At 35.2% G+C, this 72,089-nt stretch overlaps 2 non-coding genes across 2 annotated transcripts; one reads left to right on the top strand and one right to left on the bottom strand.

The window, feature by feature from the left end:
• Positions 1-41,359: 41,359 nt before the first annotated feature.
• On the top strand, positions 41,360-41,467 carry LOC148563672 (small nucleolar RNA R71). The gene has a single exon (XR_015884062.1). It is a non-coding gene; the product is annotated as a small nucleolar RNA R71 (small nucleolar RNA).
• A 27,292-nt stretch (positions 41,468-68,759) lies between these two features.
• On the bottom strand, positions 68,760-68,867 carry LOC148563673 (small nucleolar RNA R71). Its single transcript, XR_015884103.1, has one exon. It is a non-coding gene; the product is annotated as a small nucleolar RNA R71 (small nucleolar RNA).
• Between the last annotated feature and the right edge of the window lie 3,222 nt (positions 68,868-72,089).

Below are 72,089 nucleotides of genomic sequence, written 5' to 3' on the forward strand. Positions count from 1 at the left end.
AAGCCACCGTTATCACCACCATCATCGCGTTGTCGCTGCCTAGATTTGCCGCGGGTCCATCCTTCAACACAACATAATAGGGAAGCCCCTGTCCCAGTCTCCCAGTGAGTTCCCCAACCTTCGGCGACCAACGTCAGCAGCTTCTCGGTCCAATAACAACATTGTGTTATTGCAACCCCTCTCTTCCCCCTCCTTTGTTTCATCTGTTTTCCAACATCACAGGTTTTTTATTAAAATTTGTTTTTCAAATTCTATTTAGTCAGCATTGGTTCATTAGTTTGGTTTTAGTTAGTTTAGTTAGATTTAATTTTTTATTTTAGTGGATTTTAGGTTGTTAAGATAGGTTAGGTGTAGATTACTTGGTTCTGAGATTGTTGAAAGTGGTTGGATTGTCTAATTATGTTGATTCGTTGTGTTACGATTAATTTTGCTAAGATATGGCTATTGGAATTGCTGGATTTTGCTTGATTGCTGCTTGTTTTGTGTTAACTGTTGTTGGTGTGCTTGTTGATTTGGAATTGGTATTGTATATTGATGCTTGGTATCAAATTTTGCTTATTTGATTAATTTGGCATGCCAAGTGTTCGATAATATGCATCAAAGAGTTCTAAATGAAAATTTGGTTCAATCTTTAAAATCAATTCTTACTTTTACATGATTAGTGTTATTATGCATTGATGTGAATGTGAATGTTTCTAATTTACCAAGTTTAGTTTGATATGATGGATTGCTCGAGATGCTATTTCTGATTAATTCAGTTTTGAGTATATGTATTATGTACAATTGCCATGATTGAGTTATTTGAAAATTGAATCTCACTTATAATATCATATACTCTAAAACTCTTCTTTTGTAAATCCATCACATTACATCAATTCTTGAATGGCCTAAGTAATTATTAAGCTTCTTGTTGATTGTTTTCTTATTTTTAACTCGCAAATATTTTGAAATCATCTTAGACGCGCTAATTGAGTTGAATTTGAACTTTGAGAAGTGTTTGAATTATTGAACTGAATTGCTCAATATTGTTTCTAGAGTTATTTGAAATTGTCTGAATTATGTTGATTCACTATGTTACGACAGGTTTTGCCCTTTGTAGACATGACGACAGGTAGAAGTGTTGCGGATCAAGCTATTAGTCGTGGTCGTAGTCGTGGTCGTGGTAGAGGAAGGTTTCTTCTGGTACTCCCAAAATTCTGGATCTTCTCCCTCTACTCCGACTATCCCAGTAACGTCATAGGTTGCAGGTTTATCGGACCAGCTATTCATCATGGTCCTTAACCCTAACTACGCCCCTCTGTCTACGGTGACAACGCTACCTCCATCCGCTCAACGACGGACACCAAGGACCCAAAATCCTCTCATGGAAGTGAGTCATTTGATGCCCCTCCACCACCTCTGCGCCGTACAAGAACTGCGTATACGGGCTAGGGTCGTTATTTGCTAGCAACCTCCGCACCTCCACGTTGAGTCCATCGTCCACCTCTGCCACCAGTTGAGAGGAAGGCATTGATTTGAGGTCGCAGGTGCAAGAGCTCACCTATAGCCTTCACCAGTAGGCTCAGGAGCTGACTGATTATCGGGAGAGGTATCAGGAGATTCTCGCATGTTTGACGAACACGGGTTACCTCCGATTGGAGTGAAGGGAGAAGCTGGAGCGGCTTCAGCGGATGGAGGCTCAAATGGTTGTGTACCAGGCTCAGATGCACGCCACTGGCATCATTCCTGTTGGTGCCACATAGACAGCACAGCCTTCTGCGCCACCTCAGTAGGACCACGGGAACGATGACGACAACGACTACCTGGATCTTTAGTGATTTGGGCTTCGTTTTATTATTCATTGTATTTATTTGATTTATTAGAATTTTAATTTATTTGAGAATTTGATATTTAATATTACATAATTGGTTTCTGTTATTTATAAATTGATCATTAATTGTGTGAAAAATAAATTTAAATAAAAAAATTACGTCACAATTTTTTTAAAAAATGACATTATCATCGGATTAATCGAAGGAATAATCCGAGAGTAATAGTTCGAAAAATAACATATTGTGGCACCAACATTATCATTGAAAAATTTGCCAGTAACCAAATAATTTTTGGGGTAGGTAATCCGACGGTAACCATTTATTGGCAAGGTTTATACCATCTAATTTTTTCTGATGGTAAATCCGACGGTAACTTAATTATCGTCGGATTTTATTCGTCTTTTCAACAGTACTTAGCGTTTTTCTTGTAGTGCAAAAGGGTATAACTGCTTAATAAAGAATGACAAAATTATCATAACAAGGTATGTGTTATTTGATGAAACTTGCTTCCCTTACTTATCTTTATTTCCAAGTCAATCACCTACCGTTGTTAATGATAAATTAAAATATACATCTTTAAAAATGCCATTTATGAATTCTTCACACTCTGTTCAAATTTGTAGCATAATTCAAGTTACACCTCTGGTCATTCATCTATTCCTTCTACTTCTCTTTTGAATACTAACACCTCATCAACACATTCAGTCATTTTGGCTACAAATCCCTGAAATTCAGAAACCACATCCCATACTACTTCTATTCCTGAGTCTTTTGACACCATGACATCCAATTTTTTTCCACCATCTATTTTAATATCTGCTATTCAAATTGAACTTCCTTCTTGTTCTACAAATAATACTACCACAAATACTCATCCTATGATCATAAGATCAAAATCCAAACACTCTATACCCAAGGCATTTCACACTCTTTTGAACACATCTAATCATGATCCTGAATTTTTACACGCTACACCTACTGCTATCAAAACAACCTTTTCTCTTTCTCATTGGAAATCAGCCATGTTGGCTGAGCTAGAGGCTCTACACAAAACTCAAAGATATAGTTTAGTCAGTCCATCTTCCAACAATACCATTCTTAGGTCAAAATGGGATTTTGCTATTAAAAGGCACCCAAATAAAAAAGTTATGAAATACAAAGCTAGATTAGTAGCTTCGGGTAACCATTAGATTGAGGGCATAAACTTTAATAAAGTCTTCAGCCTTGTGATCAAACTAGCATCTATGGGTCATTCTCACTATTGAAATCTCTTTTAATTAAGTGGCCTATTCTTCAATATAACTTTAATAATGCTTTCCTTAATAGAAAGCTCACTGAAACTATATATCTTAAGTAACCATTAGGATTTACAAATAGAGACTCTATTCAGGTTTGCAAATTGTATAAAGCAATTTATGGTTTGCGCCAAGCTCTAAGAGTTTGGTACATTACTCTTTCGGCCACTCTTGCTAAATTTGGCCTTAAGAGCACTAAATCAGATCCTTTCTTATTTGTTAATCACTCATTTCCATCTACTATCTATGTACTTGTGTATGTTGGTGACATATTAGTGACTGGAAATAATTAGAATGCTATCCATGCTTTGATGAATCAACTAAACAACACATTTACTTATTTTTAGAAATTTCACTTATTTTCTTGGTGTTGAAGCATTTCAATTACCTTTTGGTTTATATCATTTAAGTCAAACCAAATATAATAAAGATTTATTGTCAATCACAGGGATGCTTAATGATAAACTTGTGCCTACTCCAATGATTGTGACTAAAAACTATCTCAACAAGGTTGGCATATCAAGATCCTAAGCATTATAGGTAGATTGTGGGAGGGTTATAATATTGTATCCTCACAAGGCCTGAGATTGCTTTTGTAGCAAAGAGGTAATGACCAAATCAGTACTTGAAAGATTCAAACGCTAACATTTTGGTACCTCACTATTCTTATTGACAAAATGGTCCTTAAAAGATTTTAAAATTTGACAAGCGTACCCACGAGTTCGCCGGAGCATATCTCTGGCAAGTACAGTGCTGACATGGCCACTATATTTTGATGACATGGCAAACCCTCCCTCCACCTTACTTCTTCCTTTCTTCCTTTCTTCCTTTCCAATGCACTTCTCCTTCTCCTTCCCCCTCCCCTTCCTGAATGCACTCTCCCCCCTCCCCAACCCTAATCCTTCCCTTCCCCTCCCTAATCCTAATCCCCCATCCCCAACGCACTTCCCCACTCCTCAATCCAAAATCCCCCTTTCTGAACCCTAATCCCCTTTTCCTTGCCCCTTTGAATTCTAATCCCCTTCTCAACACAATGTCTCACACTCTCAACTCACTCTCCCCTAAAATAGCAGTGAAGTTCAACCTTTTCAGTCTTACAGAGCTAGTGTCATGGACACCGCACTGTCGCCATCTCGTCATCGGATCTTCTGCGTCCACCAGTGTCGTCTATCTCCTTCGTGGTATTACGTTGTCTGTGCGTCTTCACCCCTGTCATCTTTACTGCTTGTATCTGCTTGTTGCTAGTCCCCAGTCACTGCCATGCCTCCTCTGCCTGGGTTCCATCTTGGCTCCATCGTGTCGTGCCTCTGTGTGTTTGGTGTTCTTCTTCTATTCTTGCTTTGGTGGTGTTGTATTAAGTTTTATTTTATTTTATTTTATTTTGATTATTGTATATGAATTTGTTTGTTTTCTCTGAGTTTAATTGTTATTAATTTTTTTGAATGATAATTTAACCTAAAAATTTGGGACAATTCATGATTTGGGGCAACTCTGTTGATGTTGAGGTTGCTGTTACTGTGAATGGTGGTGTTGAGGGAGGAAGAGGGGAGTGTGAGTTGGGGAAGGGGGAGTGGTGGAGATTATTGTTGCTATTGATATTAAGGCTATTGTTACTGCGAGTGGTGGGGTTGAGGGAGGGAGGGGTAGTGTGCGTTGGAGAGGGAGAGTGGTGGAGGTTGTTGTTGTTGTTGATGTTAAAGTTGTTGTTGCTGTGAATTGTGGTGTTGAGGGAGAAAGGGAAAGTGTACGTTGGAGAGGGGGTTGTGATACGACGGAGACTACGATGGGGGAGAAGTGTGCGTTGGGGATGGAGCCTGCGATAGGGGGGAGAGGGAAGGGGAGGGAATGTGCGTTGGGGAGGGAACTTTGGGGTGGTTTGCCAAGTCACCAAAACACGGTGGCCACATCAGCATTGTGCTTGCCAGAAATTTGCTCCGGTGAGATCAGGAACACGCTTGTCAAATTTTAAAATCTTTTAAGGGCCATTTTGTCAATAACAATAGTGAGGTACCAAAATGTCAGCATTTGAATCTTTCGGGTACTGATTTGGTCATTACCTCTTGTAGTAAATAAATGGTTTAATTACTCTGCTGGTCCCTATAGTTTCGCAAAATTTTCAATTAGGTCCCTATACTTTTTTTTTCTTTTAATTGAGTCCTTACACCAATTTTTTTTTAATGGGGTACCTACACTTTTTTTTCCTTTTATTTAAGTCCTTGTACCAATTCTTTTTTTTTTAGTTGGGTCCCTATAAAATTAAGCCAATTACTACGAAGAGGGACTTAATTGAAAAAAAATTTTGGTGCAGAAACCCAATTAAAAAGAAAAAATGTATAGGGACTTAATTGAAAATTTCACGAAACTATAGGGACCAACAGAGTAATTAAACCTAAATAAATTGAGCCAATTCTTACAAAAATTCTTTGATTAACCATTGGAAAGCGATGCAATACATTTTAAGATATCTGGTGGTTCGTGATTAGGGAATCATTTTTTACTTCTAACTTACACATTTATGCTTTTACAGATACTAACTGGGTTCAGACATTGATGATAAGCATTCTACATCAGGGTATTGTGTCTATTTTGGAGACAACTTGGTAGTCTGGTTTAGTGATAAACTTCTATTTTATGATGAATTTTGGGTTAAAAAGAGTAAAATTTATCAAATTATTTTTTATTTATTCATTGAAATTACATATTTTATGAATTTCTCCTAATTGTACTTAATTGTAAAAAATATGCTTTTTATACTTTACAATTGCTAAATTTAATTCATTTTTATCCCATTCGATGCCTTAATATATTTGTTTAAGTGATTTAAGGTTTAGAAGGCAAGAATAGCTTGAAGAAATGGAGAAAAAAGCATGCAAAAGTTGAGAAATCATGAAGAAATGAAATTTTGAAGATTTGCCTAGTTGTGCGTATGCATGGTAGATACGCACACACGAGTAACGGCACGTGATTCACTTAAGTGAACACGTCAATCGTGATTTTAAACCCAATTTTGGCTCAATCTAACTCATTTCTGAAGCATTTGAGGCAATAATACAAGGGGATCAACCAAATAGGGTAGGAAGCAATATAGTAGTAGTAGTTTAGGATGATGTTTTAGGTCATTTCTAAAGAGAGAAGTTTCAACTTCTATCTAGAATTTAGGGTTTCAGTATAGTTTCTTCTTAAATTTAGGTTTTAGTTTTTGTTTTAGTATAGTTTCTTTTATATTTTCATATAATCTTAATTTGCCTAGTTTTACTTGTTAGTTTCTTTATTTTGTCAATTTTAGTTTATGAACACTTGTTTAAATTTTATTTTCCTTTAATGCAATTTTATGTTTTCATGTTCATTGATGTTTGCTTAAGTTGTTATTATTGCTTTCTTGCTTTGGTTAGTTATAGATCTTTTAATTCTTGTAATTTATCATGTTTTTCTTTTATGCATTTCAAATGTTTGTTAAAATAATTTCTTAGTTTTAGAGTAGAATTTTGCATTCTTGACTTGAAATTGAGGACTTAAGTGACTTTGAGTCATTGATGTCCAATATTGATTGGTAATTTAGGGTTGCTAGTTGGTTTTGTTTTCACTGACACTAGTTTTTACTAAATCGAATTAGCGAGTTGGCTAAGACTTGTGGATTAAGATCAATTATGCCTATTTGACTTTTTCCGATGCTTGGGGATGACGAAGCGGGATTAACTCTTCTTAATTACCATGTTTGTGGTCAATAATTTAGATAGAGAATCTTAACTCTCAATCCTTGACAAAATATCTTTTAGCACTTGAATTTTTTTGTTTGCTCTTTACTTTCTTACAATTTAATTTCTTGTCTTTTGCTATCACAAACCTTTTTCCTTATAACCATTGATGCGCACACCTCATTGCAATTTCTTTGAGAGATAACCCATAATTTAAAACTCTTAGATTTTATTAAATTGAATTTGTGACAATCTTCTAAACTTTGATACGGATTATTTGTTGGTTTAGAACTATACTTGCAATAAAATTCTTTTGAGAAATTTTAAACTAACGTTTGACCCGCACCATCTAGCAAGAAGTTAGTGTGAGCTATTCGAGTACAGAAGCAGAATTTAAGGCATTAGTAGATGCAACCACTAAAATAATGTGGCTACAAAACCTCCTCTTTGAACTCCATTTCAAGCCTTCCGGTGTTCCTACTATTTTTTTTTTCTGTGACAATGCAAGTGTAGTCTAATTGTCAATAAATTTTGCATCATCGCACCAAGCATTTTTTAACTCAACACAAGCTTCACATTATTCATGTTCATGGTGTGGAACAAGTTTCAGATATTTACACTAAATCATTATCCCCTATTGTGTTTTATAAATTTCGAAGCAAGCTCAAGGGTTACTTCTAAACTTCCCTTGAGCTTGGGGGAGGGGCTAAGAAGAATAATGCGAAAACAGAAAAAAACAGCAAAACAGATTCTTTTAATAGTGGTTAGATATTTTTCTCATTTAATATTTTGTTATAGTTAGTTGTTATGAGAGAGTGTGAGAAGTCATCTGTATGTATAGCTCAAGGCTTTCTCATTCAAAGAGGAGGAGAATCACATATAGTTAATAATACACACATTTTCAATCACTTCAGTATTCATCTCTTTTTACTCTTTCTCTCATTTTTTATTCTCAAGAACTCTTGCTATTGGAATTTTACCACTTTTTATTAGTTTAAATTTTTAAAAAAAATAATTTTATGATATAATATTAAAATTTTATAATAAAAAATATACAAAATTCATATAAATAAAATTTTTTTTTACGTAAATATATTAAAGATATAATCATTTATGTGTTATTCCCTATCAAATTAAGCTACTAGCACAAATAATTTTAGGACAAAACAAAGCTATTTCAAATGAGATAAGATAAACAAAATATATTTGATATTTTCTTGAGATAAAATCTACCGAAAATAAATTAGACCCAATAAGTGGATGGCATACAAATTATAGTGAGAAATTAAAGCCTTCTTTTTTTTTTTTGGTTAAGCAAGGTAACTTACCGACAAGATCATGAAAGTCGATAAATTCGTTCAAGTGGTGCCCATAAGAAACCTAACTAGTTCTTGAATAAAAATTTGGACCACTTTGAAATATTAAGAGAAAGTGTAATAAACATATATGGTTGATGTTGTGTTGTCCAATTAACTCGATCAAGGAAAGCACCCAAACTCTACTATAAGATTATCATAGCTTTATAGTACTACACATTATTTAATTTATGCAAGACTGAGGCACACTGTGTGTCACATCATCAAAAGAGTGATGATTATATATGTTGAGTTTTATAAGGAATATAATAAGATTTAATTACATCATGTTATCATTGGATTAAGCGTGACTTAAAATGTGACATAGTTGTGGACTTGTGGTCCTATGCCACTCTAACCTATTATATCTTATTACTAAACATACGTTATTTTGGGAATTTTTTTCGAAATTAAATAAAAAAATTTAATTTAAAAAAAAATTAATCCATTTTTTTAATTTTTTTATTTTAAAAGAAATTCATCCAAGTCTTCGACAAGTTTTAATACTTTTGGATGAAGTTCACTTAACCTCGACGAACTTTACATTTTAGAGGAAATTTGTCTAACTCTTCGGCGAATTTTATCACACTCGTCTACTAAAAAAAAAAAAAAAATTAAACTCACGTTATAAATAATAAAATAATATTTTTTATAAATAAAAGGATCATATATCTCTATTAGATATTTATAATAATTTTTCTTATTATTTTGTATGTGTACTATTGATCATTGACATATATTATAAAATTTTTTATATTCTACTCTCAATCATTTTTATTTCTCTTTTTTCATTATATTTATCCTTATTCATCTATTTGACACTATATTTAAATATTTATTATATTATAAAAAATATTAATGAGTATAATAAAATATATACTCATTACTATTGGTACATTAGTATTAATTAAATTTAAAATAAATAATATTTGTTAGACCATAAAAATATTAATGAGTGAAGTAAAAAAAAAGAAAAAAAGTGAAATCTCATCTCGACCTCACGAAATCCCTTTCCATCCCTTAACAAAAACATAATTCCATCACGACCTCTGATGATTAATTCTGCGAGACCTTTTGCCCCCTTCATTAATGTCTCCGTCTAGAGCTAACAATTTAATCGGACAAATCGCTCTATCTTCTTCTTTTTTTTTTCTCCTCTCCTCCTTTGTGTGAACTAGTACACCACCAAGTCAACTCTCCTCTCTCTTTTTTCTCAACATCTTTTTCGGCCACCATCATCACCAACATCCACCACCAATCTCTGTTCTCGCTGCACCAACCCACTGTTACCTCTTTTAACTCACTACTACCTCTTTTCAATTGAGTAATTTTATCTGTTTAAATACTTGAATTTAGTTTGAGATATGATCTTACGAGTTGTCCTTTTCTAAATTTTGACGATTGAGTATAGATATTTACTTAAAAGTATTAATTTTTATGTGAAAAATGATTTAGTGATTATGGGGCGTCAATGTTTTAATTTGTTCGATATAAAGTTCTCTAATTGGGATGCAGATTTGGAATTTAGTGTGAAATTAAATAGAGACCGAGGCAAGCAAGTGAGAGAAGGATTATGGGGATAAGGAGACGAAAAAGAGAAAGGGTAGCCGTGGCAATGCTGAGATTGCTGATGGTGAACAGAGAAATAGCAGGAGAGATATGACTTTGTGATTTTGGTTTGGTCAAAAAGAAGAAGAATGATGGCGATGGAATAGTACAACGAAAACAGAAAATGGTGGTGGATGTTGGTGGCCAAAAATGGTGGAGAGGAGAAAAAGATAATGCAGAGAATAGTGGTAGATGTTGGTGATGATTAGGGACCAGGCTGGGGTTATACTCCTCCTGTTAGAATATCTGACAGAAGTAATAGATAGGGATCGATAGGATTATGCTTTCGTAAGAGCGGAAAGGGATTTCATGAAATTATTAGAGATCAAGGTGAGATTTCACTCTATTATTAATATTAATATTAATGAGTATGTATTTTATTGTATTCATTAATATTTTTTAGTGTTATAAATATTTAAATATAGTATAAAATAAAAGAATAAGGTAAACATAATAAAGAAAATAAAAAATTGTTAAGAGTATGTGTAAAAAATTTTATAGTATATGTCAATGGTTAATAACACACTTAAGAAATGAGAAAAATTTATTATAAATATTTATAGAGGTATATGGTACTTTTATTTACAAAATAAAAAAGTATTATTTTATTATTTATATAACGTGTGTTTAATTATTTTTAGGTGGGCGAATGTGGTAAAGTTTGTTAAGGAATTAGACGAATTATACATCCAAAAAATTGAAGTTCATTAAGAAATTGGGTGAATTTCTCCTCAAACTAAAAAAAAAAGAATTTTAAAAAATAAAGATGGATTAAGGCTTTTTTTTTTTAAATTAAAACTTTTTTTATTTTATTTCAAAAAAAAAAATCCGTTATTTTGCGTTTAATTGATTTTTTTATATAACTTAATTACTAGGGTTAATGCAAACATGCATCAATGAATAAAGTCTATCTTTATTAGGGTTGGTCATCTGGATTAGATGATGAAGGACTAATGTCTTATCGAATACAATTGTATATACGATGCTTAAATGTTCATCTAGTTTTAATAAATATGCTTAAAAATTTTCTTGATCTCTCTCTCTTCTTTTAATTTATTTATTGAGCTAGCTCTGTATTTTTATGCTTCACATGCTCGTACACGGATCAGAGGACTAAAAACAAAACAATAAAAATGTTTGAAAATAATGAAAATTAACCTAAAATAACTTATATTTTTAAATTTTGTATTCATTAATTATTACTGAAATAAATATATAATTTTCGATAATGTAATAAACATATAACTATAGACGTTATATATACAAAACTATATATGTTAAATTAAATAAGATGATTTTGTGTTATTGTTTCGATAGCATTATCCTAACAAAATAATTAAGATAGTGACATTTTTTAAACTATAGGTGACACTTAGACCAAAAGCATACAAAAATGAGTTTATCTATCAAAGCAAATTAAAATAAACTGAAAAAAAAAAAAAAAAAAGACCCACACAGAGGGAGAGAAAGCCTACATATGCAGAGACTTGCATGGATTCTGTGTATAAGAAAAACTGAAAAATGTGTCTCATGCATATGAATGCCACTTGATCTATTTTTCTCCTTTTTTTTTAATTGGTCACATTACATTATATTAAATAATATTTGTACAGACACAATATCTTTCAACTTTTTTATGTTACCCATTTTGATATAGTCTGATCTCTCCTCCTATCAAAAGTATCATATAACTTTTATATATATCGGAGGTACTAAGTATTGTATAATTATTTAAACAGTAAAAGATATTAATTGGAGTATAATTTAATTTTATTGATACATGAGTGTCACTCACAACATTAACTAAAATAACCTTAATTAGTGTAATTACATACTTTTGTTAACTCTTTCTTTATGTTGTAGTCAATACTTGACCACATGATTCATATATATAATATATTAGTCTCCATACTAATTAACCTAAGTCACATAGTTATTAAAACTTTTTTTTTAAAGTCAAATAGACTTTTATTCATTGAATTGGAATGTTTGGGCCACGATGACCTCTTTTTTTTTTTTTTTTTTTTTTACCAAAGATAGGAGATTCGAACCCGCAACCTCTTAATTGAGTATGGGGAGACTATGCCATTTGAACTATTACTCATTGGCAGGCCACGATGACCTTACAGTAGGATAAAGAATGTAATACCATTATAAAATTATATAAAAATTCGGTGTAATAAAAAAAATAACTTTAATAAAAAGAGAAAATAAGTAGTGCTTTATCTCTCTTCAAAATTCACAGGCTCTTCGAAAATCAGAAACATTAAGTGCAGCAGCGGTGTTGCGAGCTCTCCTTCGAAACATAGTTATTGAAACTTCAAATAGCTAGAACAAAGTATATATTTACATGGTGATCAACTATATCTAAATCAAAAAATGCAGCAATAATTAATGTATTACTTCCATTTATCACAAATCAAGTACATCATTTTGCTATAGAGTATCTGCAAAATAATGTGAATGAAAAATTTTTCATGTTGATCCAATTCTTATATAAAAAGTACCTTTTTAAATTAGTCACCGTATATAAATATATGTATTGTTTAATTTATTTTAATATATTTTTTATATTTTAATACGTAATTTATACGGATAACTAACGAGTTGACTGATTTTATATATATATATATATAGCATGTTGATTCCTATATATTAATAACTAAATTATTTAATGACAGATTAAAGCTGTTATTATCTTCAACAACTTTGCATGCTAACTTGCACAAGGACATAACCACCACTCTGCTTATTATTCTGCTTGATGACTTTATTTATGAAATCAATATATTCAATTTTTTGACAGATACAGTTTACCAAACTCTCTATGTTTTCACTTTGTTTCTGGGGCATGTTTCCATTCTTCTTTACATAAGTAAAGTTTTCTGAATGATGCTGCATTAATTGCATACCAGAAACTTTGTTAAAAATTTATTAAGTTATTAAAAAAGTCAAAGTATTGGGATCTGATTCAGATCACTACTTATTCATATAAAAGGTTAAGAAAAGTGCTAATAATTTGTTTTGACAAAAAAAAAAAGCAATAAAGTTCAATTTCTAGCAATTTAGTGTTTTCCAGAGTGTGTTTTCCTCCCCTTTTGACTTTAACATAATCTACCCAACCTAGATTAAAAAATAAAATATTTTAACTAACATTTTGATTATTGCCTTGAGAAACTAGACTTAGAGATGTAATATCATATCCATCTATATATGCTCTCCAACTAGCTAAGATTTTCCACTTTTTTAATTTGTATATAATTATGGGTTTGGTAATTTTTAGAAGAGTAGTATAATATTGCTATTTACTGAAATATAGGATTTAGAAAATTCGTTTTGGTGTATTGTATTTTTAAAAAATAAAAAATTCATAAAAAGATAATTCTCTCCAAGTGAATTATATTTTTAAAATATTAAAAATAAAAAATACAATTCGTTCGACAAAAATTTGTCGTCAATGATTTATTTTTTGAATTGAAAAAAATTTGACAATTTACCTGACAAATTTACTTTTAACAATTCGCTTTTTACAAATTCTATATTTTTGGAATCACCAACAATTGCCATTTTTTGGTATTTCACCCTAAACGAATCATATAAAAAAATTTTGCCAAAATTTTCATCATGTATAATAGAATAATGTGAAGACTATCATATCCCTACATGCCATCATCATGATTACTAAATATGCAACATGCATGGAAGCTAGCTAAGATTTGATTCCGATTCTGATAGATACAATAGGAATAAATAAGAAGCTACACATATTGCTTGTAGACTATAGTGAAATTAAACATGATTATTATTATAATGCATAAAACAATAACACAAGTGCTACATATAATTATAAAAGGCAATGTTGACAACACAATAAATAGCGTGAGATTCCTCAAGCATGATTAAACGAAAAAGGACTGTGTCGTGAAAGCAACTACAATATATGTAAAAAGGCTATATAAATTGTACCCTTGATCTGTTCATGCACTAGAATCAGCTTTAATGAAGAAGCTTCAAGAACAAAACTGATTTTTGTATAAACATGACTTTTATATGAATCACCGGTACATGATAATCATGTACATTCATCCTTGTAATAATAATAATAATATTATATTACCAGTAAATATTATTATTTTGACAAAAAAAAAAAACTTTTATTTAAAAAAATAGTCAAACGGTATTTATATATCGCAGAAAAAAATATTAGATTGGAGACTAAGTAAAAAATGGATAAGTTATATGTTAAACTATTGTCTGAGAGGAGGTGTAAATTTTGATTACAAAGAATCTTATACAAGAGAAATAAAAATTCGTTACAATCTCTTTTGTTTTTAAATTTACACAAAATTTGCTGCACCATAGAAACTTATCTTCTCTTCTTCTCAAAATCAGTCTAAATACTATCTGAAACTGTAAATATTTCTATAGATAAAAGATTCTCGTTGTATTTTCATCCAGAACCTACGAAAACATCACCACCAACACTTATAAAAGGGACCAGTATCCCACAAAAGAGGAGTGAAACACCACAAAGGAGTTATTTAATCTAGATCTAGATCTCTAAAAACAGAAAACAACAAAACGAAATAGGCAACAAAATAACAACAGAATAAGTAGGGAAAAACAAAAAGAAGGATTGTGAAAGATAGAAGAGAAAGCAAGTGATAACAAGAGAAAGGTAGTAGAGGGTTGTGGCCGGCGGAAAGAGAAAAAAAGCTGAAAAGGGAGATATGAAGGGTTTGGGAGGAACAGAAAAGAAAAGGAGACAAGAAAGAAAAATGGAGGAAGTTTCAAGGAGAAGAGGAATAGTAGAGAAGAGGAGGAGGGTCACTGCAGTCCAGACTGGGACGGCGGCGGCGGCCTACAAAAGACTTCAAATCTGTTTCCTTTACTTGAAAGAGAACGCGCTACGTTTTCGATCTTTTTCAGTAAATATTATTATTTTAGATTGATACTTAATTAACAATAATTTATACTAATATTTAAAAGAATTTATATACATAAATCAACATAACTTATACTTATATTTATCAAAATTTATATATATAAATTAATAAAATTTATTTTTTAAAAACAATTTAGTATCTATGCTTACAAAAATTACTAAAACTGTTGTTCCCAGATTTTCTATTCTTGTAATAAAGCTTCCTACTTTTTTAACCAAATTATATCGCCCTTTTTTGACTGCTTATTACCAAAATGTATGTATTTTAGGTTTAATATCTGCCCAATAAGAATTGAGGATAACAATGATTTAGAAGTTTAGTAGCTGGCAATAATTATTGTATCTATGTATAATTAAACCCTCCACTTGAAAATTTTATTTCAATAGTATTGTTAATGTTTTTAAAATTATGAAATTAGGGTTAAGGTTCCACTCATTTTTCTATATATATTTAACATGTAAAATAACTAAAAATCTATATAAAAATAAAACATTAAGAGTAATTAAGATACTTCACATATTTCGAAATTTAACGGAAATTAGACAGGGATCTTCGTTTAAATCTGTGTCTCTTTTAGAAATTTTTTTTTTTTTTTATCTTTACAGAAAAAATTTTCCATTTACGAATCCTTATTCAAGGCAATTTCCACTATGATTTTCGTACTTTAGAGATTTTTACCATACGTAAATGAAAAAGTATAGGTTAAATATATTCGGTAAAATTCTTTACACCATCTTTAGAGATTATTTTTGTCCATAACATGGCAATTAGAGACCAATAACAAGCAAGAAAGCAAAACAGAAGAGCAAAAACAAAAAAAATTATGTAATTTTGTTCCATCCCTTTGACTCTAAAATCAATGAACTTGGTTTCACCACCGATAAAATTGTATCAATTACACGCAGGTTTATGGAAAATTTCAAGTTCAAGAAAGGCCTTTGGGATACGATGGATAAACTAAAAACGTGCATATGTATCGGTAATAATTATGCCCATGTAGAAATGTTATGTTTTATGATTTACTGAACTAATTAATTTGGATTACGATGTTACGTTTGTAATATGATTTAATATACTATGGATATTGAGTCAATTTTATTAGTAACTTGGACAACAATATTTGATTCTTCATTTGATGATTTAGATTTGATAATTTTTAAAGAATTGCCGACGGTTTGTTTTATTTATTTATTTTTATTAATACTTGACAACTATATTCGATTCTGTTATAAAATAATTATTATTGTGAATGTCACATCATAAGGTATTATTATATATAATAAAATATAGAATATTATTAATTAATGGAGTATAAATTTTCATAATATATTTTTATTAATTAGTAAGTGGATTAGATAAATAATATTTTATTATTATTTAATTTAAAATTTTTATCTATAAATAAATCTTAAAAAAAGTTTTAAGTTTCAACATATTAAGACATAATAGAAAATACACATAGTTATATATTTTATATAGAGTTGGGTGTATGAGTTATGATTCGTGGGTTAACTCGTTTAATCCGCGTAATCTATACCATTTAAATCTGCAATTTTTTCATCCACAATTTTAAATAGATTTTGTAATTTGCACTATTTAACTTATGGGCTTAACATGTTAAATTTGCGGTTTAGTGGGCCAACTCATTAACCTGCTTTAAGTATATATAATAACAAAAATTTATTTATATGACCTAAAAGCTAACAACCCATTTAAAACTTATTTTTTCTACCTTAGTATTTACTCTTTAACATTTTAGTTAGACTTAAAATTGCCATAAAAATCAACTTTTTGTTGTGCAAGATTTGTGCTTTCTTTTATGATCCATTCTCTTGCCAATTTTTTAGTCATAACTCATGAATTTGACAATAGCAATAAAAAAAAAAAGAGACAGAGAATAAAATTTGCAGTTTGGGCTGTCCCATAAAATCGCGGACCAACACGATGCTAACACAGTCTCTCTCAAAGCAGCCCATATATATTGCGGTACACCCACCTCTAATTTTATGTTGTTTTTTGACTCTCTTGAGAAGAATATTGTATATGCAATATTACTCTGAATGTGTTATGTTATATTGAGTGACACATATTGAGAATTAATAATAAGATTCTCTTACTCCCTCTTGTAATTTTTTAACTCTATTTTTATCTATCCATCTTAATTTTATAACACATTATCAGCACGAAGGCTCTTTAGGTAAAAAATTTTAATTATGTCTCATTTAGAATTTGTACCACTTCATATTTTTCAAAAAAAAATTATTTATCATGGATTGTAAATGCTGAAATTCACCTTGACTCCATGGGTCTTGGTAATGCCATTAAGGCAAACAATAATAAGATCGCGCTACGGCAATAATTTTTCTTCGTTCGTCATCATAACGAAGGATTGAAAAATAAATATCTTACCATAAAAAATCTAGCAAAACTATGGAAGAACTTAGAGGAAATGTATTATCACCAAAAATTAGTGATTCTTCCAACTGCCCGATATAAATGATTATATTTGCAGTTACAGAATTTTAAATCGATAGCTAAATATAATTTTGTAGTGTTCAAAATAACCTCAATAAAATTGTGTGAAAAAATGTTACTGATAGAAATATGTTGGAAAAAATATTTCGACATTTCATGTCTCGAATATGCTCATACAGTAACAATATCGAGAGAAAGGATTTGTAAAGAGAAAGTATAGGTAAACAATGCATATTATGAATAACGGTTTAAAAATGGAAGGTAAATTTAAAATTAAAATTCAGATTTTTAATTAATTAAATAATTATTAACAGATTTTAAAATTTGAAAAATTAGAATTAGCACCTAAACACATTTATACTACGTACGGTTACTCCTAATCCCAGCGTAACTACGGTTCTGACGTCCGCGGTATAGTCCACATAGTCCCTCTCTAATACCCCACCATAACTTGCCATCGTCGCCGGAGACAGCCATTAAGACGCAGCAGAATGCTGCCGTTCCTCATCACCCCGTTCAGACGCAGTAGAAGCCCACAGCTCGTGTCTATTCCGCTGCAACCTAACGTCGAAGCCGCCGTTTGTCCTCTTACGGACGAGGATCTTCTAAGGCTTCTTCTAGGCTCGTGGTTTTCCTCATTGGATTGGACCTCATGTTAATCGTAAACTTTCATGACCTTGTGGGGTATCTTGTTGCCACTGATTTCTGCTTTAAGTTGATTGCCTTTGATCCTCAGCTCGCCTTCGTCAAATTCGTCGTCCCCCTCTTCAACATGCTCGGAACGCTTCTTACTTTTCTTGCTTTTTTCTTCAGGTACTATTGTAGTCAATCTTAGGATGTTCATTTTATTAGGTATGTGGATGGTTATTTTTCATGTTAAAATGGATATTTATTTGATTTGGATTGGATTTAAGTAGATATAATGAAATTTGATGGATGTTCATTTTATTAGGTATGTGGATGGTTATTTTCCTTCTAAACCGACAGCTTGATATAAAAAAAAGCTTGGCAGTGCTGAGGCTGACTGGTGAGAGAGGGACCGACAGTGCAATGAGGGTTTGGGAAGAGGTATGCAATGGTAAAAGGGTTAGAATGTGAATGGTAAAATTTAAAAGGTGAAAGTAGAATTTTTGGAGGGTAATTTGTGATGGACCTTTTTTTTCACCTTCTGTGGGGCGAAAGTACAGCCCATTGTTCACGTTGTTCAGATTCTCCGTTGTCTACCTAGCAGAGTTGATTTGCAAAATATTTTGAATTAATTGCATGCCTTCTTGTGGCTAAACAGAATAATGAATTTCTCATGAAAAATCATAAAGCTCGCCTCTTTGACTCTACTCCATTCCCTAAAATGTAACACATAATCCCAAAAATGATAAAGGCCACTATTTTGATAACAAATATGACAAAAGAAAGAAAAAAAATTCTTCAATAATAAAAGATCCTACAAAAAGTGAAAAAATAAAGAAAATAAAAATGTGCATAATAAGAATATAAAAGCAAATGTCATCGTTGTGGTGGTAAAGGTAATTGGTCACGTACTTGTCGTACACCAAAGTACTTAGTTAAAGTTTATTAAGCATCTTTAAAAGAGAATAAAAAAATAAAAACTAATTTTATCTTAAAAGATACTCCTATCACAATTTATTATAATAATGTGTCTAACCTCTTTAAAGATACTAAAGAAAATATTGATCTTCTGATTAATAATGAAAATGTTGAATAATTTCTTTTCTTATTCTATGCTTGATTTTTGATATATTAAGGTATGTTTTTATTTATTTATATTTGAATAATGTATTTACTTTTAAAATTTGTCCTTTTATATAAGTTTTAAAAGATCAATAAATAAATTTGTGCTATTATAATATGTGTACAATAAATAAAATAACTATGCAAGTAAAAATATGATTTAACTCACTATATATATATATATATATATATATATATATATATATATATATATAATGATTGAGTTACGACTTTCATAAGATAATTAATGTTAAAGATAAATCATACGTTAAATTTCATTTTTCTATATTTATTCTTTTTTGTAAAAAAAATGTCGAAGGTATGAGTAGAAGATATTTATATTGCGGATAGTGTAAGTATATATACTACTCTCTCAAAAGTAAAATTTACTTTGCTAACCTAGTACATAAAGAGGTAAGTGTTGCTATCATTATTAGTACAAGTAAAATGACTCATTGCTCTAGAAAAGCTATTATTTTATTTTCTAAAAGTACAAAATTCATTATAGATAATACATTGTTATATACAAAGTTTCAAAAGAATTTATTGAGTTTTAAATATATCCGTAAGAATGGATATCATATTGAGAGATTAAATGAGGATAACAATAAGTTTCTCTATATTATGAGTTGTGATTCAAATAAAAAAGTCACATTGAAAAATTGCGTATGTTTTCTTCTGGTGTATATTATACACATATTAGTGCAATTGAATCACATGTTATAGTAAATTAGAAGTTTATTAGCCCAAATGAATTTACTATTTGGCATGACCGATTAGGTCACCCTAGAACTGTTGAAAATAAGTAGTATGACCACAATCTAATCAATCACGTGTCAAATAATTTGTTATTGTTATTATATTAAAATGTTAATATAATAAGGTCCTTGATTAAATTTATAGATTTATCATTGTGATAGTGACCATAATATTGAGAGATAAATTTTTTATAATTTAATCTAAATTGTTCTTGGTCATAGGATTATTAAAAAGGACATTAATAATCTGGAAAGATCAATATATATATATATATATATATATATATATATATATATATATATATATATATATATATATATATAATGGTCTTCATTGGATGAAGATTAATAGATCTAATTTATTAAATTATATATATAGATGGTTGATGAGCGGATAAGTTATACGCTTTTTGGCATTGTTTTTAGGTAGTTTTTAGTATGATTTAGTTAGTTTTTACTATGTTTTTATTAGTTTTTATGCAAAATTCACATTTTTGGACTTTACTATGAGTTTGTGTATTTTTCTGTGATTTCAAGTATTTTCTGGCTGAAATTGAGGGACCTGAGCAAAAATCTAATTCAGAGGCTGAAAAAGGACTGTAGATGCTGTTGGATTCTGACCTCCCTGCACTCGAAATGTATTTTTTGGAGCTACAGAAACCCAATTGGTGCGCTCTCAATTGCGTTGGAAAGTAGACATCTAGGGCTTTCCAGCAATATATAATAGTCCATACTTTGTCCGAGTTTTGATGATGCAAACTGGCATTCAAACGCCAACTTCCTGCCCTATTCTGAAGTTAAACGCCAGAAACAGGTTATAAACCAGTGTTGAACGCCACAAACAGGCTGCAACCTGGCGTTTAACTCCAAGAGAAGCCTATACACGTGTAAAGCTCAATGCTCAGCCCAAGCACACACCAAGTGGGCCCTGGAAGTGGATTTCTGCACTATATGCACTTAGTTACTTATTTTCTGTAACCCTAGCTACTAGTTTAATATAAAAACAACTTTTAGAGACTTACCATGTACCTCATGATATTTTTTTACACTTAACATTGTATTTCTGACGGCATGAGTCTCTAAACCCCATGATTGGGGGTGAGGAGCTCTGCTGTGTTTCGATGAATTAATGCAATTACTACTGTTTTTCATTCAATCACGCTTGTTTCTATTCTAAGATATTCACTCGCACTCCACCCTGATGAATGTGATGATCAGTGACACTCATCATCATTCTCACCTATGAACGCGTGCCTGACAACCACCTCCGTTCTATCTGCACTAGCTTGAGTGTGTATCTCTTAGCCTCCTGGTTCATGATCAGAATCTTCGTGGTATAGGCTAGAATTATTGGTAGCCATTTCTGAGATCCAGAAAGTCTAAACCTTGTCTGTGGTATTCCGAGTAGGATGTGGGAAGGGATGACTGTGACGAGCATCAAACTCGCGAGTGTTGGGCGTAGTGACAGACGCAAAAGAATCAACGGATTCTATTTCAACATGAGCGAGAACCGACAGATGATTAGCCGTGCGGTGACAGCGCATTTGGACCATTTTCATTGTGAGGATGGATGGTATCCATTGACAACGGTGATCCACCAACATACAGCTTGCCATGGAAGGAGACCTGCGTGCGTGAAGAAGAAGACAGTAGGAAAGCAGAGATTCAGAAGACAGAGCATCTCCAAAACCTCAATCTGTTTTCCATTCCTGCATAACAAGTATTATTTATTTTATGTTAATTACTTCTCATAAACCCAACCATTTTTATTATTAATTTCCTGACTAAGAATTACAAAATAACCATAGCTTGCTTCAAGCCAACAATCTCCGTGGGATCGACCCTTACTCACGTAAGGTATTACTTGGACGACCCAGTGCACTTGCTGGTTAGTGGTACGAGTTGTAAAAAGTGTGATTTACAATTCGTGCACCAAGTTTTTGGTGCCGTTGCCGGGGATTGTTCGAGTTTGGACAACTGACGGTTTATTTTGTTGCTTAGATTAGGAAAAAATTTACCTTTTTAGTTTAGAGTCACAAAAATTGCATCTTCTATTATTGTTTTTGGTTGAAACTTTTTTTTTTAAATCCTTATTTTCTTTTTCAAATTTTTTCGAAAATTTTTATAAACTAATAATTGAGTTTTTCTATTTGAGTTTAGTTTCATATTTTAAGTTTGGTGTCCTTTGTGTTTCTGTTTTCTAAAAAAAAAAAATTTTCGAAAGTTGTTCTTAGCGTTCATCATGATATTTAAAGTTTTCCTGTTTGTTTCCTTTGTTTTGATCTAAAAATTTAAGTTTGGTGTCACTTTCACTGTTTTTCTCTTTCTTCATTAAATTCAAAAATATCTTTTCTCTTTATTTCAATTAATTTTTGAATTTTCCCTTAAAAATTCAGATTTTTATTTTAAAACTTTTTATTCTATCTTATCTTCATTTTGAAATTTCAAAATTCAAAATCTTTTTCAAAAATCATATCCAAAGTTTTTCAAATCTTCTTAATTAAGTAATTATTTTAGTTTTCAAATTTATTTTTCTCTTAGTTTTCAAAATTTATATTTTAATTTTTAATTATTTTATTTTATCTTATTATTTTTATTTATTTTTAAGTATTCGGTTTGTTTCTACTTAAATAAAATAAAAACAAAAATATATTTTATTTGCAATTCATATCAATTCCCTTTTATCCATCATGGACCTAAATGGAAATGAACAGTCCAGAAGGACTCTGGGGTCATATGCTAACCCCATTACTGCTGCATATGGGAGTAGCATCTGTATACCTCCCATCAAAGCAAGCAGTTTTGAGCTAAATCCTCAGCTCATTGTCATGGTGCAGCAAAATTGCCAGTATTCTGGTCTTCCACAGGAAGAACCTACTGAGTTTCTGGCACAGTTCTTGCAAATTGCTGACACAGTACGTGACAAAGAAGTAGATCAGGATGTCTACAGATTATTACTATTTCCATTTGCTGTAAAAGATCAAGCTAAGAGGTGGTTAAATAACAGCATAAGAACATGGAAACAATTATCAGACAAATTCTTGAATCAATATTTTCCTCCAAAAAGGATGACACAGCTAAGGCTGGACATCCAAGGCTTTAAACAAGAGGATGATGAATCCCTTTATAATGCCTGAGAGAGGTACAGAGGGATGCTAAGGAAATGCCCCTCTGAAATATTTTCAGAGTGGGTGCAGTTAGACATCTTCTACTACGGGCTTACAGAAAAAGCTCAGGTATCTCTAGAACACTCAGCTGGTGGATCTATACACATGAGAAAGACTATTGAAGAGGCTCAAGAGCTTATCGATATAGTTGCTAGAAATCAGCATCTGTACATAAGTAATGAGTCCTCCATAAAAGAAGAAGCTAAGGCAGTATCAACTGACTTTAGTCCTCAGGAACAAGTTGCTGAACTCAATCAGCAACTATCTTCTATAACAAGGCAGTTAGCAGAATTTAAGGAGATGCTACAAGAAACCAAAAACGCTAACAAGGATATAGAATCACAATTGAATCAGACAAAATATCAGTTATCAAAACAGATAACAGAGGAGTGCCAAGCAGTTCAATTAAGAAGTGGAAAAACATTAAATACCTAAACTCAAAGCAGCAGAAAGCCAAGAAAAGAACAGCTGACAGAGGATGAGCAACCTGCTACCCAAAATCCCTCTGAGGACAGTAAGAGCCCAGAGAGGAATAAGTCTGGCATTCAAACGCCAGAAAAGGGTGAAAATCTGGCGTTAAATGCCCAATCCATGTCCAGTTCTGGCGTTCAAACGCCAGTGAGGGATCAGACACCTGCAAGTGCTGATAATAACTCCCTCAAGAAGGCTTCTCAACCTGCCTCTGTAGGAAATAAACCTGCAGCAACTAAGGTTGAAGAATATAAAGCCAAAATGCCTTATCCTCAGAAACTTCGCCAAGCAGAACAGGATAAACAATTTGCCCGCTTTGCAGACTATCTCAGGACTCTTGAAATAAATATTCCATTTGCAGAGGCACTTGAGCAAATACCCTTTTATGCTAAGTTCATGAAAGAGATCTTAAGTCATAAGAAGGATTGGAGAGAAACAGAAAAAGTTTTTCTCACTGAAGAATGCAGTACAGTCATTCTAACAAGCTTACCAGAAAAGCTTAAGGATCCCGAAAGCTTTATGATACCATGCACATTAGAGGGTACTTGTACCAAGACAGCTCTATGTGACCTTGGGGCAAGTATCAATCTGATCCCTGCATCTACTATCAGAAAGCTTGGCTTGACTGAAGAGGTCAAACTAACCCGGATATGTCTTCAACTTGCTGATGGCTCCATTAAATATCCATCAGGCATAATTGAGGACATGATTGTCAAGGTTGGGCCATTTGCCTTTCCCACTAACTTTATAGTGCTGGAAATGGAGGAGCACAAGAGTGCAACTCTCATTCTAGGAAGACCTTTCCTAGCAACTGGATGAACCCTCATTGATGTCCAAAAAGGGGAAGTGACCTTGAGAGTCAATGAGGATGAGTTCAGGCTGAACGCTGTTGAGGCAATGAAGCATCCAGACACATCAAAAGACTGCATGAGTGTTGATATTATTGACTCCCTGGTAGAGGAGATCAACATGGCTGAGAGTCTCGAATCAGAGCTAGAAGACATCTTTAAAGATGTTCAGCCTGATCTGGAGGAGTCAGAGGAAATAAAAGAACCTCTGAAAATTCTTCAGGAAGAGGAAAAACCTCCTAAACCTGAGCTCAAACCACTACCACCATCCCTGAAATATGCATTTTTGGAAGAAGGTGACACTTTTTCGGTGATCATAAGCTCTGCTTTAAATCCACAGGAAGAGAAAGCACTACTTCAAGTGCTAAGGACACACAAGACAGCTCTTGGGTGGTCCATAAGTGATCTTAAGGGTATCAGCCCAGCAAGATGCATGCACAAGATCCTATTGGAGGACAATGTTAAGCCAGTGGTTCAACCACAGAGGCGGCTAAATCCAGCCATGAAGGAGGTGGTGCAGAAAGAGGTCACCAAGTTACTAGAGGTTGGGATTATTTATCCTATTTCTGATAGTCCCTGGGTGAGCCCTGTCCAAGTTGTCCCCAAGAAGGGAGGCATGATAGTGGTTCATAATGAAAAGAATGAACTGGTTCCTACAAGAACAGTTACAGGGTGGCGTATGTGTATTGATTACAGAAGGCTCAATACAGCCACCAGGAAGGATCACTTTCCTTTACCATTCATAGACCAGATGCTAGAGAGACTAGCAGGTCATGAATATTACTGCTTTTTGGATGGCTATTCAGGTTACAACCAAATTGTAGTAGATCCTCAGGACCAAGAGAAAACAGCATTCACATGTCCTTCTGGAGTGTTTGCCTACAGAAGGATGCCTTTTGGTCTGTGCAATGCACCTGCAACCTTTCAGAGGTGCATGATCTCTATCTTCTCTGATATGGTAGAGAAATTTCTAGAAGTCTTCATGGATGACTTTTCAGTATTTGGAGACTCATTCAGCTCATGCCTTGATCATTTAGCACTTGTTCTGAAAAGATGCCAAGAGACCAACCTAGTTTTAAACTGGGAAAAATGTCACTTTATGGTGACTGAGGAAATTGTCCTTGGGCATAAAATTTCAAACAAGGGAATAGAGGTGGATCAAGCTAAAGTAGAAGTAATTGAAAAATTACCACCACCTTCCAATGTTAAGGCAATCAGAAGCTTTCTAGGGTATGCAGGATTCTATAGGAAGTTTATAAAGGATTTTTCAAAAATTGCAAAACCTCTGAGCAATCTGCTAGCTGCTGACACGCCATTTGTGTTTGACACAGAGTGTCTGCAGGCGTTTGAAACTCTGAAAGCTAAGCTGGTCACAGCACCAGTTATTTCTGCACCAGACTGGACATTACCATTCGAATTAATTTGTGATGCCAGTGACCATGCCATTGGTGCAGTACTGGGACAGAGGCATAACAAGCTTCTGCATATCATTTATTATGCTATCCGTGTTTTAAATGATGAACAGAAAAATTACATAACCACAGAAAAGGAGTTGCTTGCAGTGGTCTATTGCATTGACAAGTTTAGATCATACTTAGTAGGATCAAAAGTGATTGTGTACACTGACCAAGCTGCTCTTAAATATCTACTTACAAAGCAGGATTCAAAACCCAGGCTCATAAGATGGGTGTGCTTCTGCAAGAGTTTGATATAGAAATAAGAGACAGAAAAGGGACAGAGAACCAAGTGGCTGATCATCTGTCCCGGATAGAACCAGTAGAAGGGGCGTCCTCCCCCTCTATTGAGATCTCTGAAACCTTTCCGGATGAACAATTGTTTGCCATTCAAGAAACACCATGCTTTGCAGACATTGCAAACTATAAAGCTACAAGATTCATACCCACGGAATACAGCAGGAAACAAACAAAAAAATTAATTACTGATGCAAAGTACTACTTGTGGGATGAACCATATCTCTTTAAGAGATGTGCAGACGAAATAATCCGTAGGTGTTTGCCTAGAGAAGAAGCACAGAAGATCCTATGGCATTGTCATGGATCACAATATAGAGGACATTTCGGAGGTGAGCGAACAGCCACAAAAGTCCTCCAATGTGGCTTCTACTGGCCTACTCTCTATAAAGACTCCCGAGAGTTTATGCATAACTGTGACAGCTGCCAGAGAGCTGGTAATCTGCCTCATGGTTACGCCATGCCTCAGCAAGGGATCTTAGAGATTGAATTGTTTGACGTATGGGTATTGACTTCATGGGCCTTTCCCACCATCATACTCAAACACTTATATTCTGGTGGCTGTCGACTATGTATCCAAATGGGTAGAGGCCATTGCAACACCCACTAATGATACTAAGACAGTGCTGAAGTTCCTCCAGAAATATATCTTCAGTAGGTTTGGTGTCCCTAGAGAACTAATCAGTGATGGGGGCACTCACTTCTGCAATAAACAACTTTACTCTGCTATGATCCGATATGGAATTAGCCACAAGGTAGCAACTTCATATCATCCACAGACAAATGGACAGGCTGAAGTCTCTAATAGAGAATTAAAAAGAATCCTGGAACGGACTGTAAGTAATCATAGAAGGGATTGGGCAAGAAGCTTGGATGAGGCTCTGTGGGCATACAGAACAGCATTCAAGACTCCTATAGGACCTCTCCATACCAGCTTGTGTATGGTAAGGCCTGTCATTTGCCCGTGGAACTGGAGTATAAGGCCTACTGGGCAACCAAATTCCTAAACTTTGATGCCAAATTAGCTGGAGAGAAAAGATTGCTCCAGCTGAATGAGCTAGAGGAATTCAGACTCAATGCTTTTGAAAATGCTAAGATTTACAAAGAGAAAGCAAAAAGGTGGCATGATAAGAAACTGTCATCCAGAGTCTTTGAACCAGGACAAAAGGTTCTACTGTTTAACTCTAGGCTCAGATTATTCCCCAGAAAACTGAAATCCCGGTGGAAAGGACCATATGTGATTACAAGTGTGTCACCATATGGCTATGTGGAGCTTCAAGACATTGATTCTAATAAGAAGTTCATTGTTAATGGACAGAGAGTCAAGCATTATCTTGAAGGCAATGTTGAGCAAGAATGCTCAAAGCTAAGACTAGATTAAAAGCTCAGTAAGGTCCAGCTAAAGACAATAAAGAAGCACTTATTGGGAGGCAACCCAAATTTTTACTTACCTATGTTAATTTTCTGTTTTCCATTTTTATTTTATGTTTTCTTTAGGATGATGATCATGTGGAGTAAAAAAAATCAAAGCAAAATCAAAAACAGCATTACAAACAGCTCACCCTGGAGGAAGAGCTTACTGGCATTTAAACGCCAGTAAGAAGCATCAGACTGGCGTTTAACGCCAGAAAGAAGCATCAAGCTGGCGTTAAACGCCAGAAACAAGCTACAGTCTGGTGTTTAACGCCAGAAACAAGCACTAAATTGGCGTTAAACGCCAATAAAGGGAGAAAAGCTGGCGTTAAACGCCAGAAACAAGCAGCAACATGGCGTTTAACGCCAGGATTGCACTCTATGGGCGTTTTGCACGCCTAAATGGAGCAGGGATGATAAGTCCTTGACCTCTCAGGATCTGTGGACCCCATAGGATCCCCACCTACCCCACCTCTCTCTCTCTCTCTCTCTCTCTCTCTCTCTCTCTCTCTCCCCCACCTTTTCATAACACTCTTTCTCAAATACCCCTCACCACTCCTTCATTTTCACACATTACAACCACTACTTCTACCCCTTGGCTAAACCATATATCTCCCTCCATCTCCTCTATTTTCTTCTTCTTCTACTACTTTCTTTCTTCTTTTGCTCGAGGACGAGCAAACCTTTTAATTTTGGTGTGGTAAAAGTATTGCTTTTTGTTTTTCCATAACCATTAATGGCACCAAATGCCGGAAAAACCTCTAGAAAGAGGAAAGGGAAGACAATTGCTTCCACATCTGAGTCATGGAAGATGGAGAGATTCATCTCACAAGCTCATCACTAAGAAAAGGATGGAGCAAACAAGAGAGCCTACTCATGGACCTCAACAAGAGCATGAGGAAATTCCTTATAATGAAATCCCTGAGATGCCTCAAGGGATGCACTTTCCTCCACAAAACTATTGGGAGCAAATTAACACCTCCCTAGGAGAATTGAGTTCCAACATGGGACAACTAAGGGTGGAGCACCAAGAGCATTCTATCCTCCTCCATGAAATTAGAGAAGATCAAAGAGCTATGAGGGAGGAGCAACAAAGGCAAGGAAGAGACATTGAGGAGCTAAAGTACTCTATAAGATCTTCAAGAGGAAGAACTAGCCGCCATCACTAAGGTGGACCCGTTCTTTAATTTTCTTGTTCTTTATTTTTCTGTTTTTCGTTTACTATGCTCTATGTTTATTCATGTTTGTGTCTTTATTACATGATCATTAGTGTTCAAGTATCTATGTCTTAAAGCTATGAATGTCCTATGAATCCATCACCTTTCTTAAATGAAAAATGCTTTAATTACAAAAGAACAAGAAGTACATGAATTTCGAATTCATCCTTGAGATTAGTTTAATTATTTTGATGTGGTGACAATCCTTTCTGCTTTCTGAATGAATGCTTGAACAGTGCATATGTCTTTTGAATTTGTTGTTTATGAATGTTGAAATTGTTGGCTCTTGAAAGAATAACGAAAAATGAGAAATGTTATTGATAATCTAAAAAATCATAAAATTGATTCTTGAAGCAAGAAAAAGCAGTGAAGAACAAAGCTTGCGAAAAAAAGAAAAAAAATAAAAGAAAGAAAAAGGAAAAGCAAGCAGAAAAAGCCAATAGCTCTTTAAACCAAAAGGCAAGAGCAAAAAGCCAGTAACCCTTTAAACCAAAAGGCAAGGGTAATAAAAAAGATCCAAGGCTTTGAGCATTAATGGATAGGAGGGCCCAAAGGAATAAAATCCTGGCCTAAGCGGCTAAACCAAGCTGTCCCTAACCATGTGCTTGTGGCATGAAGGTGTCAAGTGAAAAGCTTGAGACTGAGTGATTAAAGTCGTGATCCAAAGAAAAAAGAGTGTGCTTAAGAACCATGGACACCTCTAATTGGGGACTCTAGCAAAGCTGAGTCACAATTTGAAAGGGTTCACCCAGTTATGTGTCTGTGGCATTTATGTATCCGGTAGTAATACTGGAAAATAAAGTGCTTAGGGCCACGGCCAAGACTCATAAAGTAGCTGTGTTCAAGAATCAACATACTGAACTAGGAGAATCAATAACACTATCTGAATTCTGAGTTTCTATAGATGCCAACCATTCTGAACTTCAAAGGATAAAGTGAGATGCCAAAACTGTTCAGAGGCAAAAAGCTACTAGCCCCGCTCATCTAATTGGAGATAGGTTTCATTGATATTTTGGAATTTATAGTATATTCTCTTCTTTTTATCCTATTTAATTTTCAGTTGCTTGGGGACAAGCAACAATTTAAGTTTGGTGTTGTGATGAGCGGATAAGTTATACGCTTTTTGGCATTATTTTTAGGTAGTTTTTAGTATGATTTAGGTAGTTTTTACTATGTTTTTATTAGTTTTTATGCAAAATTCACATTTCTGGACTTTACTATGAGTTTTTGTATTTTTCTGTGATTTCATGTATTTTCTGGTTGAAATTGAGGGACCTGAGCAAAAATCTGATTCAGAGGCTGAAAAAGGACTGCAGATGCTGTTGGATTCTGACCTCCCTGCACTCGAAATAGATTTTCTGGAGCTACAAAAACCCAATTGGCGCGCTCTTAATTGCGTTGGTAAGTAGACATCCAGGGCTTTCCAGCAATAGATAATATTCCATACTTTGTCCGAGTTTTGACGACGTAAACTGGTGTTCAAACACCAACTTCCTGCCTTATTCTGAAGTTAAACGCCAGAAACAGGTTACAAACCAGTGTTGAACGCCACAAATAGGCTGCAACCTGGCGTTTAACTCCAAGAGAAACCTCTACACGTGTAAAGCTCAATGCTCAGCCCAAGCACACACCAAGTGGGCCCCGAAAGTGGATTTCTGCACTATCTGCACTTAGTTACTTATTTTCTGTAACCCTAGCTACTAGTTTAGTATAAAAACAACTTTTAGAGACTTACTATGTACCTCATGACATTTTTTTACACTTCACATTGTATTTCTGACGGCATGAGTCTCTAAACCCCATGATTGGGGGTGAAAAGCTCTGCTGTGTTTCGATGAATTAATGCAATTACTACTGTTTTTCATTCAATCACTCTTGTTTCTATTCTAAGATATTCACTCGCACTCCACCCTGATGAATGTGATGATCAGTGACACTCATCATCATTCTCACCTATGAACACGTGCCTGACAACCACCTCCGTTCTATCTGCACTAGCTTGAGTGTGTATCTCTTAGCCTCCTGGTTCATGATCAGAGTCTTCGTGGTATAGGCTAGAATTATTGGCGGCCATTCCAGAGATCCAGAAAGTCTAAACCTTGTCTGTGGTATTCCGAGTAGAATTTGGGAAGGGATGACTGTGATGAGCTTCAAACTCGCGAGTGTTGGGCGTAGTGACAGATGCAAAAGAATCAACGGATTCTATTCCAACATGAGCGAGAACCGACAGATGATTAGCCGTGCGGTGACAGCGCATTTGGACCATTTTCACTGAGAGGATGGATGGTAGCCATTGACAAAGGTGATCCACCAACATACAACTTGCCATGGAAGGAGACCATCGTGCGTGAAGAAGAAGACAGTAGGAAAGCAGAGATTCAGAAGACAGAGCATCTCCAAAACCTCAATCTGTTCTCCATTCCTGCATAACAAGTATTATTTATTTTATGTTAATTACTTCTCATAAACCCAACCATTTTTATTATTAATTTCCTGACTAAGAATTACAAAATAACCATAGCTTGCTTCAAGCCAACAATCTCTGTGGGATCGACCCTTACTCACGTAAGGTATTACTTGGAGGACCCAGTGCACTTGCTGATTAGTGGTACGAGTTGTGAAAAGTGTGATTTACAATTCAGGCATCAATGGTGCATATAGAGATATGACCATTGAACTGACTCACTTTGAGAATTCCTAATGGTTATAATTACCGTATATTTGTCAATAGGATATTCTCAAGATGAACATAGTAATAGAGTTTCCTTTGACCTGTGACTGTCATAGTAATTAACAATGTATTTATTATACTTTGATTCCGGACACCTAATACCCTAGGGTGCTAGTTAGATGGATATTGGGTATGATTTAAATACTTGTAGAATTAATGATTAGTCAATAAGGAATCCGTCAACTCTCGGTAAAGAGTTTGAGCTCTATGATTATAATGACTGAGATGAATAAAACTTTGGCCAAGGGGATTGAATGAATGAAGAAATGAGTTTCTTAGGTCATTCACAGTTCATTATAATAATGGTAACAAGTTAGAGTTTGACAATTAAACCATACTCTATGGGTTAACCAAGAGCTGAAAAGATGGAAGGAATTATACTTTGTTCTTCTGAGGTTCTTAGTAAAAATATATTACTTCATACTATCGGGTCGTTGAGGAGTGTTGCTAGACACCAACCTTGATTAGTAAATTTAGTATGACTAATTTACTACCCGCTTAGTATTGAACCTATGGGGTCACACACTAACGAGTGTTCTAATTTTTGCTATAGAATTAATATAATTATTTATTTGATTTCATTTCTTCATTCATTCAATCCACTTGGCCAAGGTTTTATTCATCTCAGTCATTATAATCATAGAGTTCAAACTCTTTACCGAGAGTTGACGGATTCCTTATTGACTAATAATTAATTCTACAAGTATTTAAATCATACCCAATATCCATTCAACTAGCACCCTAGGGTATTAGGTATCCGGAATCAAAGTATAATAAATACATTGTTAATTACTATGACAGTCGTAGGTCAAAGGAAACTCTATTACTATGTTCATCTTGAGAATATCCTATTGACAAATATACGGTAATTATAACCATTAGGAATTCTCAAAGTGAGTCAGTTCAATGGTCATATCTCTATATGCACCATCTATATATATAATTTAATAAATGAGATTTATTAATCTTCATCCAATGAAGACCATTATATATATATATATATATATATATATATCTTTCCGGATTATTAATGTCCTTTTTAATAATCCTATGACCAAGAACAATTTATATTAAATTATAAAAAATTTATCTCTCAATATTATGATCACTATCACAATGATAAATCTATAAATTTAATCAAGAACCTTATTATATTAACATTTTAATATAATAATAATAACAAATTATTTGACATGTGATTGATTGGATTGTGGTCATACTACTTATTCCCAACAAGAACAACAATGATGCAAAGGATCATTGAAAATTTGCAAGGGTATTCAATAAAGAACCATAAAATTTTTCAATCTAGTGAGTTATGTTGTACTGCATGTTTTTAGTGAAAACTGGTTATAAAGCCATCATCAACAAAGATTGGATTTGAATTTTTTAAATTCCTTGAGAAGATTTAATGTGATATATGTGGACCAATTCATCCACCATGTGAATTTTTTAGATACTTTATTGTTCTAATAGATGCATCTTCAAGATGGTGTCATGTGTGCTTATTATTATCTCACGACTTTGGCATTTGTGAGACTACTTTTCAAATGTGAATTTACTTTTCAAACCTTTGATGCTTATTGCATGGCCATTAGTATAAGTGCTGAATATCTAATAGCTCATGTTCATACACAAAATGGGCTAGCAGAATCACTTATTAAATGCCTCTAGTTAATTGCTAGATCCTTACTTATGAGGAAAAAATCTTTCAATTTCTACTTGTGGGCATGCTATTTTACATGCTGCAGCACTTATCCATTTAAAGTCAACAAGTTACCACAAATTCTCTCCATTACAATTGGCTTTTGACTAATAGCCAAACATATCCCATTTGAGAATATTTGGATATATGATACATGTTCCTATTACTTCACCTAATCGCACCAGATGGGACCCCAAAAAAATTAGGAATATATATTGGATATAATTTTTTTAATTGTGAGGTATTTAGAGATACAAACGGGATATATATTTAAAGCTCAATTTGTAAATTGTCACTTTAATGAGACAATGTTTACAACATTAAGAGAAGAGAATAAACAATTGACAAAATAGCTAAATTAGAATGCATCATCATTAATACATTTGGATTTTTGATCAAGAGAATGTGAATTAGAGGTTCAAAAGATTATGCATTTGTAATTTTTTACAAATGAATTTCTTAATGCATTTTTTGATACAAAAAGGATAACAAAATCCTATATACCAGTTGAAAATGCTCTAATTCAAATTTATGTTCTTGTTGGACAAATGGTCAATAGTATAAATAAATGCCAAAAGCGTGTACCAGTCAATTCTAAAAGTAAAAATTCTTGTAAAAGAAGATGGACAAATTGTGGTAAAGAGACAAATAGTGTTTAAGACATAGTTGGGACACCTACAGTTGTCCAAAGTCATGATATAATTGAAACATCAAAAGATGATTAGGAACTTGAAAATTATCAAAATGATGAGATCTCCATGAACTATGTCTTTAAGGAAAAAAATAGAACTGAAGAAAAATAATTATCAACAATATATTTGCAAATAATATAACGCTAAATATCATGCATGAAATGAGGATGCTTAACCAAAAACTGTCGAAGAATGTCGACGAAGGGTTGATTGACAAAAATGAAAAGAAGCCATGAAAAATGAATTAGACTCACTTGCCAAAACGTAAAATCTTTGGACCTGTAGTCTAAACATCTAAAGGTGTGAAACCTGTTGGATACAAATGGGTATTTGTGAGAATAATGAAATTGTATGTACAAAGCTCGACTTGTAGCACAAGATTTCTTACAAAGACCTGGTATAGACTATGAGGAGACCTACTCTCTTGTAGTTGATGCAACTACCTTGAGATATTTGATTAGCTTATTTGCATATCATAAACTAAATATGCACCTAACGGATGTGGTAATGACTTATCTATATGGGTTATCAGATGTGATATCTATATCAGAGTTCCCAAAGGACTAAAAATATATGAATCATCCAAAGAGAATCTCGAGGATTATACTCGGTTAGATTGCAAAGATCTTTATATGGTTTAAAGCAATTTGGACGAATGTGGTATAACTGTCCTACAGAGTATTTGATGAAAAAAAGGTTTAAAGACGATGATATTTATTCATGTGTTTATATAAGAAAATCTGCATCTGAATTCATTATAATTCCTATGTATGTTGATGATTTAAATATCATTGGTTCTTCTGAAGATATCCCAATGATCATAAATGCTCTGAAAGAAGAGTTTGAGATGAAAGATCTTGAAAAATCAAATTTTATCTCGGCCTTCAGATTAAATATGTAACAAAAGAAATATTTATTCATCAAAAGACTTACACAGAGAAAATACTAGAGATTTTATTTGAATAAATTACATCCAGTAAGAACCTCAATTATTGTAAAATCACTAGGTGTGAAGAAGGATTCATTCCGACTAAAAGAAAAAAATGAAGAAACTCTTGGTTCTGAAGTACCATATCTTAGTTTCATAGGGGTACTGGTGCACGAAATTGTGATCGTTCATTCCTTGGTAACGGCACTAAAGACCTAATACGCACGTTCATAATCTTAATTCTTTGTCACAACTTCGCACAACTAACAAGCAAGTGCACTGGGTCGTCCAAGTAATAAACCTTACGTGAGTAAGGGTCGATCCCACGAAGATTGTCAGCTTGAAGCAAGCTATGGTCACCTTGTAAATCTCAGTCAGGCGGATTCAAATGGTTATAGAGTTTTAATAATTAAAAGATAAATAAAACGTAAAATAAAGATATAGATACTTATGTAATTCATTGGAGAGAATTTCAGATAAGCGTATAGAGATGCTTAGTTCCTTCTGAATCTTCGCTTTCCTACTGCTTTCATCCAATCTTTCATACTCCTTTCCATGGCAAGCTGTGTGTTGGGCATCACCATTGTCAATGGCTACATCCCGTCCTCTCAGTGAAAATGGTCCAAATGCGCTGTCACCGCACAGCTAATCATCTGTCGGTTCTCGATCATACTGGAATAGGATTTAGTAATCCTTTTGCATCTGTCACTACGCCCAGCACTCGCGAGTTTGAAGCTCATCATAGCCATCCCTTCCCAGATCCTACTCAGAATACCACAGACAAGGTTTAGACTTTCCAGATCTCAAGAATAGCCGCCAATAATTCTAGCCTATACCACGAAGACTCTGATCATAGATCAGGAGGCTAAGAGATATGCATTCAAGCTTGTTTGCATGTAGAACGGAAGTGTTTGTCAGGCACGCGTTCGTAAATGAGAATGATGATGAGTGTCACATAATCATCACATTCATCATGTTCTTGTGTGTGAATGAATATCTTAGAGAAGAAATAGGCTTGAGTTGAATAAAAAAACAATAGTACTTTGCATTAATTCATGAGCAACAGCAGAGCTCCACACCTTAATCTATGGCGTGCAGAAACTCTACCGTTGAAAATACATAAGTGAAAATAGGGTAGACATGGCCGAGTGGCCAGCCTCCCATGGAGGTCTAGAGGTCTAAAATGATCAAAAGATGATCTCGAAAGTGATCCTCCAAAAGATCTTTAACATAATAGTAAAAGCTTCTATTTATACTAAACTAGTTACTAGGATTACAAAAATACGTAAATAATGCAGAAATCCACTTCCGGGCCCACTTGGTGTGTGTTTGGGCTGAGCATTGAAGCTTTCACGTGTAGAGGTCTTCCTTGGAGTTGAACGCCAGTTTGTAACTTATTTCTGGCGTTTAACTCTGCTTTGCAACTTGTTTCTGGCATTTAACGCCAGAATAGAGTAGAGAGCTGGCGTTGAACATCAGTTTACGTTGTCTAAACTCAAGCAAAGTATGGATTATTATCTATTACTGGAAAGCCCAGGATGTCTACTTTCCAACGCAATTGAGAGCATACCATTTGGACTTCTGTAGCTCCAGAAAATTCACTTTGAGTGCAGGGAGGTCAGAATCCAACAGCATCTGCAGTCCTTCTTCAGCCTCTGAATCTGATTTTTTCTCAAGTCCCTCAATTTCAGCCAGAAATTACCTGAAATCACAGAAAAACACACAAACTCATAGTAAAGTCCAGAAATATAATTTTTATTTAAAAACTAATAAAAATATACTAAAAAACTAACTAAATCATACTAAAACTATATAAAAACAATGCCAAAAAGCGTATAAATTATCCGCTCATCACAACACCAAACTTAAATTGTTGCTTGTCCCCAAGCAACTGAAAATCAAATAGGATAAAAAGAAGAGAATATACTATAAATTCCAAAATATCAATGAAACTTAGCTCCAATCAGATGAGCGGGACTAGTAGCTTTTTGCCTCTGAACAGTTTTGGCATCTCACTTTATCCCTTGAAGTTCAGAATGATTGGCATCTATAGGAACTAAGAATTCAGATAGTGTTATTGATTCTCCTAGTTCAGTATGTTGATTCTTGAACACAGCTACTTTATGAGTCTTGGCCGTGGCCCTAAGCACTTTGTTTTCCAGTATTACCACCGGATACATAAATGTCACAGACACATAACTGGGTGAACCTTTTCAGATTGTGACTCAGCTTTGCTAGAGTCCCCAATTAGAGGTGTCCAGGGTTCTTAAGCACACTCTGTTTTTGCTTTGGACCTCGACTTTAACCGCTCAGTCTCAAGTTTTTACTTGACACCTTCACGCAACAAGCACATGGTTAGGGACAGCTTGGTTTAGCCGCTTAGGCCAGGATTTTATTCCTTTAGCCCCTCCTATCCACTGATGCTCAAAGCCTTGGATCCTTTTTATTACCCTTGCCTTTTGGTTTTAAGGGCTATTGGCTTTTTGCTCTTGCCTTTTGGTTTAAAGAGCTTTTGGCTTTTTCTGCTTGCTTTTTCTCTTTTTTTTCGCCATTTTTCTTTTCTTCTTTTTTTTTTCCGCAAGCTTTTGTATTCATTGCTTTTTCTTGCTTCAAGAATCAATTTTATGATTTTTCAGATTATCAATAACATTTCTCCTTTTCATCATTCTTGCAAGAGCTAACAATTTTAACATTCATAAACAACAAATTCAAAAGATATATGCACTGTTCAAGTATTTATTCAGAAAACAAAAAGTATTGTCACCACATCAAGATAATTAAACTAATTTCAAGGATGAATTCGAAACCATGTACTTCTTGTTCTTTTGTTTTTAGAACAGTTTTCATTTAAGAGAGGTGATGGATTCATAGGATATTCATAGCTTTAAGACATAGACACTTAAACCCTAATGATCATATAGTAAAGACACAAACATAAATAAAACATAAGGCTCAAAAACCGAAAAACAGGAAAATAAGAACAAGGAGATTAAGGAACGGGTCCACCTTAGTGAGGGTGGTGTCTTCCTCTTCTTGAAGAACCAATGGTGCTCTTGAGCTCCTCTATGTCTCTTCCTTGTCTTTGTTGCTCCTCCCTCATAGCTCTTTGGTCTTCTCTAATCTCATCGAGAATGATGGAGTGCTCTTGGTGTTCCATCCTTAGTTGTCCCATATTGGAACTTAATTCTCCTAGGGAGGTGTTGATTTGCTCCCAATAGTTTTATGGAGGGAAGTGCATCTCTTGAGGCATCTCAGAGATTTCATGGTGAGGAATTTCCTCATGCTCTTGTTGAGGTCCATGATCTCTTGTTTGCTCCATCTTTTTCTTAGTGATGGGCTTGTCCTCATCAATGAGGATATCTCTCTCTATGTCAATTCCAGCCGAATTGCAGAGGTGGCAAATGAGGTGAGGAAAGGCTAACCTTGCCAAAGTGGATGACTTGTCAGCCACCTTGTAGAGTTCTTGAGGTATAATCTCATGAACTTCCACTTCCTCCCCAATCATGATACTATGGATCATGATGGCCCGGTCTACAGTAACTTCAGACCGATTGCTAGTAGGAATAATTGAGCGTTGGATGAACTCCAACCATCCTCTAGCTACAGGCTTAAGGTCCGGTCTTCTTAATTGAACCAGCTTGCCTCTTGAGTCAACTTTCCATTGAGCTCCTTCCACACATATGTCCATGAGAACTTGGTCTAACCTTTGATCAAAGTTGACCCTTCTAGTGTAGGGCGGGCGTTTTCTTGCATCATTGGCAAGTTAAACGCCAACCTTACATTTTCCGGACTGAAATCTAAGTATTTCCCCCAAACCATGGTAAGCCAGTTCTTTGGATTTGGGTTCACACTTTGATCATGGTTCCTAGTGATCCATGCATTTGCATAGAACTCTTGAACCATTAAGATCCCAACTTGTTGAATAGGATTAGAGAGAACTTCCCATCCTCTTCTTCTAATCTCTTGTCAGATCTCTGGATATTCGCTCTTTTTGAGCTTAAAAGGAACCTCAAGGATTACCTTTTTCTTGGCCACAACTTCATAGAAGTGGTCTTGATGGACCTTTGAGATGAATCTCTCCATCTCCTATGACTCAGAGGTGGAAGCAATTGCCTTTCCTTTCCTCTTTCTTGAAGTTTCTCTGGCCTTAGGTGCCATTGATGGTTATGGAAAAACAAAAAGCAATGCTTTTACCACACCAAACTTAAAAGGTTTGCTCGTCCTCGAGCAAAAGAAGAAAGAAAGTAGTAGTAGAAGAAGAAAATGGAGGAGATGGAGGGAGAGAATGTATTCGGCCAAGGGGGAGAAGTGGTGGTTGTAATGTGTGAAAATGGAGTAGTGTTGAGGGGTTTATATAGGGGTGGGGTGGAGGGTAGGTTTCGGCCTTTAGGGTTGGGTTTGGGAGGGAAAAGAATTTGAATTCTGGAGGTAGGTGGGATTTATGGGAAAGAGTGGATGGATGTGAGTGGTTAAGGGTATTTAGGGAAGAGGTATGGAGGTGATTGGTGAAGGGTATTTGGGGAAGAAAGTTATGAAAAGGTGTGAAGAGGAGAGAAGAAGAGGTGGGATAGGTGGGGATCCTGTGGGGTCTACAAATCCAGAGGGGTCAAGAACTTAACATCCCTGCTTCAATTAGGCGTGCTAAACGCCCTTAGAATGCATGTCTGGCGTTAAACGCCAGCTTGCTGCTTGTTTCTGGCGTTTAACGCCAATTCCATGCTCTGTTCTGGCGTTAAACGCCAGTCTGGTGCTTGTTTCTGGCGTTTAACGCCAGCTTGATGCTTCTTTCTGGCGTTAAACGCCAGTTTCATGCTTCTTATTGGCGTTTAAATGCCAGTAAGCTCTTCCTCCAGGGTGAGCTATTTTTAATGCTGTTTTTCATTCTGTTTTTGATTTTTCAGTAGTTTTTGTGACGCCACATGATCATCAATCTTAAAAAAACATAAAATAACAATAGAAAATAAATAGATATAATTAAATAACATTGAGTTGCCTCCCAACAAGCGCTTCTTTAAAGTCAATAGCTTGACAGTGAGCTCTCATGGAGCCTCACAGATGTTCAGAGCATTGTTGGGACCTCCTAACACCAAACTTAGAGTTTGAATGTGGGGGTTCAACACCAAACTTAGAGTTTGGTTGTGGCCTCCCAACACCAAACTTAGAGTTTGACTGTGGGGGCTTTGGTTGACTCTGCAGTGAGAGAAGCTTTTCATGCTTCCTCTCTATGGTTACAGAAGGAGATCCTTGAGTTTTAAACACAAGGTTGTCCTCATTTAGTTGAAGGACCAACTCTCCTCTATCCACATCAATCACAGCTTTTGCTATGGCTAGGAAGGGTCTTCCAAAGATGATAGATTCATCCTCATCCTTCCCAGTTTCTAGGATTATAAAATCAGCAGGGATGTAAAGGCCTTCAACCTTTACTAACAAGTCCTCTACTAATCCATAAGCCTGTTTCATTGATTTGTCTGCCATCTCTATTGAGATTCTTGCAGCTTGTACCTCATAGATTCCTAGTTTCTCTATTACAGAGAGTGGCATGAAGTTTGTCCCTGATCCAAGGTCACACAGAGCCTTCTCAAAGGTCATGGTGCCTATGGTACAAGGTATGAAGAACTTTCCGGGATCCGGTTTCTTCTGAGGCAATGTCTGCCTTATCAATGCACTTAGTTTATTAGTGAACAAGGGGGGGGGGTTCATCCTCCCAAATCTTATTACCAAATAAACTGGCATTCAACTTCATGATGGCTCCTAGATATTCAGCAACCTGCTCTTCATTGATGTCTTCATCCTCTTCAGAGGAAGAATAGTCATCAGAGCTCATGAATGGTAAAAGGAGGTTCAATGGAATCTCTATGGTCTCTAGATGAGCCTCAGATTCCTTTGGTTCCTCAAAGGGAAACTCCTTATTGGTCAGTGAACGTCCCAGGAGGTTTTCCTCACTAGGATTCACGTCCTCCTCCTCCTCTCTGGGTTCGGCCACACCAAGTAAGGTTATGGCCTTGCACTCTCTTTTTGGATTCTCTTCTGTATTGCTTGGGAGAGTACTAGGAGGAGTTTCAGTGACTCTTTTACTCAGCTGGCCCACTTGTGCCTCCAAATTTCTAATGGGGGACCTTGTTTCATTCATGAAACTTAGAGTGGCCTTAGATAGATCAGAGACTATATTTGCTAAGCTAGATGGATTCTACTCAGAATTCTCTGTCTGTTGCTGAGTGGATGACGGAAAAAGGCTTGCTATTGTTAAACCTGTTTCTTCCACCATTATTAAAGCCTTGTTGAGACTTTTGTTGATCTTTCTATGAGAAATTTGGATGATTTCTCCATGAAGGATTATAGGTGTTTCCATAGGGTTCACCTATGTAATACCTCTGCTATTGCAAGGTTCTCAGGATCATAAGCTTCTTCTTCAGAAGATGCCTCTTTAGTACTGTTGGATGCAGCTTGCAATCCATTCAGACTCTGAGAAATCATATTGACTTGCTGAGTCAATATTTTGTTCTGAGCCAATATGGCATTCAGAGTATCAATTTCAAGAACTCCCTTCCTCTGAGGCGTCCCATTACTCACAGGATTCCTTTCAGAAGTGTACATGAACTGGTTATTTGCAACCATGTCAATGAGTTCCTGAGGTTCTGCAGGCGTTTTCTTTAGGTGAATGGATCCACCTGCAGAATGGTCCAATGACATCTTAGATAATTTAGACAGACCATCATAGAATATATCCAGGATGGTCCATTCTGAAAGCATGTCAGAAGGACACTTTTTGGTCAGTTGCTTGTATCTCTCCCAAGCTTCATAGAGGGATTCACCTTCTTTCTGTTTGAAGGTCTGAACATCCACTCTAAGTTTGCTAAGCTTTTGAGGAGGAAAGAACTTGGCTAAGAAAGTCGTGACCAGCTTATCCCAAGAGTTCAGGCTATCTTTAGGTTGAGAGTCTAACCAAATTCTAGCTCTGTCTCTTACAGCAAACGGGAAAAGCATAAGCCTGTAGACCTCAGATCAACCCCATTGGTCTTAACAGTATCACAGATTTGCAAGAATTCAGTTAGGAACTGAAAAGGATCTTCTAATGGAAGTCCATGAAACTTGCAATTCTGTTGCATCAGAGAACTAATTGAGGCTTTAGCTCAAAATAGTTTGTTCCAATGGTAGGGATTGAGATGGTTCTTCCATGTAAGTTGGAATTTGGTGCAGTAAAGTCACCAAGCATCTTCCTTGCATCTCCACCATTATTATTATTTTCAGCCATGTCTACTTCTTTTTCGAAAATTTTTGTCAGATTTTCTCCAGAGAGTTGTGCTTTAGCTTCCCTGAGCTTCCTCTTCAGAGTCCTTTCAGGTTCAGGATCAGCTTCAACAAGAATGTTCTTATCCTTGTTCCTGCTCATATGAAAAAGAAGAGAACAGAAAAGAAAATATGGAATCCTCTATGTCACAGTATAGAGATTCCTTATATGAGTATAAGAAGAGAAGGATGGAAGAAAGAAAAGATAAGAATTCGAACACAGAGGAGAAGAGTTGGTTCGAATTTTTGAGCAGAAGAGAAGTGGTAGTAGATAAATAAATAGAAGGAGATGAGAGAAAGGAAAATTCGAAAATTAAAAATAAAATGAAAAATATTTTTTTGTTTTTATGTTGACTATTAATTAGAATTCGAAATTTAATATGGGAAATAAAATTAAATTAAAATTTAAGACAATTAGTTAATTAAAATAAATTTTGAAAAAGGGGTTAGTAATTTTCGAAAATAAGAGAGAGAAAAGTAGTTAGGTGGTTTTGAAAAAGATATGATTGAAATAGTAAACTTTTAAAATCAAACAAAAAGTTAAGTGGTTAATTGAAAAAGATTTGAAAATCAATTTTGAAAAGATAAGAGGTTAGAAAAGATTTTGAAATTGATTTTGAAAAAGATGTGATTGAAATTTATTTTGAAAAATATTTGAAAAAGAAATTTAAAAAGATTTGATTTTGAAAATCAAAGTTGATTACTTGACTAACAAGAAACAAAAAGATATGATTTTAAAATTTAAAGATTGAACCTTTCTTATTAGGCAAGTAACAAACTTAAAATTTTTGAATTAATCACATTAATTGTTAGCATTAATTTTGAAAATATGAAATAGAAATAAGAAAAAAATTTTGAAAATAAATTTTGAAAATTTCGAAATTATGAAAGAAAAAATGAAAAAAGATTTGATTTTTGAAAAAGATTTGAAAAAAAATAGCATTTTTAAATTGAAAATTTGACTTGGCTCGTAAGAAACAACTAAATTTTAAAAAGTTTTGAAAAAGTCAACTCAAATTTTCAAAAATTTATGAGAGAATAAGGGAAAGATATCTTTTTGATTTTTTTGAATTTTTAATGTGGAGAGAGAAAAACACAAAAAAAAAAAGACACAAGACATAAAAAATTATAAATCAAAACAAGAAAAATATGCAAGAACACTTTGAATGTCAAGATGAACACCAAGAACACTTTGAATGTCAAGATGAACATCAAGAACATGTTTTTGAAAATTTTTAAGAAAAGAAAAACACGCAAGACACCAAACATAGAAATTTTCAAACTTTAGACACTAACAAATTGAAAATGCATATTAAAAACTAGAAAAGACACCAAACAAGAAAAATTTAAAGATCAAACAAAGAAATTCATCAAGAACAACTTGAAGATCATGAAGAACAAATGCATGAGTTTTCGAAAAATAAAGAAAATTATAAAAACATGCAATTGACACCAAACTTAAGAATTGACACTATACTCAAACAAGAAACACAAAATTATTTTTGGTGTTTTTTTTTTTGAAATTTTTTCGAAAATAAAAATAAAAATAATAAAAATAAAGAGCTTAAAATTAAAATAAAATTACCTAATCTGAGCAACAAGATGAACCATCAGTTGTCCAAACTCGAACAATCCCCGGCAACGGCACCAAAAACTTGGTGCACGAAATCGTGATCGTTCATTCCTTGGTAACGGCGCTAAAGACTTAATACGCACGTTCATAATCTTAATTCTTTGTCACAACTTCGCACAACTAACCAGCAAGTGCACTGGGTCGTCCAAGTAATAAACCTTACGTGAGTAAGGGTCGATCCCACGGAGATTGTCGGCTTGAAGCAAGCTATGGTCACCTTGTAAATCTCAGTTAGGCGGATTCAAATGGTTATAGAGTTTTAATAATTAAAAGATAAATAAAACGTAAAATAAAGATAGAGATACTTATGTAATTCATTGGTGAGAATTTCAGATAAGCGTATAGAGATGCTTAGTTCCTTCTGAATCTCCGCTTTCCTACTGCTTTCATCCAATCCTTCATACTTCTTTCCATGGCAAGCTGTGTGTTGGGCATCACCGTTGTCAATGGCTACATCCCGTCCTCTCAGTGAAAATGGTCCAAATGCGCTGTCACCGCACGGCTAATCATCTGTCGGTTCTCGATCATACTGGAATAGGATTCAGTAATCCTTTTGCGTCTGTCACTACGCCCAGCACTCGCGAGTTTGAAGCTCGTCACAGCCATCCCTTCCCAGATCCTACTCGGAATACCACAGACAAGGTTTAGACTTTCCGGATCTCAAGAATGGCCGCCAATAATTCTAGCCTATACCACGAAGACTCTGATCGTAGATCAGGAGGCTAAGAGATATGCATTCAAGCTTGTTTGCATGTAGAATGGATGTGTTTGTCAGGCACGCGTTCGTAAGTGAGAATGATGATGAGCGTAACATAATCATCACATTCATCATGTTCTTGTGTGCGAATGAATATCTTAGAGAAGAATATGCTTGAGTTGAATAGAAAAACAATAGTACTTTGCATTAATTCATGAGGAACAGCAGAGCTCCACACCTTAATCTATGGTGTGCAGAAACTCTACCGTTGAAAATACATAAGTGAAAATAGGGTAGACATGGCCGAGTGGCCAGCCTCCCATGGAGGTCTAGAGGTCTAAAATGATCAAAAGATGATCTCGAAAATGATCCTCCAAAAGATCTTTAACACAATAGTAAAAAGTTCTATTTATACTAAACTAGTTACTAGGATTACAGAAATAAGTAAATAATGCAGAAATCCACTTCCAGGCCCACTTGGTGTGTGCTTGGGCTGAGCATTGAAGCTTTCACGTGTAGAGGTCTTCCTTGGAGTTGAACGCCAGTTTGTAACTTGTTTCTGGTGTTTAACTCTGCTTTGCAACTTGTTTCTGGCGTTTAACGCCAGAATAGAGCAGAGAGCTGACGTTGAACGCCAGTTTTCGTCATCTAAACTCAGAAAAAGTATGGACTATTATATATTTCTGGAAAGCCCTGGATATCTACTTTCCAACGCAATTGAGAACGCACCATTTGAAATTCTGTAGCTCCAGAAAATCCACTTTGAGTGCAGGGAGGTCAGAATCCAACAACATCTGCAGTCCTTCTTCAGCCTCTGAATCTGATTTTTGCTCAAGTCCCTCAATTTCAGCCAGAAATTACCTGAAATCACAGAAAAATACACAAACTCATAGTAAAATCTAAAAATGTGATTTTTATTTAAAAACTAATAAAAATATACTAAAAACGAACTAAATCATACTAAAAACTATATAAAACAATGCCAAAAAGCGTATAAATTATCCGCTCATCAGGTACTAATGTATCTTGTTAATAATACATGTCCCAATATAATATTTGATATAAAATTATTAGTGAGGACACAATTCCTCTCCAATAAGAAGACATTGAAATGGAATAAACAATGTGTTTCAATATCTTCGTAGAACGACTGATATGGGGTTATTTTATCCTTATGGATCTAAGTCACAATTAGTTGGCTTTGCAGATGTAGTTTATCTATCTGATCCGCATAAATTTAGATCCCAAATAGGATAAATGTTTACATTTGGTGACACAATTATATCATGGAGATCTACAAAATAAACTATAGCTGTAACGACTCAATTTCTAGCACGTCATGATCAATACTAGTTGTCAGGCGCTACTTCACAGTTATATTTGAGCCTGTATTGCTTATCGAGATCACGTGTTAGCCAGCAATAGCAAAATAGGTTTAAGTTAGGCAAAAGTACATGATGCATATAAACATAGGAAAGCATAACAATATCATCTATTTACCCGAAGGCTCAATTTAATACATTATCATAGTTCATACAGAAGACATTATCGCTTATTTATACTACACAAAACTATTTACAGACTCCAATATCTATATTAACAAGCCTCGGCTCTACAAAAGCCACCCTACTCTAGGACCTGTTCTACAATACATATATAGTATTTACAAAACATATTAGTACTCTAAAAGTCTATAAAAAATGAGGACAAAGACTACTACTACTAGTTATAGATCAATGATAACTAAAGTAATACGGAATGCTGAAGTAAAAGGAGTCAAGTTTTTAAAGTCACTTAAAGGAACACTAATGTTATCACTTTACCATTTTACCCTCATATCCTTCATAACATCTTTTTACCCTTCATTAAGTTAATTAACCATTTTTATATTTACTTTGTGCCCAAAATTATCATTTTATTCCTAGGTGTTCTAATTTTTCCGTTTAATTTTATTTAGCATCAAAATTTTACCAAATTAACCCTAATATTTTTCTATGACCAAATCACTCCTAATAATTTTAATTAATGTCAATTTTATCCTTATGAGTCTAAAAAACTATTTTACCCTTTATTAATTTGTTTACTTATTTTAGTTACCACTTTTACACTTTTACTCATATCTTTTATTAAAGTTTTTATTTAGGCCTAAAATTTTATTTTAATTATAATTTTGATCCAATTAATTTATTTAATTATTATTTTATTCCTAAATACACTAAGTTCAAAATTCTACTTATATTTCATTTATATTACATTTTAACCCCTTTTTTTTTTACCTGAAATAACTATAACACCATTTTTACTTTTACACACTTGTTTCATAGGATCAAAACTAGTTTTTTAACTTCTTTTTAATCCTCCAACATGTCACTTTCCAGGCCTTTAGTGGCTAAAATTTTTAAAGGTGTAGTTTTTCATTTTTATCCACTTTTAGTGGCTTTTAAGACTTGGAACATAAACCCCAAGTGCTCCAAATAATTCAGCTATTCCATACAATTTTCATAGGCAAATAAGCTTCAAATATCATTCAATAATAAGTCAAAAATAGAGAAGCATCACTAAATTTTTAGAATTAAAAATCAAGCACAAAATCACCACAAAGTGGCTTAATTATATAAACACGAATAAAGTATAAACATATTCTAACTATTCTTAATCCTTATCTCGTTTTTAATTCAGGCCCTAGATCTCTAAAACACCAGAAAATACTCTAACAAAAGAAGAAATACAGCTGGAGGTGGTGCATTTTTTCTTGGCCGAAAAGTATCACAAAAAATGATGAAATTTGGCCACTTTAAGCTTGAATTTGTGTATCTTCTTAGAAATGCTCTATATGGGTTTTAAGAGGAGTTTTCTAGACATGGGAGATAACAAGAATTCACCATAATTACTGCTGGAAAAACAAAAAAGAATGGAGAAGGAACAAGAGCTCACCTTGCTGAATTTTCGTAAGAATTAGTGAAAACAGGCAGGAAATTGTGTTTGTATGACTTGGATTCTCAAAAAACACATGAAGAAAAATGGAAGAGCTGCTGGAATCTTAGCTGAAATATGGAGAAAATGTGCAGTATTTTTCTCTCTTCCTCTCTCAAGATTTCGGTAAAAAAGGTGGTAAAAATGCATAAGTGTGTGTAAAATTTGTGAGTAAGATTTCTTTAAATAAAAATTCAGAGTCTTGGATGAATTTAGGATGGTAAAAGAGGGTAAGAATTTTGTGGCCAAGGGATGAGGATTAATAAAGAAGGGGCGTAAAAACAAGGAAGCTTAGTCAATGCTGTGTTGAGTTTATCTACAGTTAACCGTAGTTAGTTAATTGGGGTTAAAACATATTAGAGAGGGGGTGGATACTAGTCATAGAGAGAGAGAGGGGGGGGCGTGTTGCTTGGGAAACAAGCAAGAGGATTCGAGGTCTCTATGTATTATTTGCGGAATACTAGTCAGAAGTTCGCTTCGGAGTAACTTTTACCGTGCGATAAAATAACTAGTGGCTGAGATTTTTTTCTTAAAGAAATAAATTATGAATGGATGGCTAAGATTAATCTTGGGACACAATTACCAAAATATAAATTATTTTTACCATTGGTTCCATGGTTTTCGGTTACTAACTTGTTTTGGTGTGCGCAAAAATGTCACTAAAAGTGAATTTTTGCCTCAAAAAATTTTTAGTGAGGAAAATAAACTAATGGCAACCAAGTCTTCACTTTTTACTTGTCAAATTTGATTTAGAGGAATTAATTACCCTCGTAAAGTCAAGTTTGACTCATTAATTACCCTTTTATTTTTTTAACCATTGAGCCTGCCTCACTAATTCTTGTTAAGCCGTGGTTCGGAATTTTGCGGAATAAGTTACAAAATAGTTCGAAAACTAAGTTTTCCAGAAGCTAGATTCTTACATTCTACCATCTTTAAAAAAAAAATTTATCCTCAAAATTTTAACTATGCACAAAGAATTATAGGAACATCTATGTCATGCTTTATAGTTAAGGTCTTTAATTAGCGTAATGCTCACCTCAAGCGAAGGGACCGGACCTAGTGGTGCTTTTTAGTAGTCACGGTAAAATCTCCTCCCTGTTGATGGGGTCTAGAGGTCATATCTACAATCCTATTTTGATAATCTCTTGCTAGATGTCCCTCCTTGTTGCAGTAGTATCATGTATTTGTACAAAATCGACAAGGCCTACCGCTATGATTTTTCTGACACTTTGGGCATATGAGGCTGTCCTAAGCCTGTTGAGGTTTCTCTCCTTGTACCCTAAACCTTAAACTCTAATACTCTAAATCCAAAATCCTAAACTGCCTCCATGTTGGTTCCAGCGCTGTTGTTGCCTGTTAGCTTTGAAATTTATACCCCGATGGGCTAGACTCTGATCAAAACTTTGTTATGCAACCTCTCGATGATTCGCTCATGCAACTGCCAACTTCTTTGTACATTCCTCTATCAGCTAGCTCTTTTTGGCGAATTCAGCAAAGTTCCCAATCTTCATTGGACCGATAGAAGTCAATAGATCCTCCCTGAGTCCCTCTTCGAACTTAATGCACTTCTATTCCTCAAATTCTGTGGGAACTCCTTGACAAACCTTAGAGAAGTGGCATAAGTCCTCAAACTTCCTGGTGTATTCGGCTACTGTCATACTCCCCTATCTTAACTGTAACAGTGCTAACTCCTTTGGGGTGCGGGTGGACGAAGGAAATTACTTCTTGTAGAACTCTATCGTGAAATTATCCTAAGCAATTGCGGTGCCCTATTGATCCAATAACAGATTTACTCCCTGCCACCAATGTTATGCATCCCCTTTTAGCATATAAGTAGCAAACTCCACATATTATCCTTCCGAGACATGTTGCACTTGCAGAGCCCGTTCTATAGTGTGAAACCAAGCATCTGCCTCGGTCAGATTAGTGGTTCCTGAGCATTGGGGTGGATTAACTTTAAGGAAAGACGCCAAGGTCATCAGCCTATCCCCCCTCGGGTATGCCATTTTTCGGTCCATTTTCATTGCTATTCATGTTTCCATTACCCTGTCGTTCCATCCTTTCTATGGCTCTATTAGTCGTGGTAACAGAATCACACATAACGGTAGCCATTGCGGTCATGGATTCTACGAAAGCAGTCGAATCTAATGCTGGCTTGGAACTTGGATTTCCTTAATGGGGACCAGGCATATGCGCAGCCATTTGGGTCCTGTTAATACCAAAAGATCAACATTAAGGTGATCAGTCTTAATATATCCAGTTTAAGTGCAAACATTTCCTACAACGAATGTTCACATACCATCATGCAAAATGTATTAACAGAGATACCCTATTAGCATAGAAATATACTAACAGAACATGCAATGAAGCATGGTCAGTCCATCCCCAGGCTCTACCAAGGATGAACTACTTTGATACCATTTGTAACGATCCAATTTCTAGTACATCATGACCAATGCTAGTTGCCAAGCGCTACTTCACGGCTAACTTTAGGGACTCTAGACCTTATATTATATTATACTATATTGTATTATATAAAGGCAAATACCAAATCGGTTCCTAAAATATTCTAGCGTTGATAAAATGGTACCTGACTTTTGTTATTGATAAAATTGTACCTAAAAAATTTTAAAATTTGACAAGTGTGTCCCCGAACTCGCTTCCGATCAATACGTAGCTGATGTGGCTACCATATTTTGCTAATTTGGCAACGTTGTTAGCCTAAATACTTAGCTATAATTAACATTTAAATTAAATCAAAATCCAGGTAAAAAACCCCAAATCACACCAAACATTGTCCTGAACCCTAAATTGGGACTTTTGTGCTTAATTTTCCCCAAATTTGCAGATTGGAACATTTATACGGCCAAAGCTCGTGGGAAAGCTAGTATAGGGAGAAAGAGCCCATCAATGGAAGCTTTTGAAGTGGATGGTATGTCAGAATTTGTGATGAAAACCTATGATGGAATGTGCTTTTGTTGTCTCCCAGCTATTCCGTTGAAGTCAAAGACAACTAGTAAGCCTGATAGATGGTTTTTTCCGATGCTGTATGTGAAAAGTACAAATTGAGATTTTGCTGCTTATTCCATTTTTGTTGTTTCTCATATTTTGGTGTTTTTTTTATCTAATCTATGAATTTGTTTTGCCTTGGTAGAACAAACAAATTTGGTATAGGTATTTGTAATGGTTGGATAAGATACAAGATCATTGTACTGAAGAAGAAAGATCTTATAAATGTGAAGAAGAAAACCCAAATCAGTGACAAGTGTGTGGATGATGTGGAGATTGATAAGATGGTAATGTTGCTGCCTAAGATGACTGAAATGAATGAGCACCTTAGGAGGATTGAGTTGCTTGTCAATGTCATTTGTATCTTAATTGGATTAGGTGTGGCTGTAAATCTACTTTATTTGGCTAAGTAGATAAATGACTAAGAGTTTATAGGTTTAACAATGACATAGTTTAATGATTTTGTGCTTTTTCCAATAAATGAATGTAATTAAGATGATCAATGAATGATGTTCTTTTGCTTAATTTGAATGAGTTGGTCTTCTTATCAGTGATGAAAACTAAATAAATAATCGATTTGCAACCAAAAGAATAAGTTACAGAAGGAAAAAAATAACAATGTGGCATGATACTAACTTGTAATGGACAAAAAGTTTTAATAGAAGAAAAGTTGTAGATACCCTTACAATTTTACTTAAAGAGCTAATGCTCAATACTTCAAAACATAAATATTATCATGCTAAATCTAGAAGTTAACATCACTTAAAATCCAAAACATAGGACACAAAATACTAATATAGTCCCATGACACAAAATATAAAAGTTCAAACCAATAATCTAGAATCAAAATATATCAGATAACAAAATAGTACTAAGTTGCATAACATCCCACTATCTATTCTTCTTGTCATTGATGGTTGGCTAGTTGGTTTCTTCCTCCTCAAAGATGGGGTGGGCATAAACCCTGTGAACTTGTTTTGGATGGTTTGGGTGCTGCTGCCATGTTTTCCTAGTCACAGTTGGTGGCTTAATTAGAGGTGAAACTTAGACTTAAAGATTAGGCCTTATCCATTGGTCATATCACTGGACTTTGTATTACTAGTCTAGGCCCAAAATTTGGGGCTATAGCACTCAATGGCCTAGTTGGGATGGAAGGTATAGACCAACTAGGTGGCCTCACAACAACATTCTTAATCCTACTTTAAGGAGGGGGTGGTGGTGCAGCTACTATGGATATTGTGGAGTTGGTTGGTGCTGCAAAATTGATTGTGATTATTCTCCTTGAGCTGCTTCTTTTGCCTCTGTCATAGCAATCATAAGAAAAGGTAAACAACTCAATTAAATTATGCAATAATACAACAGATGTCACATCAATAACACATTATTCAGAGCAATTATCTAAGTAAACATAAAAAAGAAATACCTATTGTGTTTTCTGTAACAATTTTCTCTGTTTTGATATCAGTCACATCAGCTTGGTCAGGATTACCACCTCCATCAGGAGCATCATCAGGAGCACCTCGATTGAGATCTTTATGAGCACCTTCACCAGAATCATCATTAGCATCCAAGTCATGTATTGCTTCAAATACTCTGTCAGCTACACCAGATCCTCCAGTCATTCTTTGCTGGGGCAAACCACTTGGTAGTTGTCTAGGATGTCTCTTTCTAACTCCTTTTAACACCTTTTTCTATTGTAATATACTCCAAAATTAACCTGATGAGAAATCAAGTCGGCCAGAATGAGGGCTAAAAACTTGAGGGCCAAACGTCGGTTTAGAATTTCTCAAAAATAATTGCTTTGTCAATAGTATAGTTCCAAAATCAACAAATGACCCTAATCAAAGTTTAAATTTATTTGTCACAAATGCAAATCAATAAAAATAGAGAGTATTAGATCTCGAATCATCTCTCAAAGGAATTGCAGTGAGGTGTATATATTATCTCTTATAAGAACAAAGGGTTTGTAGATGAACAGGCAAGAAAATAAATGACAAGAAAGGTAAAGTTAATAACTAATGAAAGATAAGTGCTAAAAGACAATATTGGTAAAGACTGAGAATCAAAGTTTTCTAACCAAGTCATTGACCACAAACATGGCAATTACCTAGAGTTAATCCCATTGAATCATCTCCAACATTGGGAGAAAGTCAAATAGACATAGTCAGTCTTAATCCATAGGGCTTACTCGTCAATGGAAACAAGAACAATTAACAATCCTAAATCACCAATCAATATTGGAAATCAACGACTCTTGTATCACTAACCACGACAAGACAATTATAAGAGCAAACCCAATTAGTCAACCTCTAATGGTGAGATAAGTTAACCGGACTTAATCAATCTCAATCCAAAGGTCTTACTTGTTAATGGAAATGAGATTAATTAAAATCTCTAAATTGTCAATCAATTTAGACATTAGTGACTCAAGGTCACTTCAATTATAATTTCAAGCCAAGAGTGTAAAAAAACTACCCTAAAACTAAAAGAGACATTTCTACAAACACTTGAAAGACATAAAAGTAAAACATAGTAAAATAATAATAAAATCTAAAACTATCAAATGCAAGATAACAATAACAATAACTCAAACAATCATCAAGAAAGCATAAAACATCAAATTTCATAAAAGAAAACCAAATCAACAAGAGTTCATAAAACTGAAAGTAACAAAATAAAGAAATTGACAAGTAAAACTAAGAAAATCAAGATGCTAGAACAATAAAAGGTAAAAGAAACTAAATTAAAACAAGATCAAAATCTAAATCTATGAAGAGAACTAAACCTAAAACCCTAAATTCTAGAGAGAATAGAGAGCTTCTCTCTCTAGAAATCTAACCTAAAACATGGCCTAAAGCTATCCTCATTGTTCTCCCCCTTGATCTTCCTTGAGTTTGGCTTGAAATACTTCAGAAATGAGTTGGATTGGGCCAAATTTGGCCCGAAATCACGACTCACGTGTTCACTTAAGTGAAATCACGTGCTGGCAGTCATGTGTACGCATGGAGCATGCGTAGGCACAAAGTGGCGAATTTCCAAAACATGCATACACGCAAGACATGCGTACACATGACCATAAGATGCTCCAAAATTTATTTCTTCATGAATTCTCCACTTTTGCATGCTTTTTCTTCACTTCTTCAAGCCATCCTTGTCTTTTGAGCTTGAAATCACTCAACAAACACATCAAGATATTGAATAGAGTTTAAGTGAATTAAATGTAGCAATTTGAGGGCCTAAAAAGCATGTTTTCAATCATTAAGCACAATTAGGAGAAATTCACAAAACTATGCTATTTCAGGGAATAATGCAGGATAAGTTGATAAAATTCACTCAATTCAATCCAAAATAAACCATAAAATAGTGATTTATCAAACTTCCCACACTTAAACAATAGCATGTCCTCATGATAAACATCAAAAAAGAAAAGAAAGGGTATCAACATTTATTCAATGTAAACTATCTATATGCAATCTATCTAAATGCATATAACTACTCTATCTAATGCTATCTAATTACCTATACGTAGTCAAAATAAATCAATTTTCAAGAATACACATATAAATAATCAAGGGCTAAAGAGAACAACAACCAAGTCAAATCCACAATTGAATTGAGTTCTAAAAAAGAATTTACAAACTTGTAAGATAAGAGATAATCACAAGTGGAAATATAGAATTGAGCAATCGAACCCCTCACTGGATGTGTATACGCTCTAGTCGCTCAAGTGTTTAGGGTTGATTCACTCAATTCTCCTCTAATCATGCTTTCTATAATTTGTTCTTTATCTAACAATCAACATTTATTCAATGTATGCATACAAATATCATGAGGACTTTTTCAAGGTTGTAATGGGGCTATGGCAAAGGTAAGGATGGATATAGCTAAGTGAGCTAAAATTTGAATCTTTGATCAACTTAAGCTCTCACCAAATACATATAACAACCTATACAATTCTAAAGCAAACCTAACTACCCATCATTTCACTTTTTACATAATCATGCATTCTTTTCAATTTACATCCCATATGAATTGTTATTATTACTTTTCCTTGGGGCCGTTGTCCTCTTTTTATTGCTTTCTTTTTCTTTTTCTTTTTTTTCTTTTTTCTTTCTTTTTTTTTTCTTTTTTTCTTTTTTTATTCAAAGTGAAATATATACACAAGTGTCAATGCATATGGTTTACATAATTAATACATGAGTGTGTACCCAATTCCTAAGATTTTTAATAAAAAATACAAAACATAACTTTATCAACTAATGTTCCCAAATTTCTCCACACTTAGATATTACACACTCTCACTAGCATAAGTTTTTCAAAGATAAAAATGAAGGACATTTATTGTTTTTCACGTAAGGCTAGTAATGTGCTAAAATTAAGAACAAAAGGAGAATTAATAAGGCTCAAAGTTGTCTAACAAAAGTAGATGAAAGAGTAAGGCTATATAGGTAAGTGACCTAATTGAAATGAAGGCCTCAATCACATCAATGCATATATACACAGAATAGGACATAAAGAATCAAACAAATCAAAGATTACAATCATAGAATAACATACACGAGAATGAAATATTGGTTAATATGATGTAACCACACATTAAGGCTCAAAACTCACAAGGTTGTGTGTTCTAGCTCTAAAACTATGTTCCACACTTATAGTTCAAGCAAGTTTAAATGAAAAATATAAGCTCAAATCAATTTTAGAATGCCCTATAAAGAATTTTTCTTGAAAATTTTCATTAGTTTGGTATATGCAATGTGATTGGATGAAAATATAAAAAAAAACCCTAAGTTCATTTTCTAATTTCAATCAAACCAAATCATCATGTATATAGAAAACTAAACTAGGTGTAATTATCACATTATCCAATCACAATCAACAACTAAAGACTAAAAGCATATATACAAGGCAAAATAAAAGTGCATCAAACTATAAAGATACTAGTTATGTACAGACCAAACTAATAAAAGTGAAATAAACTAAAAAAAGCACTCAAAAAAAACAAAATAAAGCTAAAAGTGTTTAGAATAGAACATTTCACCTAGAAAGATTATCGCCGATTAGTCGGACGACCTCCCCACACTTAATATCTGCACTATCCTCGGTGCTCATGCAATCATGCGGAGTGGAAGGAGTCGTCATCATCGCCATCGTCAGCTGGTGGGTCCCGCTCCTCCTCCTCGCTGTGCTCTGAGGGGTGTCCAACTCCTCCATCGTCGCGTCCCAAGCTGGGTGCTATCTTTTGATATTCTCATAACGTCGCTTAGAGTGGCACTCTAAACGAGCTATGTCCTCGATGAGCCAGTGGACGAGATGGTAGATCGTCTCTGATGATGATGATGATATTGCTGGTGCTGATGGTGCTGAGGGTCCTGAGGGGCCTGCCTCTGAAGTGGATGCTGCCTGACATCTGCCTCTGCGTCTGGAGGTCGGCTAAGGTTTGTACCAGTCGCCATGTGGTATCACCTTCTTGCTTCCTGTGATGGTCGGCCTCTCATCAGTGGTCAACCAGACAACCTCGGCCTTTGTAGCTAGCTAAGTAATCATACACAGGAAGGCCTGGTTGCCAATGTAGTGAGCCCATCCCGTGTGCTTTTTGATGAGCCTTGGAAGATACAGCTGCTTACCTTCCAAGACATACCAGATCAAGATCGCCATGTCAGCAATGATGTGGGTCTCGTGGGTGCTTGGCATCACATAATTGGCTAAGATCTGCTGCCAAATCCAAGCCTCAATAGTCAGAGCGTGGACTGAGATAGCCTTGGGAGCCATTTTGTCTACTCTGTAGATCCATGAACTCCCAGGCCTGGCAATGACTGCTGATGAGAGAACTTTTGCGTGGTCTAGAAATTTGCGGATAAATTCTCGTTGCAAGTATAGTTTCTAAACCTTCAAAAGTCCTTTCATACAAACGTTTTGGTTGTCACAAGTAACAAACCCCTTTAAAATTGATAACTGAGTATTTAAACCTCGGGTCGTCTTCTCAAGGAATTGCAGGGAAGTATGTTCTTATTATTAGCTATGAAGATTGTAAATTGGGGGTTTCGGAAGTAAGGAGGGAATATGTTATATGACAAGTAAAATAAAATAATAATAATAAAATCTCTTGGCAAGGTATAAGAAATTGGAAGTCTAGACTTAGTTATCCTTATCAATAATAATGAAAGTTAAATTTTAATTCCACTTAGTTGACCTTTACTAAAGCAAAGGAAAGTCAAGGGACAAATTGGTTTGATCTTCGAATCCTGTTTATTTCCTAAGAAAAGATTGGGATTATTGAAGTTCAACTCAATTGGCAAGATAACAATTATCAATTATGCTGTTGAATTGGATAACTCCTGAGTTACTGATTTCTTAACCAAAACCAAAAGGGGAAAAATAAATCTACTGGAATAAAAATGCCTTCAGATGGGAAGCAATAATCATGTAAATAAAAGAAAGCAATAATAACTGAAAGACCTCAAATAATATTAATAAGGGAAATTATAATCTAACATGAAGAATTCATAAACTAAATTGGAAGAATAAATAAAAATAAAGAACCTGGGATTGAGAGTCACTCCTAAAACTAAGAGAAGTCCTAAATCCTAATCCTAAGAGAGAAGAGAGAACCTCTCTCTCTAAAAACTACATCTACTCCTAAAATTGTGAATATGAGAGCTTGATTATGAATGGATTCATTTCTCCACTTTATAGTCTCTAATCTGTGTTTTCTGGGCTGCAAATTGGGTCGGAAACAGCCAAGAATTCGCTGGTTGTGAAATCTGCCACGCTGGTTTTTCGTCATTGCGACGCGGCCGCATGGAGCACGCGGTCGCGTCACCTAGCGTCAGGGCAACTATAGCATATTATATATCAAATTGAAGCCCTGGACGATAGCTTTCCAATGCAACTGAAACCGCATCGTTTGAACCTCTGTAGCTAAAGTTATAGCTGTTTGAGTGCGAAGAGGTCAGGCTAGACAACTTAGCAGTTTCTCCAACTTCTTGTATTTCTTCCACTTTTGCATGCTTCCTTTCCATCCTCTAAGCCATTTCTGCCCTGTAATCTCTGAAAACACTTAACACACATATCAAGACATCTAATGGTAATAAGAGAGGATTAATATTAGCAAAGATAAGTCCAAAGAAACATGTTTTCAATTAAAGCACATAATTAGGAAGGCAAATGTAAAACCATGCAAATAGTATGAATAAGTGGGTAAAGAGTAGATAAAAACCACTCAATTGAGTACAAGATAAACCATAAAATAGTAGTTTATCAACTACCATCAACTTATCCCAGTCAAAAGTCATCATCTTCCTTTCACTTTCTGCCTCTTCAAAAGCATCTTTCCCACTGGGCCTAGGCAAAAAGTGAAAGGTACGCTCTATGACATCCTCAAAAACTGGAACCTTCTTGCCCCGTAGGTGAACTGCATCGAGGGCCCCTGTGTAGTAGTTAGCGTAAAACTCTTGGACTTGCGATGCGTTCACTGTCACAAATTTCCTATCTAGGAACTCCCATCCCACTGAGCAATCCGATCCTGAGTAAACTTTTGCATCTCAGGGGGTATCTAGAGTTTCCTTTCCATGTGCAAGTTCCTACTCTGAAAATCAGAGAAGTTAAGCTCCGAGTAAAGGTTGATGAAATTTTATGGATCAGTGGGAGGCGTATTCTGATTAACTCTGTCTCTCTCACTGATCCGTCTCTCAGATAGTAGCTCGTCTATTGTTTTAGCGGTCTGTTGTGTTCTTTTCCTTTTACCGGACCCTGTGGCCTTACCCTTTTCGTTCCTGTTAGACATCCTGAAAAAGAACGAAGGAAACAGGTATATGAAATGTATTCTAAAGGCACACAAAGCAAAATGATGTAACAAGTAGGCAAGAAGTGGAAAACTGAGGTAAATAACAGTAGAACGGTGAAGTGAACGAAGAAAGTAGAATTGATTGGAATTATATGCCAGATTCAAAACAATAGTAAACAGAGATTTCATTCCAAACAATCAAAGCAATCAAAGTCAGTTAGCTTGCCTGTTTATTATAAATAAGGGAAGGAAACATTGTTGCTATGCAAGCTCACATTGAACTTCGCAACAATGCAATATGAAAGAAATGACTGAGTCAAGTATGTGTAGTGCACATATTCATATGAATAAACTTTAAGCTTAATCAATTGGTGATGAAAGGGATAAAGCAATGATCAACAAAGCAATTAAGGTAAGTTCAAACACAAAATTACATTCCAGTACTAAAATCACAGGATTGGATTAAGAAACAAAAAAATCCATGCCTCATGTAACTTAAATCAGTTAAGCATGATAAAAGCAGATAAAACTAGTTGCATAGGCTAAAATTTCTTAATCCTGTGAATTAAGGTAGGAGAACTTCAATCAAGAAAAACATCCAAGTTTTGGTCAATTATGAAATTAATTCAATCCATTTAATGCATATGAGTAAATAAAAATTAAAACAAGTAAAGAAATTGAAAGTATTGACCAAAATTGGCAATAAAGCTTATCTGAGGCAAATTTTCCTTGAAAATAGTTAGAATACCAGGTCTTATTGATACAAAAATCCATCAATAAGACCTTGCATTACTAATTCATGAAAATGCAGCTCAGTGCAATAAAATCGAAAGAAAGCTTAGCTCTTAGCAACAAAATAGTAAAGCAAACAGCCAGATAATCGACGAATTAAGCTTAGTAAAGTTTCAAAGTAGGATTAGCATAATGTCAAACTCAATTAATCAACCGCATCAAGAATGAATAGTTAAAACCAATTAAACAATTTTTGGCAGTAATTCAGCAGTTAACTATCACATTTCATAAATTCACTCAATCAAACAGGTTTTCATATGAATGCAGTAGTAAATCAGAAACCAATTCATATGAATCAAACAACTAAATGTAATTGAGTGAAGAAAAAAAATTTACAATTCAATCAATAAAACAAGAAAGTCATCACCATGCAACAAACAGATTCAGAAGTATTCAATCCAAACACATTCACAACAGCAAAATTCCAAACCTAAAATCCACTACAAACTAAGTTCAAACCTACCTAACCACCTAAATCAACTAAAGCATAAATTTTAACTAATTCTAACTAAATAAAATTAAACTAACAGAGATGGAAATTAAACAAACCTGAAAACAGAGTAATGTAAGAACAGAGAAAGGGAAGGGATGGTCGCGAGGGTTCAGCCACAACTTTGGTGACTGGCCAAGGGAGGTGGTTGATGAGCGGATAATTTATACGCTTTTTGGCATTGTTTTTAATATGTTTTTAGTATATTTTAGTTAGTTTTTATTATGTTTCTATTAGTTTTTATTCAAAAATCACATTTCTGGACTTTACTATGAGTTTGTATGTTTTTCTGTGATTTCAGGTATTTTCTGGCTGAAATTGAGGGACCTGAGCAAAAATCTGATTCAAAGGCTGAAAAAGGACTGCAGATGCTGTTGGATTCTGACCTACCTGCACTCAAAGTGGATTTTCTGGAGCTACAGAAGCCCAATTGGCGCGCTCTTAATTTCGTTGGAAAGTAGACATTCTGGGCTTTCCATAAATATATAATAGTCCATGTTCATACTTTGCCCGAGATTTGATGGCCCAAACCGGCGTTCCAAGTCAACATAAAAATTATGGCGTCAAAACGCCAGAACTGGCATAAAAGCTAGAGTTAAACGCCCAAACTGGCACAAAAGCTGGTGTTTAACTCCAAGAAAAGTCTCTACATGTGAAAGCTTCAATGCTCAGCCCAAGCACACACCAAGTGGGCCCGGAAGTGGATTCTGCATCATTTACTCATTTCTGTAAACCCTAGGCTACTAGTTTTCTATAAATAGGACCTTTTGCTATTGTATTTGGGCACCTCATGACACTTTACACGTTTCATATTGTATTCTGTATGACATGAGTCTCTAAACCCCATCATTGGGGTGAGGAGCTCTGCTGTGTCTCGATGAATTAATGCAATTACTAATGTTTTCCATTCTATCACGCTTGTTTCTATTCTAAGATATTCACTTGCACTTCAACTTGATGAATGCGATGATCCGTGACACTCATCATTATTCTCACCTATGAACGCGTGCCTGATAACCACCTCCGTTCTATCTGCAATAGCTTGAGTGCATATCTCTTGGGTTTCTAATCTAAGATTAGAACCTTCATGGTATAGGCTAGAATTACTGGCGGCCATTCCTGAGATCCGGAAAGTCTAAACCGTGTTTGTGGTATTCCGAGTAGGATCTGGGAAGGGATGATTGTGACGAGCTTCAAACTCATGAGTGCTAGGCATAGTGACAGACGCAAAAGGATCAATGGATCCTATTCCAACATGAGTGAGAACCGACAGATGATTAGCCGTGCGGTGACAGCGCATTTGGACCATTTTCACTGAGAGGACGGATGGTAGCCATTGACAACGGTGATCTACCAACATACAGCTTGCCATGGAAGGAGCCTTGCGTGCATGAAGAAGAAGAAAGTAGGAAAACATAGATTCAGAAGATAGAGCATCTCCAAAACCTCAACCTGTTCTCCATTACTGTAAAACAAGTATTTATTTCATGTTCTTTTACTTTTTACAATTAAATCTGAGAGTTATTGATATCTTGACTAAGAGTTACAAGATAACCATAGATTGCTTCAAGCCGACAATCTCCGTGGGATCGACCCTTACTCACATAAGGTATTACTTGGACGACCCAGTGCACTTGCTGGTTAGTTGTACAGAATTGTAAAAGTGTGATTGTGATTTCGTGCACCAGTGGCGTTGGCGGCAGTTGACAATGGAAGTGGTGAGAGGAACAGGTCACTGCTGCGGATAGGGAAAGGAGGGAGAGAAGAAAAGAGAAGATAAAGGAGAATTGAGGGAACGAGAGGAGAAGAGTGTTCAACGGTAACAATGGGATTCGCTGATGGTGAACGACGGGTGGCAGTTGGAAATGGATGTTGGGGAAGAATGGAGAGACGTTGGGGAAGAGAAGGAGACATTGAGGATGAAAATGGTGGCTTGTGCGAATGCGTATTAGGGCTTCGTATAAGAGTGGGTGCATTTTGAATTCATGCATACACATCAAGTATGCGTATGCATGACTAGGGCAATTGGGGGTGGTGTGTATGCGAGAAATTGCTACACACGTAAGGTATTGCCATTGCCCCCTTATGTCGTGTACGCATGACTTTCTTGCGTACGCAAAATTGGGAAACTTTATGGAGTGTGCGTACGCATTAGGCATACGTACGCATTAGGCATACGTACGCATGAATGGTGGTTTTTTTTAACCATAAGTGTGTGCACGCACAGCATATGCACAAACCAAGTTTGGTGCTATTTTTGGTGTCATGCGTATGCATCATCCATGCATACGCATGAATTGGTGAACTTTTGGAAATCATGTGTACGCATGATCTGGTGCTCTGCTTTCAAACATTTTTCAACTCCTTACACGAAACCAAGCATTTCACTTAAGCCAAAAGATTACCAAACCTTATTTAAACATGCTAAACTATCAAGAAAATCTAATAAAACTATCTAACAATGGAAATTTAACTTATTCATCAACTATATACACAAGAGAAAATTGAAAGATCATACCATGGTGCGGTGTCTCCCACCTAGCACTTTTAGTTATAGTCCTTAAGTTGGACATTTCGGCGAGCTCCTTGTCATGGCGGCTTATGCTTGAACTCGTCCTTGAACTTCCACCAATGCTTGGATTTCCAATATGCTCCAGAATTCCAAATTAATTGCATCCAACTTTGATGAAGTTGGGAACAAGCTAGGAGCTCTCAAAGTTGATCTTCGTGTATGCCGGGATCCCAAATCTTGTTCCTATACCCGTCTTCTAGTTGATTTTCAAAATTCCTTCCGGGTAATAAACATTCAGAATTCTCACTCAAGCACCCAAACATCTTCCTCAACCCACTCAATTGAGTTATTCGCCAACCATTGAACTTAAACCTTGACGATTTAATCATAATGAACCTAGAATAGTGTTTCCAACCACTAACCATCTCTCTTTTGCTCTTAAATCCACATAGAGCTCTAAGTTGACCATCCATTTCAAGTAAATCATATTCAAGATAATAAAGTTTAGGAATAAGAGTTTTACCCACTTAAATAAAAGGAATGGATGGTGACATAGGAAGAGACGTTTCGAATGATCTTGACAAAGTAATTTCCACTCCCGTCCATCCTTGTTGAAGGACTTCCACCACTTGATAAGCGTCTTCATATTTAGTTTCTTCCTCACCAACTTCTTCTAACTCTTCCTCATTTCTCATGTCATATCTCGGAGGTGGCGTAAAGTCTACGTCAATATCCATTTCAAATTCAATGGAGGAAGCTTCATCAAACTCAAAGAAATTATCAGTTGGTGTGAAAACCTCATCAATTATGGGATTTGTCACTTGCTCAACTTCTTCCAATTCTTTACTATTTATAATATGTCTTGGAGATTGTGTACGGTCCTTCTTAACATCTATCTCAAACCCAAAGGAAGAAGACTCAACAAGATCACCAACGTCACTAGTTAGTGCAGAATCACCTTCAATGATGGGGCTTGCTTCTTGCTCAACTTCTCCCAATTCTTCAACCACTTCTTTAGTTTCAATGCATTCAACCTTCTCCACTTGTTGCAACTTATGCTTCAACTCCTTTTATTTCTCTTGAGGATCCAAGATTTTCTCAACTCCACATGCTTCAATTGAAGTTGGTTCTTCTCTTTTATATGCGGAAGTACTTGAATTGTTGGAAGAGTGTATTGGGGCTAAGTGAGATAGAGATTTGACTAAGGTAGCCATGATATTTTTTTGCCTCTCTTGGATCTCTTCTTGCTCTTGGAAAAACACTTTGAGTACTTCTTTCGTTGAGAGTTATGGAGAAAAAGAGGGTTCATCATGTGGGAGAAGGTCTTCATATATAGAAGGTGGTTCATATTGGTAAGAATGTTGAGGTGATGTGTATGAGGGTAATTGTTCAAGAGGTTCATGGGAGTATTGGTGTTAGAATGGTAATGGTTCTATGTATAATTCATATGGCTCATGTGATTGTTCTTGAGGCACATATGGTTGGTGGTATGGTGGATATGGATTAGGTCCATATGGGAGTGTTTGGTGGTGGAATGGGGCTTGGGAGTATTGTGGTTGAGGATAATATTGAGGATAAATGTCATAGGCTTATGGTGCTAGAGGTTCATTACCGTAGTAAGGTCCACCATATCCATAGGATTGGTATTCACCATGGGGAGGATTGTGCTTATAGTAGTCTGAAGGAGGTTGTTGCCATGAAGATTGTCCATATGCACGTGGCTCCTCCCTCCATTGATTTTCCATCCCATAGTGTGAACCGGCATTGAAGTTACTATTTCCTATAACATAGTCACAGCCATACTCAAAGCCACAAGGAAGAGAATTCATATGAAAAAGAACAAATAAAAACAAAAGATATAAAAAAAAAAAAGAATAGCAAACTCCTAACTGCTAACAAAAATCAAGAAAACAACCAAAAAACAAGTTATTCACATATGCACATATTGACGATAACTAATAAATGACACAAATTTGTAATTCTCCGACAATGGTGCTAAAAACTTGATGAGGGCTAAACGTCGGTTTAGAATTTCTCAAAAAGAATTGCTTCATCGACAGTATAGTTTCAAACCAACAAATGACCCTAATCAAAGTTTAAATTGTTTTTCACGAATGCAAATCAATAAAAACTGAGAGTATTAGATCTCAGGTCGTCTCTCAAAGGAATTGCAGTGAGGTGTGCGTATTATCGATTATGAGAACATGGTGCTTCTTCAGTCTCATTACATCCATTCACTTTATTCACCTCTTCATTCATAACAGAATTCACACTATCATTCACCTCATTCACATTAGCACTCCTCTCATTCTCCCTCTCAACAGACCTTTTCACTTTAGCAGTGGTCTCCTTCACAGTTTCATTAACCTCATTCACTTCACCAAGATCAAAATTTCCCCTCTTATTAATCTCACCAACTTCCTTAATGGTAACATCACCTTCATGCACATTATCACCAGGCATATTGATTTCATACACACTCTCACTGCTACCATCAGAGACCACCTGTTCATCGATGATGTCAGGGTTGGCATCAATAGGGTGGTCAAAATAAAGTTGCACAATGTTATCATTCTTCAGAGTACTTTCACACATTCTCATAACATCAGCATCCCTCCTAAGTAACCTCAACCCATTGGCTAAATCTAGAACGGGTTCCAACCAATAAACTTCATTATATCTAGTTTAACCTAGGTTTAAAAATAAGTCCTTAATAAAAAAAAGGTTACATGTCTCCACATTCACCCTATGTATTTAAGTTACTAAACTTTCATCATATTTGACATTACCCTCCCCATCCTTTTACAAGGAACCTGATGAACGGATAATTTATATGCTTTTTGGCATTATTTTTAGTATGTTTTTAGTAGAATCTAGTTACTTTTAGGGATGTTTTTATTAGTTTTTATGTTAAATTCACATTTCTGGACTTTACTATGAGTTTGTGTGTTTTTCTGTGATTTCAGGTATTTTCTGGTTGAAATTGAGGGACTTGAGCTAAAATCAGATTCAGAGGTTGAAGAAGGACTGCTGATGCTGTTGGATTCTGACCTCCGTGCACTCAAAGTGGATTTTCTGGAGCTACAAAACTCAAAATGGCACGCTTCCAATTGCATTGAAAAGTAGACATCCAAGGCTTTCCAGCAATATATAATAATCCATACTTTGAATAAGGATTGATGACGCAAAAGGGCGTTGAACGCCAGTTCTACACTGCAGTCTGGAGTTAAACGCCAGAAACACGTCACGAACCAGAGTTGAACGCCAAAAATACGTTACAACTTGGCGTTCAACTCCAGAAGAAGCCTCTGCACGTGTAACATTCAAGCTCAGCCCATGCACACACCAAGTGGGCCCCAGAAGTGGATTTATGCATCAATTACTTACTTCTGTAAACCCTAGTAGCTAGTTTAGTATAAATAGGACTTTTTACTATTGTATTTGACATCTTTGGACGTTTAGTTCTTAGATCATGGGGGCTGGCCATTCGGCCATGCCTGGACCTTTCACTTATGTATTTTCAACGGTAGAGTTTCTACACTCCATAGATTAAGGTGTGGAGCTCTGCTGTTCCTCATGAATTAATGCAAAGTACTACTGTTTTTCTATTCAACTCAACTTATTCCGCTTCTAAGATATTCATTCACACTTCAACATGAATGTGATGAACGTGACAATCATCATCATTCCCCCACGAACGCGTGCCTGACAACCACTTCCGTTCCACCTTAGATTGAATGATTATCTCTTGGATCTCTTAATCAGAATCTTCGTGGTATAAGCTAGATTGATGGCGGCATTCATGAGAATCCAGAAAGTCTAAACCTTGTCTGTGGTATTCCGAGTAGGATTCTGGGATTGAATGACTGTGACGAACTTCAAACTCGCGAGTGCTGGGCGTAGTGACAGACGCAAAAGGAGGGTGAATCCTATTCCAGTATGATCGAGAACCTCAGATGATTAGGCGTGCTGTGACAGAGCATTTGGACCATTTTCACAAGAGGATAGGATGCAGCCATTGACCACCGTGATGCCTCCAGATGATTAGCCATGCAGTGACAGCGCATCGGACCATTTTCATAGAGAGGATGAAAATTAGCCATTGACAATGGTGATGTCCTTACATAAAGCCAGCCATGGAAAGGAGTAGGACTGATTGGATGAAGACAGCAGGAAAGCAGAAGTTCAGAGGGACGAAAGCATCTCTATACCTTTATCTGAAATTCTCACCAATGATATACATAAGTATTTCTATCTTTATTTTCTGTCTATTTATTATTTATTTTCGAAAACTCCATAACTATTTTATATCCGCCTGACTGAGATTTACAAGGTGACCATAGCTTGCTTCATACCAACAATCTCTGTGGGATCGACCCTTACTCACGTAAGGTTTTATTACTTGGACGACCCAGTGCACTTGCTGGTTAGTTGTATCGAAGTTGTGAATGAAAAACAATTTATTAAGATGTGCGTACAGAGTTTTTGGCGCCGTTGCCTGAGATCACAATTTCGTGCACCAAGTTTTTGGCACCGTTGCCGGAGATTGTTTGAGTTTGGACAACTGACGGTTCATCGTGTTGCTCAGATTAGGTAATTTTCTTTTTGTTTTATTTTCAAAAATTTTTCAAAAATCTTTCAGAAATTTTTCTTTTGTTTTCGAAAAAAAAATACACAAAAAAAAAATTTTCTTTTCAAAAAAATTTTTATTATGTTCTTCAGAATTTTTAAGAATGAATTCTAGAGTTTCATGAAGCATGTGAAGCCTGGCTGGCTGTAAAGCCATGTCTAAATTTATTTGGGCTGGGGCTTCCAACCCAACATTATCAAGAGCAAGCTAGTTGTTGCTGATCCACCTGCTGCTGTTCCTGATCCACCTGATTTACATGCTAAAGCTTGACTGGCTATTAAGCCATGTCTAACCCTCAGATTGGAGCTTTAGACTAAGAGTACAAGATTCCTGGAATTCATATTAAAAATTTTGGAATCCTTATTTTTCTTTTTCACAAATAATTTTCGAAAAATCCAAAAAAAAAATTAGAAAATCATAAAAATCAAAAATATTTTGTGTTTCTTGTTTGAATCTTGAGTCAGATTTTAAGTTTGGTGTCAATTGCATGTTCATCTTGCATTTTTCGAAAAAAATCATGCATTCATAGTGTTCTTCATGATCTTCAAGTTGTTCTTGGTAAGTCTTCTTGTTTGATCTTGATGTTTTCTTGTTTTGTGTCTTTTCTTGTTTTTCATATGCATTCTTGCATTCATAGAGTCTAAACATGAAAGATTTCTAAGTTTGGTGTCTTGCATGTTTTCTTTGCATATAAAAATTTTCAAAAATAAGTTTTTGATGTTCATCTTGACATTCAAAGTGTTCTTGGTGTTCATCTTGACATTCATAGTGTTCTTGCATTCATCACATGCTTTGATCCAAAATTTTCATGCATTGCATCATTTTTTATGTTTTTCTCTTTCATCATAAAAATTCAAAAAAAAAAAATATTTTTCCTTTTTTCTCTCATAAATTTCGAAAATTTGGATTGACTTTTTCAAAAAATTTTAAAATTCAATTGTTTCTTATGAGTCAAATCAAATTTTTAATTTAAAAATCTTATCTTTTTCAAAATCTTTTTCAAAAATCAAATCTTTTTCATTTTTCTTATTTATTTTCAAAAATTTTAAAAATATTTTTCAAAAATCTTTTTCTTAATTTTATATCATAATTTTCGAAAATATCATCAACAATTAATGTTTTGATTCAAAAATTTCAAGTTTGTTACTTACTTGTTAAGAAAGATTCAAACTTCAAGTTCTAGAATCATATCTTGTGATTTCTTGTGAATCAAGTCATTAATTGTGATTTTAAAAATCAAATCTTTTTCAAAACTAATTTCAATCATATCTTTTCAAAAATATCTTTTTATCTTATCTTTTTCAAAATCATATCTTTTTCAAAAATTTGATTTTAAAATATCTTTTCTAACTTCTTATCTTCTTATCTTTTCAAAATTGATTTTCAAATTTGTTTCAACTAACTAACTAACTTTTTGTTTGCTTCTTATCTTTTTCAAAACTACCTAACTAACCCTCTCTTCTAATTTTCAAAAATATCTCCTCTTTTTAAAAAAATTCTTTTTAATTAACTAATTATTTCAAAATTCAATTTTAATTTATTTCTTCTTTTAATTTTCGAAAATCACTAACCATTTTTCAAAAATAATTTTCGAAAATTCTCTTTCTCTCTCATCTCCTTCTATTTATTTATTCATCTACTAACACTTCTCTTCATCTCACATCTCTGCTCTCCTCACCCTTGTGTTTCTTTCCTTACATTACATTCTTCTCTTCTTCTTTTCTTCTACTCACACAGGGACCTCTATACTGTGGTAAAAAGGATCCCTATTATTATTATTTTTCTGTTCCCTCTTTTTCATATGAGCAGGAGTAAGGACAAGAACATTCTTGTTGAAGCAGACCCTGAACCTGAAAGGACTCTGAAGAGGAAACTAAGAGAAGCTAAATTACAACAATCCAGCAAGCACCTTTCAGAAATTTTCGAACAGGAAGAGGAGATGGCAGCCGAAAATAATAATAATGCAAGGAGGATGCTTGGTGACTTTACTGCACCTAATTCCAATTTACATGGAAGAAGCATCTCAATTCCTACCATTGGAGCAAACAATTTTGAGCTTAAACCTCAATTAGTTTCTCTGATGCAACAAAACTGCAAGTTTCATGGACTTCCATCTGAAGATCCTTTTCAGTTCTTAACTGAGTTCTTGCAGATATGTGATATTGTTAAGACTAATGGAGTAGATCCTGAAGTCTACAGGCTCATGCTTTTCCCTTTTGCTGTAAGAGACAGAGCTAGAGTGTGGTTGGACTCTCAACCCAAAGATAGCCTGAACTCTTGGGATAAGCTGGTCACGGGTTTCTTAGCCAAGTTCTTTCCTCCTCAAAAGCTGAGCAAGCTTAGAGTGGATGTTCAAACCTTCAGACAGAAAGAAGGTGAATCCCTCTATGAAGCTTGGGAGAGATACAAGCAACTGACCAAAAAGTGTCCTTCTGACATGCTTTCAGAATGGACCATTCTGGATATATTCTATGATGGTCTGTCTGAATTAGCTAAGATGTCATTGGATACTTCTGCAGGTGGATCCATTCACCTAAAGAAAACGCCTGCAGAAGCTTAAGAACTCATTGACATGGTTGCTAATAACTAGTTCATGTACACTTCTGAGAGGAATCCTGTAAGTAATGGGGCGCCTCAGAAGAAGGGAGTTCTTGAAATTGATACTCTAAATGCCATATTGGCTCAGAACAAAATATTGACTCAGCAAGTCAATATGATTTCTCAGAGTCTGAATGGAATGCAAGCTGCATCCAACAGTACTCAAGAGGCATCTTCTGAAGAAGAAGCTTATGATCCTAAAAACCCTGCAATAGTAGAGGTGAATTACATGGGTGAACCATATGGAAACACCTATAAACCCTCATGGAGAAATCACCCAAATCTCTCATGGAAGGATCAGAAGCCTCAACAAGGCTTTAATAATGGTGGAAGAAACAGGTTTAACAATAGCAAGCCTTTTCCATCATCCACTCAGCAACAGACAGAGAACTCTGAACAAAATACCTCTAATTTAGCAAACTTAGTCTGAGATCTATCTAAGGCCACTATAAGTTTCATGAATGAAACAAGGTCCTCCATCAAAAATTTGGAGGCACAAGTGGGCCAGCTGAGTAAAAGGATCACTGAAATCCCTCCTAGTACTCTCCCAAGTAATACAGAAGAAAATCCAAAAGGAGAGTGCAAGGCCATTGATATAACCATCATGGCCGAATCCAAAGAGGAAGGGGAGGACGTGAATCCCAAGGAGGAAGACCTCTTGGGACGTCCAGTGATCAATAAGGAGTTTTCCTTTGAGGAATCAAAAGAATCTGAGGCTCATCTAGAGACCATAGAGATTCCATTAAACCTCCTTATGCCATTCATGAGCTCTGATGAGTATTCCTCTTCTGAAGAGAATGAGGATGTTACTAAGGAGCAAGTTACCAAGTACCTTGGTGCAATCATGAAGCTGAATGCCAAATTATTTGGTATTGAGACTTGGGAAGATGAACCTCTCCTATTCACCAATGAACTAAATGCATTGGATCAACTGAGATTGCCTCAGAAGAAACAGGATCCTGGAAAGTTCCTAATACCTTGTACCATAGGCACCATGACTTTTGAGAAGGCTCTATGTGACCTTGGTTCAGGGATAAACCTCATGCCCCTCTCTGTAATAGAGAAACTGGGAATCTTTGGGGTGCAAGCTGCTAAAATCTCATTAGAGATGGCAGACAATTCAAGAAAACAGGCTTATGGACAAGTAGAGGACGTGTTAGTAAAGGTTGAAGGCCTTTACATCCCTGCTGACTTCATAGTTCTAGATACTGGGAAGGATGAGGATGAATCCATCATCCTTGGAAGACCCTTCCTAGCCACAGCAAGAGCTGTGATTGATGTTAACAGAGGTGAATTAGTCCTTCAATTGAATGAGGACTCCCTTGTGTTTACAACTCAAGGTCATCCTTCTGTAAACATGGAAAAGAGGCACAGTAAGCTTCTCCCACTGCAGAGTCAACCAGAGCCCCCACAGTCAAACTCTAAGTTTGGTGTTGGGAGGCCACAACCAAACTCTAAGTTTGTTGTTGAACTCCCATATCCAAACTCTAAGTTTGGTGTTGGGGAGTCTCAACAATGCTCTGAACATCTGTGAGGCTCCATGAGAGCCCACTGTCAAGCTACTGACATTAAAGAAGCGCTTGTTGGGAGGCAACCCAATTTTTATTTATCTAATTTTAATTTATTTTTATTGTTATTTCATGTCTTCTTAGGTTCATGATCATGTGGAGTCACAAAATAAATATAAAAATTGAAAACGGAATCAAAAACAGCAGAAGAAAAAATCACACCCTAGAGGAGGATCTTACTGGCGTTTAAACGCCAGTAAGGAGCATCTGTCTGGCGTTCAACGCCAGAACAGAGCATGTTTTTGGCGTTGAACGCCAGAAATAAGCAGCATCCTGGCGTTCAGACACCAGAAATGCACAGTGAGAAAAGCTGGCGCTGAACGCCAGAAACAAGCATCTGGCTGGCGTTCAACGCCAGAAATATGCTGCATCTGGGCGCTGAACGCCCAGAACAAGCATCAATTCAGCATTTAAACGACAGAATTGTATGCAAAGGCATTTTACATGCCTAATGGGTGCAGGGATGTAAATCCTTGACACCTCAGGATCTGTGGACACCACAGGATCATCTCAGGATCTGTGAATCTCACAGGATCCTCACCCACCTCACCCTCTCTCTCTCCATTCATGGTCATCCCTTCTGTTTTCCATTCACCACTCATATCCATACACACATCCCTCCATCTCCTCCATATCTTCTTCTTCTTCTAGTCTTTCTTCTTTTGCTCGAGGGCGAGCAACATTCTAAGTTTGGTGTGGTAAAAGCATAAGCTTTTTGTTTTTCCATTACCATTAATGGCACCTAAGACCGGAGAAACCTCTAGAAAAGGGAAAGGGAAGAAGGCTTCCACCTCCGAGTCATGGGAGATGGAAAGATTCATCTCAAAGGGCCTAGAGCTCAGTGGTAGAACATGTGGCTGCAAATCAAGAGATCCCTGAGATACCTCAGGGGATACATTTTCCCCCACACAATTATTGGGAGCAACTAAGGGTGGAACATCAAGAGCACTCCATCATCCTCTCTGTGAAATTAGAGAAGATCAAAAAGCAATAAGGGAGGAGCAACAAAGACAAGGAAGAGACATAGAAGAGCTCAAGGACATCATTGATTCCTCAAGAAGGAAACGCCACCATCACTAAGGTGGACTCATTCCTTGTTCTTAAATTTTCTGTTTTTCGTTTTAATATGTTAAATGTTTATCTATGTTTGTGTCTTATTACATGATCATTAGTGTCTAAGTGTCTATGCCTTAAAGTAGTGAATATGAATCCATCACCTCTCTTAAATGAAACATATTTTAATTCAAAAGAACAAGAAGTACATGAGTTTCGAATTTATCCTTGAACTTAGTTTAATTATATTGATGTGGAGACAATACTTTTTGTTTTCTGAATGAATGCTTGAACAGTGCATATGTCTTTTGAAATTGTTGTTTAAGAATGTTAACTATGTTGGCTTTTGAAAGAATGATGACAAGGAGACATGTTATTTGATAATCTGAAAAATCATAAAAATGATTCTTGAAACAAGAAAAAACAGCAAAGAACAAAGCTTGCAG

This window comes from Arachis ipaensis, chromosome B5 (assembly GCF_059453495.1).
Source record: "Arachis ipaensis isolate K30076 ecotype BB chromosome B5, ASM5945349v1, whole genome shotgun sequence".
Taxonomy (NCBI): domain Eukaryota; kingdom Viridiplantae; phylum Streptophyta; class Magnoliopsida; order Fabales; family Fabaceae; genus Arachis; species Arachis ipaensis.